This window comes from Euleptes europaea, chromosome 1, assembly GCF_029931775.1.
Source record: "Euleptes europaea isolate rEulEur1 chromosome 1, rEulEur1.hap1, whole genome shotgun sequence".
NCBI lineage: Eukaryota > Metazoa > Chordata > Lepidosauria > Squamata > Sphaerodactylidae > Euleptes > Euleptes europaea.
The window spans coordinates 23,747,044-23,817,988 of NC_079312.1; the positions used below are offsets into that span (position 1 = coordinate 23,747,044).

The 70,945-nt window shown below is 46.8% G+C and overlaps 3 protein-coding genes across 3 annotated transcripts; all 3 read left to right on the forward strand.

The window, feature by feature from the left end:
* The first annotated feature begins 805 nt into the window (after nt 1–805).
* On the forward strand, nt 806–7,442 carry LOC130473733 (zinc finger protein 624-like). The gene is given in 3 exon segments (XM_056845311.1): nt 806–901; nt 2,408–2,534; nt 5,863–7,442. Coding segments are annotated over 3 exon segments (1,803 nt in total).
* Nucleotides 7,443–20,515: 13,073 nt separating this feature from the next.
* On the forward strand, nt 20,516–28,002 carry LOC130473739 (zinc finger protein 664-like). Its single transcript, XM_056845325.1, has 6 exons — nt 20,516–20,692; nt 21,005–21,053; nt 23,556–23,623; nt 24,966–25,061; nt 26,494–26,800; nt 27,221–28,002. Exons 1-6 carry the CDS (start codon nt 20,516–20,518, stop codon nt 28,000–28,002), a joined length of 1,479 nt encoding a protein of 492 aa, XP_056701303.1.
* An 18,777-nt stretch (nt 28,003–46,779) lies between these two features.
* LOC130473749 (zinc finger protein 345-like) lies at nt 46,780–58,366 on the forward strand. Its single transcript, XM_056845336.1, has 3 exons — nt 46,780–46,875; nt 55,286–55,400; nt 56,448–58,366. Exons 1-3 carry the CDS (start codon nt 46,780–46,782, stop codon nt 58,364–58,366), a joined length of 2,130 nt encoding a protein of 709 aa, XP_056701314.1.
* The last annotated feature ends 12,579 nt before the right edge of the window (nt 58,367–70,945 follow it).

Below are 70,945 nucleotides of genomic sequence, written 5' to 3' on the forward strand. Positions count from 1 at the left end.
TATGGTTCAGGACAGCAGCGGTTTTATACCAAGGCGAGCCATTCGTTGGGACTGCTTCTTGAACCCACCCTGACTTTCTTTCACTGGCCTCCACATCAGTCACCATATTACATCATTCTTATCCAGGCTTTGTTGTCCGTTTTGTGTGGTTTATTTTGCCCCCCAATTTGTTGTAAAGAAATGGTAGTTTAATCAATTTTTACGGGGTCGAATCTGATATAAGGGGCCATCGTCAGCCAGGTTTTACAAATTTGGGGATTTCTTATTGTATTGTGTTTTTATTCATATTATTTAATTTTATATTGGAATTAGTGAGTACGTTTATATCAGGGGTGGGGAACCTCCGGCCCGCGGGCCGTATCCGGCCCACGAGATCATTTTGTCCGGCCCCCGGCCTGCCTGCCGAGGCCGGGGAGCTCCATGGACCTAGCTGTCGCTAGCCAGCCCTCGTCTCAGCACTTCGGGCTTCACTGGGAAGCCAAAGCGGCTGCGCACAAAGCTGAAGGTCCCCGCCCAGGCCTCCCCGTGCTCCATGCCCCGCCTTGCGCGCTGCCGCGGGAGAGCCCCCCCAGGCCTCCCGTGCTCCATGCCCCCGGCTTGCGCACTGCCGCGGGAGGGCCCCCCAGGCCTCCCGTGCTCCATACCCCCGGCTTGCGCGCTGCCGCGGGAGGGCCCCCCCCAGGCCTCCCCGTGCTCCATGCCCCGCCTTGCGCGCTGCCGCGGTAGAGCACCCCCAGGCCTCCCGTGCTCCATGCCCCTGGCGTGCGCTGCCGCGGGAGGGCCCCCCCAGGCCTCCCCGTGCTCCATGCCTCCGGCTTGCGCGCTGCCGCGCTGCCACCAGAGGGTCCCCCTCAGCCCTCTCTGTGTATGTGTGTGTGTGCGCGAGATCCCCTGGCTGCTGGTGAGTGCGTGTGTGTGTGTGGGGGAGAAGCCTCCCATCCTCTTTTTCCTTCCTCCCTTCCCTTCTTACTTTTCTTTTTTTCTTTCCTTCCTTTCTCCCTTCCCTTTCTCCCTTCCCTCCTTCCCTCCTTCCCTCCTTCCCTCCTTCCCTCCTTCCCTCCTTCCCTCCTTCCCTCCCTCCTTTCTTTCTTTCTTTCTTTCTTTCTTTCTTTCTTTCTTTCTTTCTTTCTTTCTTTCTTTCTTTCTTTCTTTCTTTCTTTCTTTCTTTCTTTCTTTCTTTCTTTCGTGGCTGGAGATCTTGCAACCCTAGCCTCTTTCTCCCCCTCCCCCACACTGGGAGATCTATGCCTGGTATGGCCCCCGAACACTGTTATAAATGTGAAAATGGCCCTTGGCAGGAAAAAGGTTCCCCACCCTTGGTTTATATACTGATGTTTTTGTTTACATATTGTAAGCCACCATGAGCCTTGTTTTGGTGGGGAAAGAGTGGGATAAAAATCTAATAGTAGAGGGTAATTAATGGAATTGTTAATAATAACACTAATTTCTTTTCTGCTCTGACTTTCTAACTGGGACTCAAGGCAGAATATATGTATGATAAAAAGAAACACAATCAGTAAGCAGTGGATTATAATCTAAGATAACAGTATTAGATTGGATAAGAATCATAGAATCTTCGTAAGGCTAATTAAAGCATTCAGGCTAGGATTGTAGACTGAGGTGAAACGTCAAAGAAGGCATGTAAATAGAATACAGAAGTGCATCAGTAGCATCTGCCACTATGTCGTCTCAGTAAAGTCAGGAGGGTAACAGCTGGTCCTTCACCCAGAGCAAGGCTGCCTTTTCCCGTATGAGCTGATAGTCTTGCCACATGCAAGGAGATTCTGGGATTTGGTAGCTGCTTTTCTGCCCTTCTTTACCACTTCCTGTTCCTTGCATTGCAGAGTTCTTCCTTCTAAATTCTGTGCATTCTGACCCATCAGACAAACAGACAGTAGTTTTGTATACGATAACAGGACCAAGATAAGATTTGGCAAAAGGTTGGAGGCAAAAAGGGTATGCGAAATGAGGATACAGGGGCAATTGTGATCACGAGCCAAGAGAGAGAGAATCTAGTTCCCCTGCCAAGAAAGTATAATGCAAAGTACTTGGAAAGTATAGAACGCCTTCTATTGACCTCCTTATCCTTCCAGGTGATGCTATCAAACCTATGATGGAGAATCATGATGGAGAAAAAGCGGCTTCTGTGCAGCCAGATCAGGTAAATGTGGAACCGTGGAAAGGGCCTTTGGGTGTCTCCCCGCACCCTCCCTAGGCCAGGGAGAATCTCCCTCTTTCCCTCGGCTGCTATCTTCGCTGCTCACTGAATAGAAAATGAAAACTTCTGATGAAAGTTTGAACCTTGAAATCAAACATCTAATTATTGCCCTTTTGGAATGCCCCTACGTAGGGGAAGAGCTGTTAGATTATCTGTGATGGCAGAGGAATTTCTTCTTTCTCTTTTCAGGGTCTGGTGACCTTTCAGGAGGTATCCATTCATTTCTCTGAGGAGGAGTGGGGCCTGCTGGATCCGGACCAAAGAAGGCTTCACAAGGAAGTCATGGCGGACAATTATCAGAATGTGGCCTCCCTGGGTAAGGCGCTCATTTCCCTTGATTGAGAGATGCTGAAGGCAGAAACCGGTCCTTCTAAGAAGGACCTCAGCTCTGACCTGAATGGCCAAGGCTAGCCCTGAAGCAGGTCAGTACCTTTCAGTGATTATGCTCTTAGAATTGACCCCTTTCTGAGAAGTGATATGTTACTTTATTCAGATAATCACCTAATAAGCAGGACACAACTTAAATTACTTACAGAAGTAAGTCTTTTTATTGTATAACTTCAATATAATATGTGTACATGCATGTATTGTAAAGTCTTAAAAGTGTATACAAGAATACAAGCGAGTTCTGTTATACTTAGTAGTCTTAAAATCCAAAACATAAAACAGTTAAAGAAGCCTGATTTAGTTAAAAGAATCTGATTCACAATATCTAGAATACCATATAAGTATGTAAATACACATACGAAACCAGGTATCTTCTGATAACCTCTTGGTCTACACAAAGACTTGGAGAGATCGAACTTTCCTACCTTTCCGCACTCATATTTACATGTCTCCCAATATTAATTAAATAACAGGAGAGCAGAAAGTCTTGCTATATTTCAACCTCTGAAGCAGTCAGGATTAAGCAACCAAAGTAGCTTTGGGGTCGCTGCTGTTCCTTGCTACAATATTCATACTATAGCATTGTTGACATGGCAACATACTGAATAGGCCTAGGCATGGCTCACAGAGTCAGTCAAATGAGGTGGTGGAACCCTGAGATAAGAAATTAAAGAGAAACCAGATTTCAGCAGGTGAAGTTTGGCTCTGAGTCCTGATGAGCTTCACTTGCTGAATTCCTGCCTCTGAGGCTTCTCTGGAATTTGTTTGGGCAGCTGCGGTTTTCCCGTTCTAAGATGGAGGGAAAGGGGGGCTCTGTCTACGCTCGAGTCTGGTTTCAAGATCTGAATCTTTCTTAGAGTTGGAATGTCTGGAAGTCACTGGTCTCTTTCTTTCCCCCAAAGAAGGACTTCTGCTTCTCCAGCCTGATTCCATATCCCCAGTGGAAGAAGCAGGAGATCCACTTGTCCAAGACGCAGAAGAACCAGAGGGATCAGCAGGTATTTGCTGACTTGTGTGGTGGAAGTGGATAGGACTTCTCATGGGCTGAATTTCACCAGCTGGAGAACGGAGGGATTCCTCAGGAGGCGACAGCCTGAGCATGGCCAGGAAAGCTTCCTCAAGTATGAAAGAGGAGTTAAAACAGGAACAAAATGCTGGCTGGTTTGAACCTAAGATTGGCGGGAAATATTTATTGAGTGCTCAGCTTTAATACACATTAATTTATTTATATGCTGCCTCTTCACAGACCTGCTGAAGTTAGCTCAAAACTCAAAGCAATAGCATAAAATCCTGAATACTGCCTAAATCAGGGGTCTGCAAACTGCGGCTCCTGAGCTGCATGCGGCTCTTTGGCCTGTTGAGTTCGGAGCCTCTGCTTTCGCGCCCGCTCGCGCCAGCAGCCGGGCTGCGGAGCTGCGCGCCTGAGAGAGAGAGAGCGCGCGAGAGAGCAGGCGAGCGGGTGCGCTGTCTCTCCCCCCAGCCCCCGCCGTGGAGAATGGCCAGGTCCCCCTTTCCCTTGCCCTCAATGGTTGGGAGGCTAAAGCCTCCCCTCCCCTCTAGCCGCGCGATTGCTGGGCAGGCGGCTCAGCGGTTCCTGCCCCCCCCGCCCGCCTATCAGCTGTTGGGGGGGCGGGCTTCCTTTGGTAGACCTGGCCTCCGGCTGAGTCCCATTGGGAGGCCATGTCTACCCACTGGCTTTCTTGGCGGTAGACCTGGACTCCGAGGAGGGGAAAAAGTCCCCCTTCAGAGGCCAGGTCTACCAATTGGCTTCTATGGGCCTCCGGAGGCCAGGTCTACTGCCAAGAAAGCCAATGGGTAGACCTGGCCTTCCAATGGGACTCAGCCGGAGGCCAGGTCTACCAATAGGCTTTTATGGCGGTAGACCAGGCCTCCAGACGAGGACTCCAGATGGAGAGGGGGAAATGGCAGGGACTTACAATTTAATTTTTATCAATAAATAAGATCACTATTAAGTATGATATCAAGTTTTATTCAGTGTACCTATAGTTTAATTAAGACTTAAAACTTTAATTAAAGTTTATTAAGTTAATAAACAGTGTACCTACCTATATAGTTTAAGTTTAAGAAATTTGGCTCTCAAAAGAAATCTCAATTGTTGTACTGTTGATATTTGGCTCTTTTGACTAATGAGTTTGCCGACCCCTGGCCTAAATGATCAGTTTAAAAATCCAGGGACTCAAGAGTGCAAAAAAGCCACAAAGTTGCCTCAGAAATATCTGGAGAAACACTCAAGTTTAAAGAAGACCCTAAAACAGCTAGACATCCCCCCCCCAAGTTAAAGCCTAGTTGGAAAGACATGTTTTTCCCTCGCTAGGTCAGCTCCAGGCAAGTTTAAAGGGTGGGGGGGACATTCCTCAGACGAGGGGCAGCACTGGAAATGCCCAGTCTCCAGTCCCCACCTACCTCAGCTCGCCAGGCAGGTCCACAGAACACAGGGCTTGGGAAGCCGAACTTTTTGGTGGGTGGGGAGTACAGTTAGCTTTAGAAATTTGGGGCTGAGACTGGGTCTCCCTAGTCCAGGTGAAAAGCTCTGCTCCAAACTGGCTGTCCAGTGAACACAGTCAGTTCTGCATTCGAATATAGAAAGAGATTTTCTAGAGGTCCAGCCTCCTGTTTCACACGGTGGTCGACTAGAATCACTGGAAGTTTCACAAATAGAAGAACAGCTCCAAAGCATCCCTCTTCAGAGACCGACTGCCTCTAAACGTGGAGGTTCCACTGGGCTACCTTGTGTCTTCTGGAACTGCCCTTCAAGGAAGAATCAACAGCTGATTCATACAGGGCAGGATTTGACTCTCCTTTAAGTGATCCCGGTTCTGTCGCTATGGAGAGCAGTTAATGGCCTTCTTTACTTGATTCCACTTTTGCTTGAGGGTATTACCAAGCGTTTCTCTTTATTGCAGCGGCTGATGCTCCCCAGAAAAAGCCTAAGGGTGATCCACAACACCTCCTATTTGCTGAAAAACAGCAGAAAAGAAACGCTGGAACAAAACGGAAGAGGGGGAAGGAATGTGCTGCATTTCAGGCTGCTGAATCCCAGGTGTTTAATACACGGAGATTCCACACAGGGGAGAAGCCTGATAAGTGCTTGAAGGGTAGAAGCAGCTTTGCTTGGAAGGGAGACCTTTCTGGCCACCAGCATATCTACACTGGGGAGAAACCTTCTAAATGCTTGCAGTGTGAAAAGAGCTTTGCTGAACGTTCTAACCTTACTGTCCATCAGCGTATCCACACAGGGGAGGAACCTTATAAATGCTTGCAGTGTGGAAAGAGCTTTGCTCGGAATTCACACCTTACTGTCCATCAGCGTATCCACACTGGGGAGAAACCTTATAAATGCTTGCAGTGTGGAAAGGGCTTTGCTTCGAATTCAAATCTTACTGTCCATCAGCATATCCACACTGGGGAGAAACCTTATAAATGCTTGCAGTGTGGAAAGAGCTTTGCTGAACGTTCTAACCTTACTGTCCATCAGCGTATCCACACAGGGGAGGAACCTTATAAATGCTTGCAGTGTGGAAAGAGCTTTGCTCGGAATTCACACCTTACTGTCCATCAGCGTATCCACACTGGGGAGAAACCTTATAAATGCTTGCAGTGTGGAAAGGGCTTTGCTTCGAATTCAAATCTTACTGTCCATCAGCATATCCACACTGGGGAGAAACCTTATAAATGCTTGCAGTGTGGAAAGAGCTTTGCTGAACGTTCTAACCTTACTGTCCATCAGCGTATCCACACTGGGGTGGAACCTTATAAATGCTTGCAGTGTGGAAAGAGCTTTGCTCGGAATTCACAGCTTACTGTCCATCAGCGTATCCACACTGGGGAGGAACCTTATAAATGCTTGCAGTGTGGAAAGAGCTTTGCTCGGAATTCACAGCTTATTGTCCATCAGCGTATCCACACTGGGGAGAAACCTTATAAATGCTTGCAGTGTGGAAAGGGCTTTGCTTTGAATTCAAATCTTACTGTCCATCAGCATATCCACACTGGGGAGGAACCTTATAAATGCTTGCAGTGTGGAAAGAGCTTTGCTCGGAATTCACAGCTTACTGTCCATCAGCGTATCCACACTGGGGAGAAACCTTATAAATGCTTGCAGTGTGGAAAGGCCTTTGCTTCGAGTTCAGAGCTTATTGTCCATCAGCGTATCCACACTGGGGAGAAACCTTATAAATGCTTGCAGTGTGGAAAGAGCTTTGCTTCCTGTTCAAACTTTACTGTCCACCTCCGTATCCATTCTGGGGAGAAACCTTATAAATGCTTACAGTGTGGAAAGAGCTTTGCTGAGCATTCAAAGCTTACTATCCATCAGCGTATCCACACTGGGGAGAAACCTTATAAATGCTTGCAGTGTGGAAAGGCCTTTGCTTCGAGTTCAGACCTTATTCACCACCAGCGTATCCACACTGGGGAGAAACCTTATAAATGCTTGCAATGTGGAAAGAGCTTTGCTGAGCGTTCATATCTTACTATCCATCAACGTATCCACACTGGGGAGAAACCTTTTAAATGCTTGCAGTGTGGAAAGGCCTTTGCTTCGAATTCAGCGTTTACTATGCATCACCGTATCCATACTGGGGAGAAACCTTTTAAATGCTTGCAGTGTGGAAAGGCCTTTGCTTCGAGTTCAAATCTTACTGTCCATCAGCGTATCCACACTGGGGAGAAACCTTATAAATGCTTGCAGTGTGGAAAGAGCTTTGCTCAGCGTTCACACCTTACTGCCCATCGACTAATGCACACTTGAGAAACTATATCAGCACTTGGACTGTGGAAAGAGCCTTCCTTGGATTCACGGGCTGATTGTTCCTGAATGAATCCACAACAGAGGAGGAGCCACATCATCGCTTGGAATGTGGAAGGAACCATATAAACAAGAAGGAACCAAATGAATGTTGCCAGTTTTGCAAGATCTTCTGCCTGTAGCCCAACCTTCCAGGAGTCATAATCTAGACTTTTGGTGCTCAGTTCAGCTTTAGGCTGTAAGTTTAATTGTTAGTTTCATTTTCTTTAAAATGAAATTTTTATACAGATACCGCTGGAGGAGAGAGAGGAACGTGCTCAGTAGGCCAAGGAGCTTTTTGTCACTGAGCTGGTAATTGTAGTCAAAGGCCTTCCTCCATTGTCAGTCAGAGAGAGAACAGATTCTATAGCAATGCCATTTTCTGTTGTCGTCTTGAAGCGGTTCAGTGCCTTTCAATTGACTATGCTCTTAGAATCGACCCCTTCCTGAGAAGTGGTATGTTATATTATTCAGTTAGTCACCTACTAAGCAGGACCCAACTACTTTACTCACTTAAAAAAGTAAGTCTTTTTATTGATGTGCTCCAATGAAATTATTTGTATATATGTGTATATGTTTTACAAAGTTTTACAAAGTCTTAAAATTCAGTAACAATGTAAACAGTAAAGCAAGCAAGTTCTACATACTATCCAGTTTTAAAATCCAATACTTAAAATATAAGAGTCTGATTTAGTTCAAAGTATCTAATTCACATTCTAGAATAACATATAAGTAAATTCATACATATCAAGACCATCTTCTGTGACCCTCAGTCTAAAGACTTAGAGAGGTCTGAAGTTCTAGCCCTTTCTCTGCCCATATTTATACTGTTTCATACTGTATTTTCACTGTTAAAAGTCACTGTATTTTGACTTAGCTGGGTTTCCATGGCTAGACTTATACCATATAAGGACTTCCTCTCTGTATTCCAGCCGGCCTCCTTATAAGGATTTCCTCCTTGTATTTCGACAGGTTACCATATAAGGGTTTTCCTCCTCCAGCTGGCCATTTGCCTATTTCTTAAACAGTCACCTTTAGCTTTAATATACCTTCACGACGCCCAGCATTATCAGCATCCTCATCTCTCAAAGAGTACGATCAAATGAATCTATTCTGTAGTAATTCTTTCATACTTGAAAACACAATATTACCTTTATACAATACTATTTTGTAACAGTCAGTGTTTGTGGCAGACTGAATTTCACAAGCTTAGTTGGATTCTAGAAATTCAGTTAGATTCCAAAAGCTTATCTTGCAAAAGATTAGGGTTTTTTAAAACAGTAGAGGTGTTTTCTAAAAGTGGCTCTTAGCCAGGCATGTTCATTTTAAATGAATTACAAGCCTCTAAATGGTCTTTATGAAGAATAAGGTTTCATATTGAATAATTCTGCATATGTACAACACTAATATAATGCTCTAATATGGTCTAATATGTCAAAGCCTTTAACAGTCTTTGCATTGTTGAGCAACAGGATGGGAACATTATAGATTCTCCCGCCTCCATCAGAAAAACGGCTTTTTTGCCCAGCAGTAATTTAATTGTGTATGAGAACGTGGCTAAAATATCTGTTTCAAGTTACTGAAGTCCATACAGAAATAGCTAAACAGTTCTTTTTGGTGGGCATAAGCGTGTCATGTGTTGTTGCGCGCTTTGGGACCTAACTGCTTAATACAGTATTCCAGTGTCCTGACAAATAGACATGCATTGAGGATTCACAGGGGCATGGGGGCTGATTCAGAGCATGTGGAGAGAAGGGGCTTCAGCCTCCCAATCTGATATGGCTGGAGTTTGCTCCATTGCAGAATCTTACATGTACTGAGGAGCTCTGCATTCAAGTTCCCTCTCTTTCTGTGTCCCTGTCTGAATTGGGCTGCCGTGCCCCTTAGAATTCAGTTCCAATCACAAAATTCCAAGAGGTGACGTGATAACCACGTTCAGGTGTTTGAAGGGCTGTCATAGAAAGGATGGTGGCGAGTTGTTTTTTGTATCATCAGATGGTCGGGCAGGGCCAGCAGGTGGAAATTAAACCAAAAGAGGTTTGGGTTAAACATTTGAAAGAAGTTCTTAACAGTTAGAGCGGTTCCTCTGGCTTCTTTGCGAGGTGGTGGGCTCTCCTTTTATGGAGGTTTTACAGCAGAGACAGCAATGCTGTATCTGACAGCAATGCTGATTCTGTACTTAGGTGGCTCAGAGGGAAGGCAGGAAGGGATGAGACAGTGTTCAGCTCTCGTGGCCCTTTCTTACTTGTCAGGAAGGAATTTTCCTCTAGTCAGATTGGCCACGGATCCTGGAGGATCCTTTTGTGAGCATACAGCAGAGGTCACTATGGAAGTTGTGGGGGGAGGTAGTTGTGAGTTTCCTGCATTATGCCTGGGGTTGGACCTTGGAGGTCTCTTCCCACTCTATTCTATGTTTCTAAATGAGGCCCCGATTATACAGCTGTTGAAGTGGTATTGGTTTTGGCACGTTCGGGTTGGAGCAGCTTCCTTGTGAGGAAAGGCTGCAGATTGTGGGCCTTTTCAGTCTTGAAAAGGGGATCTGATGTACTCTATAAGACAGCCCTAGAAGTACTTGAAGATGGTTATGATATTTTTGAAATTGTGGCCAATTTTGAACTCTTAGTTTCTTCTGGAAGTTTCTGTATTCTACCTGTCACTTCCACGGGTGATTGTCTCCAGGCTACCGTTAGTCATAGAATCATAAAGTTGGAAGGGACCACTAGGGTCATCTAGTCCTACAACCTGCACAATGCAGGAAATTCACAACTACCTCCCCCCCACACCCCCAGGGCCCAGAAGATGGCCAAGATGCCCTCCCTCTCATGAACTGCCTATGTTCATAGAATCAGCATTGCTCACAGATGGCCATCTAGCCTCTGCTTAAAAACCTCCAGGGAAGGAGTTCTCACCACCTCCCAGGGAAGCCTGTTCCACTGAGGAACTGCTCTGTTAGAAATGCTTCCTAATGTCTAGATGGAAACTCTTACGATTTAATTTAACCCGTTGTTTCTGGTTCGACCTTCTGGGGCAACAGAAAACAGCTCGGCTCCCTCCTCTATAAGACAGCCCTAGAAGTACTTGAAGATGGTTATCATGTCCCCTCTCATATCCCCCAGAGCAGAGTAATACCAGTGATACCAGCACTTCACGTGATCTGGACACTATACTTCTGTTGATACAGTCCAAGATCGCATTTGCCTTTTTACCTACTGCATCACACTGCTGACTCATGTTCAGTGTTTGGTCTACTAAGACCCCAAGATCCTTTTCGCACGCACTACTGCTCAGACAAGTCTCTCCCCATCCTATAATTGTGCATTTGATTTTTCCTACCTAAATGTAGAACTTTACATTTATCTTTGTTGAAGTGCATTTTATTAGTTTTAGCCCAATTCTCCAGCCTGTCAAGATCATCCTGTCTTCTACCGTATTTGCTACTTCGCCCAATTTAGCATCATCTGCAGATTTAATAAACATCCCCTCTATTCCTTCATCCAAATCATTTATAAAGATGTTGAACAACACAGGACCCAAGACAGATCCCTGAGGAACTCCACTAGTCACTTCTCTCCAACCATTAACTTGCACTCTTTGGGTACGATCTGTCATCCAGTTGCAGATCCACCTCACAGTAATAGGATCTAAACCACATTTTCCCAATTTGTCAATGAGAATACTCTGTGGAACCTTATCAAAAGCCTACTGAAATCAAATAAACTATGTCTACTGAGAGGAAGAACGGTGAATGAATTCCAAAAGAATTGGAAGTGCTATTTTGAATATGCAAACTTGAAACTATAAAAGAAGACATTAGTATTGATATAGGTTGGTGTAGAGAGTAGACACAGTGAATTGTGCTAAGACGTTAAATAAGATTCTAGAAATCATAGATTGCAGCAGAAATGCCAGGTAGGTAAGATAATTTTAAATGTAAAACTTAGATAATAACATAGTTTAAATAGAACAGAGTGATTATATGACTATGAAGATGGCTATGTATCGACCTTAAGAACTGTTAAACATCAACCCTGGAAGAAGCCCAATCTGTATATGAATGGAATGTATGCAGTGTATGTTGTGTTAAAACTTAATAAAATCTTTTTTTTTTTTAAAGTTAAACTATGTCTGCAGCATTCCCCTGATCCAGCAAGGTAGTAACTTTCTCAAAAAAGGAGATAAGATTAATCTGACAGGACTTGTTCTTGAGAAACCTGTGCTGGCTCTTAGTGATCAGATCCATCCTTTCTAAATGCTGAAGGACTGTTGATTTGTTCGAAAACTTTACCTGGTACAGAAGTCAAGGTGATGGGTTGGTAGTTACTCGGATCCTCCTTTTTACCCTTCTTGAAAACTGGGACAACATTTGCCCGCCTCGACTTCTGGCACCTCACCTGTTCTCCAAGACTTCTAAAAAATTATGGACAGAGGCTCAGAAATTACATTTGGCCCAGAGGACTTTACCTGAAGTCACACTCTGAATTCCCCGTGTTAGGAAATTGGGGTTTGTATAAACGTGTGTGGAGTGAGGTTGCTTTCTCCTCCTTCTCCCCACCCTATGTGTCCTTTCGTCTGTTACCACCTAAAATAAACTAGTGCCCATTTGTTTACCAGTGGTTGGGGGCTCAGGCCGGTTCTCTGTGTGCATGAGAGGGTGGATGGTCCCAGCGTCCACTCCCCTTTCTCAGGGCATGCTTGAAGAGGTGGACAGGTGCTCGGGTGAAGGTCTGATTTTTTAAAAGAGACGAGATCTTTATTTACTGCTACAGAGTGGTAAGCTGTTGAGCATCAGCACATAGGAAAATACTTTCACAACCTAAAAGACTCTAGGGGATCTAGGGAAATAAAACATATGAGGCTAATCTAAACTTCTCAGTCATAAGAGCTTAAGAGTAGCCCTCTTACAGCCTTCCAAGTTGGCAGCCATCACCACATCCTGTGGCAGGGAGTTCCGCAATGTATGCATTGTGTGAAGAAATGTTACCTTTACATCCCGATTGTGAGATGGGCATCTTGGCTTGTCAGTTGGCTGCGTGCTGCCAGAACAGTCTGCCAGCACGCCCCGGTTGAGTGGTGTAAGGTTCAAGCCTCCCCACGACCCTCTGGGTGGGCGCTGGACACAGCCGACTCAACGACTGACGAGCCAGAGGGGCCTGAACCTGTTTACTTAAAGGCCGGTAGTTTTCCTGGCACCCAGGCCTCGCCACTCAAACCATGGGGTTCTTTTCTGGGGGAAGAACCACTGACAAACTCATCCCACGACTTCTACTTAGGTAAATCAAGTAAGGTTATTGATATGAGAGAGTAAATAAAAGACAAGCTTTCATACAATGACAGGCAATAAAAGAAAAAAAGGGGGGGGAAGACTTAGAGCTACTAAATCTCTATACTACCTACTTACAAACAGAGCCGATCCCCATGGCTCTTCCAGCCAGCCAGTGAAGAAAAGAAACAAGAAAGGCAGGCTTCCCCCAAGGTGAAACCTCCCCATTTTCACATGGTGGGTGGACCTTGGCAACACCAACCCCTCATTAGTTCCAGCCGTCAGCTGAACCCTCCCAGATGTGGGGTGAAACTCCCAGTGCCACATTGCCCTTTTGAACTGGGCCAGCTGTAGAGATAGCCTCTTTCTTACAGGTGGGAACCAGATCTTTTGGCCCTTGCTGATCTAGCTGGGTGGGAGTCCCTTTGCCCAGTGATGCGTTTGGGAGGGGAGGTCCTTGTGGTATCCAGGCACCCATTTCCCCAGTCGCCTTGGAACACATGTCTCACTACCTCACTGCCTAGCTCAGGCTATCCAAATAGCAAACCATTTTCCCGAGGGGCACATGGTCATGTCCTTGCACGAAACGAATCTTTGCTCTGCTGGCAACGTGGGCATTTTGTTACTCTCTTCCCTAGGAAAAAGCCTTGTTCCCAGAGTCTGGGTTTTCGCTGGGGGAACTTCAGAGCTCCTTCCGGGTCCCCTTCATCATGGTCCACTCTGCAAGTAGAGGGACCCGTGACTCAGTGGTAGATCACCTGCTTCGCATAGCACCACAGGGCCACCATAACTTCTGGGTCACCCACGTTGATATTTGAGGCAGTCGAGCTGTGCTGCAGTTGTTGTGCTGCAGGGCAGAGCTCCTCAGTGTCCCCTTGGATTGTTTTCAAAACACACGTGGATGAAAATGCTCTGGTGGAGCCTAGTGGAAGGTGGGGTTTGGAGTGGGGCCTAAGGAAGAGTTCCCTCCTCCAAAGCAACCATTTTCTCCAGGGGCCACAGCTCAATGGACGATCACCTGCTGTGCACAGTACAACCTGGCTATAAATTCCAAATCAATCCCAGTAGACTCCCAGTTAATGCAGGAGGGTTGGCAACCCTACTGCAAATAGAGAAGCCAGGAACTTCACAGCAAACTACTTCAGTTGCTGAACATGCCTCGTTTGATAACTGCCACCCCCAGTGAGCCAAGCACGACCGTGTTTGTCTGTCCTTCACAAAATAAAACGACAGTCCGGAGCTTTTACGGTGAGTCAAAGAAGCAAGCGTTGGAGCTGCATGACTGTCGTCTCACTTAGCTGTGCACAATGTCACCCCTCTCTCACACAGAGATGTATTTGCCTGCCAGAATCTCGGGGGGAGGTCTTTCACATCACATTCCTTACAATGTCCTCTAAATTGGAAATGGTGGGGATCGAACCTGGGACCTTCTGCAAGCTAAGCAAATGCTCCAGCACTGAAGCAGGGACCAAGACCTTAGGGAGAGGGGACTGTAGAGGGGAGCCCCTTAGTGAAAAGCCAGGGTCAAGAGAAGCCTCTTTTCTTCCAGGCACCAGGAGGCCAAGAGAGTGTTGTGCCGGAGTAATCATTCAGACATACACGCAAGGTACACGCATAAGCTGCGTACAAGCAAAAGCTGTTAGCTGGCAGAAGCCGCTTGAAAGTAACCCATCCCCCTTCTCTGCCTAACAGCCCGCTCTCCCTTTCCTTTAGCACCAAGCAGATAGGCACACATACACACATTCCAAGGGCTGGAAATGTAACTTTCGCTTCACCCTGCAAAAGAACACTCTGAGCTTTCTCAAGGAAACAGGCTCCATTCATTAATGTAGCAAGGCTCACGCAGGCGCTGCAGAAACTAATGACGGTCCGTTGACAAGCTAACCACGGATGTTAAGGAAATCTATCATTGTTGTATTGGAATGTCAAATGTGTATAAAACCTCTTGCATTTGCCCTGCTTCGGTGTGATAGGATCGCGGAGCTGTTTGTCTGGATCCTGACTCACCCGGTTATGACTCCTTGGCCAATAAAGCAAGCCATAAGCTCAAACCAACCTCCTGCCCTCATTGATCTCATTGGACTCTGCGATAATGGGGGGAGCACTACAAGAAAAAGTGGGAGAGGGTGGCCCTTTACTCCGGAGCCCCCAATCTGCAGTGAGACTTTGATTGCAAAGGCCTAAACCTGGAGAGAGTGCCAACATTTTAAAGGGGGAAGTGGGAAGTGGTTTGAGAGAGATTCCCCCTTCCCACAGTGGACACACAGATTTCATTCTCCTCCCTCCCGTCAAATAGAGTGTGCAGGTTTTCAATAACCACCCAGAGCCAGTGAGATACTTGTTCAAGGACCATCTAGCTTAACTATTGGATAGGGCTCAGAGTAATTTTTGGGGGTACCTCAACTCACAAGTGCCCTACCTTGCAGGACTGACTTCTTGATTAGACGGTTGCTGACGTTGTCCTTTGATCTCTGGCTGGTGGGATAGTAAAGGGGCTGGTGGTAGCGTTACCCTGGGGTTGTGAGGATTCACACCTCAGCACTTTGTGGTTTTGTTCCTGATCAGCTGGTCACCCCTCAGGAGGAGTCTATCAAGTCTTTTGTCACCTTCTGTATGCCAAGCCGATGCCACAGTCCAGGGTTTGTGGGAGAGCAGGGAATACATGACTCCCATGTGGCTGTCTGCAGTACGCCGCTGGATGAGTGATGACAATCCCAGTCCACAGCCAGCTGCACCAGACTGTACTGGAAAAGTCCCCTGAACCAACAGGGTCGAACTGTCTGCAGACAGCCACTTGGTTGCGAGCCAGTTGGCTCCATGTTCTCAGCTGGTGAACAGAAGGGGGAGCTGAACTGGCCAGTTTTTGAGTTTCCCTACCACGCAGGGGGAGTTCTTCTCACACAGAGATGCATGGCGTCACCGTACGAACATACCCCTCACAGGCTCAGCAACAACCCTGCTTGTGTTTCAGCTGAACGAAGTTTGATTCCACCTCATGTATTGTTGGCCAGGCTCCTAAGGAGGGAATGTTTCAGTCAATGGCAGGGTTGGAAACAGGTGAGAGTAATCTTGAAGGTCACCTAGTCCAGCCCTCAGGTCAATGCAGGAGTAGTCAGCTACAGAGCATGCTCAGGAGGGCTCCCAGCCAGACTCTAGCCAGACATAGACGTGCTTAGTTTCCCTAGGGTTGCCACATTAGCGGTCTAGTTGTATCCCTAAAACAATATGCCGAGAAGAACCTGTGGGTAGGGAAGAACTGGGCCCACAGACCATGAAGCCCGACTCGCTCCCATGCTATCTGGGGAGGTGGAAGGAACCCTGAGGGCCATCTAGTCCAGCCCCCAGGTCAGTTCAGGCCTAGGCAGCTAACGGGGCCTTCTCAGGAGGGCTCCCAGCCAGACTCTGACCAGCTGAGCTTCCTGAGGGTTGCCTTCATCAGCCTTTCAGTCATGCCCTTGCAACAACATTCCCAGACCGGGAAACTGGGCTCTCTCCTATGCACATCTAGGGAGGGGTCGCACCTCCGCCCCTCACCCCACATCAAGCCCCAATCCAGCACAAAGTCCCCTCTGAGGCTCGGGAGGGAGGGAGCTGATGCTCGGTCCCTGAATGTGCTGCCACCCCCTTTATGTCTGCTGGGAAATAACCATCCTGAGATCCCTAAGAGCCACGTGGAGGATGGGAAGGAGCTTCTGGCCGGGCTCACTTGTCTTGAGCCACGTATATAAAGCCCTTCCCAGGCATCGGCTGCGTGTGCTGCTCCTCCTTTAGGATCCCTCCCGGGGAGCAAGAATGAGCCTCAGCTGGGGTGGGAAAAGGGGGCTGAATCCTGCCTCCCCTTTGCAGGGGAATCGGAGCGGGGCTCGGAGGGTTCAAGGATGCAGCATTGAATGGGCGGAGGGGAGGAGGAGGCCCGTTCTGCCTTCCGGGGAGAATCGGTCGAAGGGTTAAAGGGAAGGAGTCTCCATTCCTAGAGCGGCAGCAACAACAAACCAGACCAGCTGACCTGGGACCTGAGCCCCCTCTGGCTCCGTTGGGCCTCCTGAGCGGGGAGTTGTGAGCACCGGCGGGCGAGGGGCGAGGAGGGGCGAGGAGGGGCGAGGAGGAGGAGGAGGAGATAAACGGCGGATGACTTTTTCAAAGAACTGGTGAGCAATAAGAGAAGATTTCCTTTGCAACATCCTTTCCTGGTTGTGAGAGTGGAAGAGACCCGGTGGGGGAGGGGAGCGTGTGGGGTTGTTGCAAAGACGCCTGCAAAATCCCCCCCTCCCTCCACCCCACGACTCCGTAGTGAAGCAATACTCGCTCCTGGCCACGTTGAGCCAGCGGGCTCCGTTTCCCCCACAGGGTTTCCCCTCTTGCTCCCTGGGAGCTCCTCTCCCCCCCTTGGAGGCAGAGCCCGGCTCTGCCAATACTCTGCACATGCGCCATTGTGCTGTTGGTTTCTGCGCCTTCGGCTGCTGCCCGCAGACCAGCGAAACGGCTGCTCTTTGGGCGTTTTGTTCCGATCCTCCCCATCAGTCTGGCGTTGTTGTGGGGCAGGCAGGGGGGGTCCCCAAAAGGGCCTGCAGGTTTTCCTCTTGCTGTTCTGGCAGAGCAAACGTGGGTTTTGTTTTTTTTGGAGGGTTCCCCTTTCCATTTTGCTATGGCTTTTTCCCATGGGTCACCGTGAGTCGTAAGCGACTTGACGGTACTTAACACACACACACACACACACACACACATGGCTTTTTCCTCCTGCCAGCCAATCTTCTTTTCTGGGCCCCTTCTGTGGGTGGGCTCACTTCGGGGGCCTTGGGCGATTGGTGGTGTGTTTCTAGCAATCTGCCTCTCCTCTTGCAGTCTGGGGCGCCTGGGAGGATCCGATCCCTTCTGGAAAAGTCATCAAGGTCTCGAAAGACATTCTTGGGTTTCTGAAATCAGCCACAACCCCTGACAGACCTCTGCCTTGCTTTGCATGTTTGTAGGACAAAGATTTATTTAGAGAATGTTTATGCCGGCTCTCTTTTATGAGGTGGCATAAAAAGCAAAATATCATAATAAACCTAAAAGATCCATCATTGAAAGTCCAGCATGACCCTGCCACAGCATAAGAACAGATCTTGGAGCAGCGGAAAATCAATAGTAGTTTCCAGACCAGAAACAGCCTACAAAGATTAACTCCTAAATAAAAAGGAGCCCTTTAAAATTCTTGTTTTTATTTGGCGTGCAGTGCTCTTCAAACTTCTTAGCATATTTAGATTTCTTATCTGCACAGCTAGTCAAAAGGTAGAAAACCTCTCAGGGGTTGGGGCCTTTCAAAGTTGAAGATAAGGTCTTCCTTCCTCTTCTCCGGATCCCCCATAGATCCGCTGGTTTCCATGATCTTTCCATGATATTTGGATTGGGGCCATCCAACACCTCTGGGAATCTAAGCGGCTCCACCCTGCTTCTTATTCCCTGTTTCCAACCGCTCTGTAAATTGGCATCCTGCTCCCATGCAGGGTTCTCTGGTTGGAGAATGCTGCAGGAATCTTTCCTTTTGAGTGGCGGACACTAATCTGGTGAACCGGGTTTGTGTCCCCACTCCTACGCACGGATCCAGGTGGGTGACCTTGGGCTAGTCACAGTACTCTTAAGAGCTCTCTCATCCCCGCTTACGTCACAAGGTGTCTGTTCTGGTAAGGGAAGGTGATTGTAAGTCAGTTTGATTCTGCCTTAAGCATATAAAAACCAACTCTTCTTCTTCTTTATAGTTTACCAACACTTGCATTAAGCAGCAGATGACCTTTTCAGAAGGCCTTTCTGCTTGATCTCTGGAAGGTGGAAGGTCAATAGAAATGGGAACCTGAGGAGTCATTACTAATTCAGGCTCTGTGGACTGCTGCTCTCTTGAGCTTCCTCTTGAGCTTCATTTAATGTTTTAATATCATTTATACCCCACTTTTCTCCCCAGTGGGGACTCACAGTTGCCTGCCACCTTCCCCAGTTCTCCACTTTCTCTTCACAAGAACCCTGTAAGGTATTTCAGCCTGCGAGTGTGTGACTGGCTCAAAGACACCCAGGTAGCTTTTGTGGCAGAGTGGGGATTCGAACCTGTGACTTCCAGACCTAATCCGGCATTCTAATCACTGTACTACTTGCTCCCTTCTGCTAATTTTGCACTCATTTCAGTGTTTTGCCTATCGTAGCAAAATTAAACAAGAGTTCAGAAGACTAACACCCTTGAATCTAGTATGAGCTTTCGTGAATCCGAGCTCACTGCTTCAGATGCAGATGTCACGTGTGTGTGTATAAATTCGCAACACAAAAATCATAGAATCATAGAGTTGGAAGAGACCACCAGGGTCATCTAGTCCAACCCCCTGCACAATGCAGGAAATTCACAACTACCTCCCCCCACATTCCCAGTGACCCCAACCCTCCCCCCACCATGCAGGATCCCACAATCAAAGCACTTCCGAAAGATGGCCATCCCGCCTCTGCTTAAAGACCTCCAAAGATGGGGACTCCACCACCCTCCGAGGCAGTGCATTCCACCATCAAACAGCCCTCACCGTCAGAAAGTTCTTCTTAATGTTTAGGTGGAATCGCTTTTCTTAGTTGAAATACATTACTCCGTGTCCTAGTCTCTGGAGCAACAGAGAACAAGCTAGTTCCCTCATCAACATGACATCCCTTCAAATATTTAAACATGGCTATCATGTCTCCCCTCAACCTTCTCTTCTCCAAACTAAACAAACCCAACTCCCTAAGTCTCTCCTCATAGGGCATGGATTCCAGACCTTTGACCATTCTGGTCGCCCTCCTCTGGACACTCTCCAACTTGTCAACATCCTTCTAATTGTGGAGCCCAAAACTGGAGACAGTATTCAAAGTGAGGTCTGACCAATGCAGAATACAGTGGTAGTATTACTTCACTTGATCTAGACACAATACTCCTATTGATGCAGCCCAGAATTACATTAGCCTTCTTAGCCGCCATATCACACTGTTGACTCATGTTCAGTTTGTGGTCCACTAAGGCTCCCAGATCTCTTTCACATGTACTGTTGTCAATCCAACTATCTCCCATCCTGTACCTGTGCCTTATGTTGCTTCTGCCTAGGTGAAGTACTTTACACTTCTCCCTATTGAAATCCATCTTATTACTTATGGCCCAGCTCTCCAGTCTATCGAGGTCATTCTGAATTCTGACCCTATCCTCTGGGGTATTAACTACCCCTCCTAACTTGGTGTCATCTGCAAATGTGATTAGCATGCTCTCTATTCCATCATCCAAGTCATTTATAAAAATGTTAAATAGTACCGGTCCCAGGACATTCCCCTGTGGCACCCCACTGGTCACTCCTCTCCAGGATGAAGCTGTGCCATTAATGAGCACCCTTTGTGTTCGGTTGGTCAACCAATTACCAATCCACCTAACAGTAGCAATGTCCAGCCCACTTTTTATTAGCTTTGTTTCAAGAAGATCATGGGGGACTTTATCAAAGGCTTTACTGAAATCAAGGTATACTATGTCTACAGCATTCCCTTCAACTACCATACTTGTCACTCTGTCAAAAAAAGATATGAGAATAGTTTGGCATGACTTGTTTTTGAGAAACCCATGTTGTCTGTCAGTGATCAAGGCATTTCTTTCTAAGTGCTTACAGACCGTCTTGTCTTTTCAGGAGGTCACAGATCCGACTCTTGTCTTTATAGAAGAATCTGTCAGCGGAGGAAGGTGATGTGCTAGTCCAGGTGGAGGCTCTTTGGAGTGGAAGGGAGGATGAGGAGAGAACCGGACTCAGCTTTTTCTGAATCAAGAAAAGGGCCTGATGCCCCCAAGGCTGGGAGAAGAAGGGAACAGTGCGAAGGAACCATGCAGAAGGGCCTGGGAGACAACGACATCCTCCCTCCAGATGTGCAGCGCCAGCAATTCAGGCAGTTTTACTACCAGGAGGCCGAGGGCCCCCGAGAGGTCTGCAGCCAACTCCACTATCTTTGCAGTCAGTGGCTGAAGCCGGAAAGGCACAACAAGAAGGAGATGCTGGACCTGGTGATCCTGGAGCAGTTCCTAGCCGTCCTGCCCCCAGAGATGGAGAGCTGGGTCAGGGAATGTGGGCCAGAGACCAGTTCTCAGGCGGTGGCCCTGGCAGAAGGCTTCCTCCTGAGCCAGGCAGAGGACAAGAATTGGGATCAGCAGGTGAGAAGTTATCATCTAGGTAGTGTGGGGGAGCATATGGTTATATCTAAGGTCCCCTCGAAATCGGCACGGGTTGCCCCAGCTTTTTGGAACCCCCTCCTTTTCTGTTTTCGTCTTCCTTTTCTCACCAGCCTCGCCTTTCATGGATCTCCACTTCTGTTTCAGGTGCAGGAGAGGATGGCGCAGGAGCGTTACCATGGAGCAACCTTTCCAGGTATGATCAAAAGGGGTTCATGCCCACTGGATGGCCTCCTTGGGAGTAGGGGGGCTACTCTGATGCCCCCTGCTGTTGTGCGGGAAAGATGCTCCACTCCTGTAGGAGATTTATGAAATCATGTTAATTAGTGGCTGGGCAAACCCTCACTATTTTAATAATGGTTCCACAGAACTCTGATCCTTACCATATTAAAATATTGGTTCACAACAAATTCTAGGTCTAAGAAATACTCCTGGTCAAAGTTCAGTCTGTATAGTGACCTCCTTACCTCAGTGGAGCAATCTTAAAAGGAATTAACTTTAATCCCCTCATCCTCTGGAATGTACCATTGTCTTTTCCATTCCTTGATCTTGTTAATCATTAATCATGGTATGCTTTGCCTAAAACTCCATTGTCTAAAAGTATTGATCAACCTTGCTATTCATTATGTGTTTTTCTTAATAAATACCCTGGGAGCTCCACTCAGAAGTTAGAGCTAGTCTCTCACGGATCAAGATACACTTGTGTGTGTGTTTTCCCTTCACACTCCATCCTTTCAGTTTAGAAATTCTTCTCGAGGAAGGAGAAACCTAGCAACGATTTAAAATCACTGCAGGAAAATTGGACAAATACAGTAAGGGTGTTGAGGACAAAGATGCCTCCAAACTCAAATGATTGATGGTTAATGTCAAAAATTGGGGAAATGATTCATTGGTCCATCAATGAAAATGGTTCATTGTGCCATCAAAGAGATAGAAACGCAAAAGTTTTCACGAGCTCTTATCCCTTAGTAATTTCCAATACGTTTAAGTGAAGGGCTTTTTGCCATGCAGTTATCAACAGGGCGAGGTGCATCTAGAGTTGATAAACCGGAGAAGGATGGTGGTGGAAGGTGGCAGTCAGTGGTCTTAAAGCTATGTTGTATCCGACTGGGTATAATGGTCTTGGATCATTCTGTAAATACCCATGTTTGGCAGTATGACATCCCTGGTCTCCTCATTCTTAGATAATACGATATTCTGTTATTATTGATAATAACAATACGATGCAGCTCCATGGGTCCTTACAGGGACCCTGTTGAAAGCACGCATACGACTGGTGCTCCATCAGCTACATTGGCTCCAGATTGTATACCGGATCAAATTCAAGGTGCTGGTGCTTACTTTTAAAGTCCTAAACAGCCTGGGACCCCCATACATGAGGAACCACCTCTCACAATATACCCCTTAGAGGGTGTTATGCTCGTCAGGAGATAATCTCCTAGTGGACCCTGGCCCAAAGATCTTTTGACTGTCCTAAACCAGAGCCAGAGCCTTTTTGGTGGTGGCCCTCACCTGGTGGAACTCTCTGTCTAGGGAGATCCGAGTCCTGAGAGACGTGGCTCAGTTTCACGGGGCTTGCAGGACAGAGATGTTCCGCCAGGCTTATGGTTCAGGACAGCGACGGGTCTATACCAAGGCTGGCCATTCGTTGGGACCGCTTCCTGAACCCACCCTGACTTGATTTCGCTGGCCTCCACATCAGTCACCATCTCACATCATTCTTATCCAGGCTTTATTGTCCATTTTGTGTGGTTTATTTCGATCCCTGATTTGTTGTAAAAAAATGGTAGTTTAATAAATGTTACAGGGTGGAATATGATAAAAAGGGCCATCATCAACCAGGTTTGTTATATTACTGTGTTTTTATTCATATTATTTAATTTTACATTGGAATTAGTGTGTACGTTTATATACTGATGTTTTTGTTTACATGTTGTAAGCCACCATGAGCCTTGTTTTGGTGGGGAAAGAGCTGGATAAAAATCTAATAGTATACAGTAATAAATGAATTGTTAATAATACTAACACTATTTTCTTTTCTGCTCTGACTTTCTAACTGGGACTCAAGGCAGAATATACATATGACAAAAAGAAACACAATCAGTAAGGAGTGGATTACAAGATAGGATAACAGTATTAGATTGGATAAGAATCTTTGAATTTAACAGCACAGATTCCTTGTGAGGCTAATTAAAGCATTTAGGCTAGGATTGTAGATTGGGGGTGAAACGTCAAAGAAGGCATGCAAATAGAATAAAGAAAGCGCACTGGTGGCACCTGCCGCCGTGGCATCTCAGTATCGTCAAGTGACTAATGGCTGGTCCTTCACCAAAGGTGAAGTGCCTTTTCCCGTATGAGCTAATACTCTTGCCACACGCAAGGAGATTCTGGGATTTGGTAGCTGCTTTTCTGCCATTCTTTACCATTTCCTGTTTCTTGCGTTGCAGAGTTCTTCATTCTAAATTCTGTGAATTCTGACCCATCAGACAAACAGACAGTAGTTTTGTATATGATAACAGGACCAAGGCAAGGTTTGGCAAAAGGTTGGAGACAAAAAGAGTGTGCGAAATGAGGATGCAGGGACAATTGTGATCACGAGCCAGGAGAGAAAGAGAATCGAGTTCCCCCGCCAAGAAAGTATGACACAAAGTACTTGGAAAGTATAGAACGCCTTCTGTTGACCTTCTTATCTTTCCAGGTGATGCCATCAAACCTATAATGGAGAATCATGATGGAGGAAAAGTGGCTTCTGTGCAGCCAGATTGGGTAAGTGAGGAACTGTGGACCGGGCCTTTGGGTGTCTCCCCGCACCCTCCCTAGGCCGGGGAGAATCTCCCTCTTTCTCTTTCCCTCGGCTGCTATCTGTGCTGCTCACTGAATAGAAAATGAAAACGTCTGATGAAAGTTTGAACCCTGAAATCAAACATCTAATTATTGTCCTTTTAGAATGCCCCTACGAAGGGGAAGAGCTGTTAGATTATCTGTGATGGTAGAGGAGTTTCTTCTTTCTCTTTTTCAGGGTCTGGTGACCTTTCATGAGGTATCTGTTCATTTCTCTGAGGAGGAGTGGGGCCTGCTGGATCCGGACCAAAGAAGGCTTCACAAGGAAGTCATGGCGGACAATTATCAGAATGTGGCCTCCCTGGGTAAGGCGCTCATTTCCCTTGATTGAGAGATGCTGAAGGCAGAAACCATTCCTTCTAAGAAGGACCTCAGCTCTGACCTGAATGGCCAAGGCTAGCCCTGAAGTAGGTCAGTGCCTTTCAGTGATTAAGCTGTTAGAATTGGCCCCTTTCTCAGAAGTGGTATGTGACCTTATTCATATAATCACCTAATAAGCAGGACACAAATTACTTACAGAAGTAAGTCTTTTTATTGTATAACTTAAATATAATATGTGTATATGCATGTATTGTAAAGTCTTAAAAGTGTATACAAGAATACAAGTAAGTTCTATACACTAAGTAGTCTTATAATCCAAAACTTAAAATATAACACTTAATGAAGTCTGATTTAGTTACCGTAAAAGAATCTGATTCACAATATCTAGAAGAGCATTTAAGTAAGTAGATAGACATACGAAACCAGGTCTCTTCTGAGAACCTCTTGGTCAACACAAAGAGACAGATCAGACTTTCCTACCTTTCTGCACTCATATTTATATGCCTTCAAAATTAATTAAATAATAGGAGAGCAGAAAATCTTGCTATATTTCGACCTCTGAAGAAGTCAGGATTAAGCAACCAAAGTAACTTTGAGGTCACTGCTGTTCCTTGCTAGAATATTCTTACTAGTATTGTTGTCATAACAACATGAATAGGCCTAGGCATGGCTCACAGAGTCAGTAAAATGAGGTGGTGGAGCCCTGAGGTAACAGAGGGAAACCGGATTTCAGCAGGTGAAGTTTGGCTCTGTGTCCTGATGAGCTTCACTTGATGAATTTTTGCCTCTGAGGCTTCTCTGGAATTTGGTTGGGCAGCTGCAGTTTTCCCGTTCTATGTTGGAGGGAAAGGGTGGCTTTGTCTACGCTCGAATCTGGTTTAAAGATCTGAACGTTTCTTAGAGTTGGAATGTCTGGACGTCACTGGTCTCTTTCTTTCCCCCGAAGAGGGACTTCTGCTTCCCCAACCTGATTCCATATCCCCAGTGGAAGAAGCGGGAGATCCACTTGTCCAAGACGCAGAAGAACCAGAAGGATCAGCAGGTATCTGCTGACTTGTGTGGTGGGAGTGGATAGGACTTCTCTTGGGCTTAATTTCACCAGCTGGAGAACGGAGGGATTCCTCACGAGGCAACAGGCTGAGCATGGCCAGGAAAGCTTTCTCAAGAGTGAAAGAGGAGTTAAAACAGGAACAAAATGCTGGCTGGTTTGAACCTAAGATTGGTGGGAAATGTTTATTGAGTTCTCAGCTTTAATACACATTAATTTATTTATATGCTGCCTCTTCACAGACCTGCTCAAATTAGCTCAAAACTCAAAACAATAGCATAAAATCCTGAATACGGTCTAAATGATCAGTTTAAAAATCCAGGGACACAAAAAGAGTTCAAAAAAGCCACAAAGTTGTTTCAGAAATCTCCTCAGAAACACTCCTCAAGTTGAAAGAAGACCCTGAAACAGCCAAAAAGATAAACCCCCAAGTTAAAGCCTAGTTGGAAAGACATGGTTTCCCCTGGCTAGATCAGCTCCAGGCAAGTTTCGGGGAGGGGGGGAGAGAACATTCCCCTGACGAGGGGCACCACTGGAAATGCCCAGTCTCCAGTCACCACCTACCTCAGCTCGCCAGGCAGGTCCACAGAACACAGGGCTTGGGAGGCTGAACTTTTCGGGGGGTGGAGAGTACGGTGAGCTTTAGAAGTTTGGGACTGAGACTGGGTCTCCATAGTCCAGGTGAAAAGCTCTGCTCCAAACTGGTTGTCCAGTGAACGCAGCCAGTTCTGCGTTCGAATAAAGGAAGAGATTTGCTAGAGGTCCTTCTAGTCCAGCCTCCTGTTTCACACGGTGGTCAACTAGAGTCCCTGGAAGTTTCACAAATAGAGGAGCAGCTCCAAAGCATCCCTCTTCAGAGAGCGACTGCCTCTAAATATGGAGGTTCTACTTGGCTACCTTGTCTCTGCTGGAACTGCCCTTCAAGGAAGAATCAACAACTGATTCATACAGGGCAGGATTTGACTTTCCTTTAAGTGATTCCGGTTGTGTTGTTATGAAGAGCAGTTAATGGCCTTCTTTACTTGATTCCGCTTTTGCTTGAAGGTCTTACCAGGTGTTTCTCTTTATTGCAGCGGCTGATGTTCCCCAGAAAAAGCCCGAGACTGAACCACAACACCTCCTATTTGCTGAAAAGCAGCAGAAAAGAAACGCTGGAACAAAACGGAAGAGGGGGAAGGAATGCGCTGCTTCTCAGTCTTCAGAATCCCAGGGGTTTAATACACAGTGCAGAATCTACACAGGGGAGAAGCCTGATAAGTGCTTGAAGCGTGGAAGCAGCTTTGCTTGGAAGGGAGACCTTTCTGGCCGCCAGCGTATTCACACTGGGGAGAAAGCTTATAAATGCTTGGAGTGTGGAAACGCCTTTGCTTCGAGTTCATATCTTACTGCCCATCAGCGTATCCACACTGGGGAGAAACCTTATAAATGCTTGCAGTGTGGGAGAAGCTTTGCTGCCCATTCAAGCCTTACTATCCATCAGCGTATCCACAATGGGGAGAAACCTTATAAATGCTTAGAGTGTGGAAAGGCCTTTGCTTCGAGTTCAAATCTTAATGTCCATCAGCGTATCCACACTGGGGAGAAACCTTATAAATGCTTGCAGTGTGGAAAGAGCTTTGCTGTCTGTTCATACCTTACTATCCATCAGCGTATCCACACTGGGGAGAAACCTTATAAATGCTTGGAGTGTGGAAAGAGCTTTGCTTTGAGTTCAGAGCTTACTATCCATCAGCATATCCACACTAGGGAGAAACCTTATAAATGCTTGCCGTGTGGAAAGAGCTTTGCTCTTCGTACAAGCCTGACTAACCACCAGCGTATCCACACTGGGGAGAAACCGTATAAATGCTTGCAGTGTGGAAAGAGCTTTGCTAGGCGTTCAAGCCTTACTATCCACCAGCATATCCACACTGGAGAGAAACCTTATAAATGTTTGCAGTGTGGAAAGAACTTTGCTTTCAGTTCAGAGCTTACTATCCATCAGCGTAATCACACTGGGGAGAAACCTTATAAATGCTTGCAGTGTGGAAAGAGCTTTGCTCGGCGTACAAGCCTGACTAACCACCAGCGTATTCACACTAGGGAGAAACCTTATAAATGCTTGCAGTGCAGAAAGGCCTTTGCTTCGAATTCAGAGCTTACTGTCCATCAACGTATCCACACTGGGGAGAAACCTTATAAATGCTTGCAGTGTGGAAAGAGCTTTGCTGTCTGTTCAAACCTTACTATCCATCAGCGTATCCACACTGGCGAGAAACCTTATAAATGCTTGCAGTGTGGAAAGGCCTTTTCCTCGAATTCAGAACTCATTGTCCATCAACGTATCCACACTGGGGAGAAACCTTATAAATGCTTGCAGTGTGGAAAGAGCTTTGCTAGGCGTTCATGCCTTACTATCCACCAGCATATCCACACTGGAGAGAAACCGTATAAATGTTTGCAGTGTGGAAAGAACTTTGCTTTGAGTTCAGAGCTTACTATCCATCAGCGTATCCACACTGGGGAGAAACCTTATAAATGCTTGCAGTGTGGAAAGAGCTTTGCTCGGCGTACAAGCCTGACTAACCACCAGCGTATCCACACTGGGGAGAAACCTTATAAATGCTTGCAGTGTGGAAAGAGCTTTGCTGTCTGTTCAAACCTTACTATCCATCAGCGTATCCACACTGGGGAGAAACCTTATAAATGCATGCAGTGTGGAAAGGCCTTTACTTCAAGTTCAGACCTTACTATCCACCAGCGTATCCACACTGGGGAGAAACCTTATAAATGCTTGGAGTGTGGAAAGAGCTTTACTCTGTGTTCAAAGCTTACTACCCATCAGCGTATCCACACTGGGGAGAAACCTTATAAATGCTTACAGTGTGGAAAGAGCTTTGCTTGGCGCTCAAGCCTTACTATCCACCAGCGTACCCACACTGGAGAGAAGCTATAAATGCTTGCAGTGCGGAAAGTGTCCGTTCAATCCTTACCACCCACCAGCGTATCCACACTGGGGAGAAACCTTACAAATGCTTGCAGTGTGTAAAGAGCTTTGCTTGTCGCTCAAGCCTTACTATCCACCCGCGTACCCACACTGGAGAGAAACTATAAATGCTTGCAGCGCGTAAAGAGCTTTGCTGTCCGTTCAAACCTTACCACCCACCAGCGTATTCACACTGGGGAGAAACCTTATAAATGCTTTCAGTTTGGAAAGAGCTGTGCTCAGAGTTCACACCTTACTGCCCATCGACTAATACACACTTGAGAAACTGTAACAGCGCTTGGATTGTGGAAAGAGTCATGCTTGGATTCACGGGCTAATGGTTCTTGAATGAATCCACAACAGAGGAGGAGCCATATCATCGCTTGGAATGTAGAAGGAACTATATGAACAAGAAGAAACCATACGAATGCTGCCAGTTTTGCAAAATCTTCAGCCTCCAGCCCAACCTTGCCAAGAGTCATAATCTAGACCTTTGGTGCTCAGTTCAGCTTTAGGCTGTAAGTAAGTCTAATTCTTAATTTCATTTTCTTTAAAATGAACTTTTTGAAACAGATACCGCTGGAGGAGAGAGAGGAACCTCCTCAGTAGGCCAGGGAGCTTTTTGTCGCTGAGCTGGTAATTGTAGTCAAAGGCCTTCCTCCATTGCCAGTCAGAGAGAGAACAGGTTCTACAGCAATGCCATTTTCTGTTGTTGTCTTTGCATTGTTGGCCACCAGGATGGGAACATTATAGATACTCCTGCCTCCCTTCATAAAAAAAATCCAAAAAATGGCTTTTTTGCTCAACACAGCAGTAATTTAATTGTATATGAGAACGTGGCTAAAATATCTGTTACTGAAGTTCAGATAGAAATGGCTAAACAGATTTTTTTGTGGGCATAAGCATGTCACGTGTTGTTGCAAGCTTTGGGACCTAACTGCTCAATACAGTATTCCAGTGTCCTGACAAATAGACATGCATTGAGGATTCACAGGGGCATGTGGGCTGATTCAGAGCATGTGGGGAGAAGGGGCTTCAGCCTCCCAATCTGATATGGCTGGAGTTTGCTCCAGTGCGGAAATCATAGATTGCAGCAGAAATGCCAGATAGGTAAGATAATTTTAAATGTAAAACTTAGATAATAACATAGTTTAAATAGAACTTTGAAGATGGCTATGTATCGACCTTAAACATCAACCCTGGAAGAAGCCCAATCTGTATATGAATGGAATGTATGCAGTATATGTTGTGTTAAAACTTAATAAAATCTTATTTTTTAAAAAAAAGATAAACTATATCTGCAGCCTTCCCCTGATCCAGCAAGATAGTAACTTTCTCAAAAAAGTATATAAGATTATATACAGGACTTGTTCTTGAGAAACCCATGTGGCTCTTAGTGATCAGATCCATCCTTTCTAAATGCTCAAGGACTGACTGTTGATTTGTTTGAAAACTTTACCCGGTACAGAAGTCAAGGTGATGGGTCGGTAGTTACCCGGATCCTCCTTTTCCCCCTTTTTGAAAACAGGGACAACATTTGCCCGCCTCCAATCTTCTGGCACCTCACCTGTTCTCCAAGACTTCTCAATAATAATGGACAGAGGCTCAGAATTACATCTGCAAGTTCTTTGAGTACCCTTGGATGCAATTCATCTGGCCCAGAGGACTACCTGAAGTCACACTCTGAATTCCCAGTGTTAGGAAATTGGGGTTTTCATACACGTGCATGGAGTGAAGTTGCTTTCTCTGCCTTCTCCCCACCCTATGTGTCCTTTTGTCTGCTACCATCTAAAATAAACTAGTGCCCGTCTGTTTACCAGTGGTTAGGGGCTCAGGCGGGGTCTCTGTGTGCATGAGAGGGTGGATGCTCCTAGCATCCACTCCCCTTTCTCTGGGCATGCTTGAAGAAGGTCTAATTTTTTAAGAGACGAGATCTTTATTTACTGCTACAGAGCTGTAAGCTGTTGAGCATCAGCACACAGGAAAATACTTTCACAACCTAAAAGTATTTTAGGGAATCTAGGGAAATAAAACACATGAGGCTAATCTAAACTTCTCAGTCATAAGAGCTTAAGAGTAGCCCTCTTACAACCTTCCAAGTTGGCAGCCATCACCACATCCTGTGGCAGGGAATTCTGCAATTTATGCATTGTGTGAAGAAATGTTACCTTTACATCCCGATTGTGAGATGGGCATCTTGGCTTGTCAGTTGGCTGCATGCTGCCAGAACAGTCTGCCAGCACGCCCCGGTTGAGTGGTGTAAGGTTCAAGCCTCCCCACGACCCCCTGGGTGGGCGCTGGACACAGGCAACTCAACGACTGACGAGCCAGAGGGGCCTGAACCTGTTTACTTAAAGACCGGTAGTTTCCTGTCACCCATGCCTCGCCACTCAAACCATGGGGTTCATTTCTGGGGGAAGAACCACCGACAAACTCATCCCACGACTTCTACTTAGATAAATCAAGTAAAGTTATTGATATGAGAGAGTAAATAAAAGACAAGCTCTTACAGCTGGACGGTGAAGAAAAGAAACAAGAATGGCAGGCTCCCCCCTAGGTGAAACCTCCCCATTTTCACCTGATGGGTGGACCTTGGCAACACCAACCCCTCATTAGTTCCAGCCATTAGCCGAACCCTCCCAGATGTGGGGTGAAACTCCCAGTGCCACATTGCCCTTTTGAACTGGGCCAGCTGTAGAGATAGCCTCTTTCTTACAGGTGGGAACCAGATCTTTTGACCCTTGCTCACCTAGCTGGGTAGGATTCCCTTTGCCCAGTGATGCGTTTGGGAGGGGAGGCCCTCGTGGTATCCAGGCACCCATTTCCCCAGTCGCCTTGGAACACATGTCTCACTACCTCACTGCCTAGCTCAGGCTATCCAAATAGCAATCCATCTTGCCGTTCTCTGGCATCGGGGCACATGGTCATGTCCTTGCATGAAACGAATCTTTTCTCTGCTGGCAACGTGGGCATTTTATTACTCTCTTCCCTAGGAAAAAGCCTTGTTCCTAGAGTCTGGGTTTTCCCTGGGGGAACTTCAGAGCTCCTTCCGGGTCCCCTCCGTCATGGTCCACTCTGCAAGTAGAGGGACCCGTGACTCAGTGGTAGATCACCTGCTTCGCACAGCACCACAGGGCCACCATAACGTCTGATCTAGACATTGATATTTGAGGCAGTCAAGCTGTGCTTCAGGGCAGAGCTCCACAGTGTTCCCTCGGATTGTTTTCAAAACATGAAAATGCTCAGGTGGAGCCTAGTGGAGGGTGTGGTTTGGGATGTGGCCTAAGGAAGGACCTAATGCCATAGAGTACCCCCTCCAAAGCAGCCATTTTCTCCAGGGGCCAAAGCTCAATGGCCGATCACCTGTTTTGCACAGTACAATGTGGCTATGATTTCCAAATCAATCCCGGTAGACTCCCAGTTAATGCAGGAGGGTTGGCAACCCTGCTGCAATGGGAGAAGCCGGGAAATTCAAAGCAAACTCCTTCAGTTGCTGAATGTGCCTTGTTTGATAACTGCCAGCCCCTGTGAGCCAATTACGACCGTGTTTATCTGCCTTTACAAAATGAAACGACAGTCCAGGGTTTTATGGTGAGTCAAAGAACCAAGTGTTGGAGCTGCATGACTGTGGTCTCACTTAGCTGTGCACAATGTCACCTTATAACCATACCCCTCTCACACAGAGATGTATTTGCCTGTCAGAATCTCAGGGGGAGGTCTTTCACATCACATTCCTTATAATGTTCTCTAAATTGGAAATGGTGGAGATTGAACCTGGGACCTGCATGCTAAGCAAATGCTCCAGCACTGAACCAGGGTCCAAGGCCTTAGGGAGAGGGGACTGTAGAGGGGAGCCCCTTAGTGAAAAGCCAGGGTCAACAGAAGTCTCTTTTCTTCCAGGCACCAGGAGGCCAAGATAAAAAGTGGGAGAGGGTGGCCCTTTAGACCGGAGCCCTCAATCTGCAGTGAGACTTTGATTGCAAAGGCCTAAACCTGGAGAGAGTGTCAACATTTTAAAGGGGGAAGTGGGAAGTGGTTTGAGAGAGATTTTTCCCTTCCCACAGTGGACACAGATTTCATTCTCCTCCCTCCAGTCAAATAGAGTGTGCAGGTTTTCAATAATCACCCACAGCCTCTTTGTTCCAGGTAAAAGCAGGACGGTATCCCTCCCTGCCACCAGCACAGGGGCCGTGACTCAGTGGTAGATCACCCGCTATGCACAGTATGATGGGATCACCATAAAGATCCTTCATTCTCCTCTTAGCTTTGTCTGGATTACATCTTTCTTTGGGACACCTCTTGATTCTGGGGGGCCAGGTTGGATGGAACACCTGTTTTGGACTTTGAAACTCTGAGTGGTCTCTGTCATGTCAGCTTAACATCTGGATTTAGAGAACCAACTTTTAAAAAATGTGCTTAGGTTAGTGCTTTAGCTTTTTATTAGTTTATCCTTGCTGTTCACTGTTCTTACATTGTATATTACTGCACATCCCATTAATAAATGCTATTCACTGTATTTTGTGGTGTCCTTGTGTTTGGGGGCTTCAGTCTGAATCCAGTACTTTAGCATTCCTTGGCGACACCTGCTAGAGCAGAGGTTGTCAAGACAGGGAGGTTTATTTTCTAAAGTCCTATTAATAGGACTTTAGTAATATTAAACATTAATGCATAACAAGTAAGACAATTGGTGATGGTAAAAATGTTAAATATTAATCCTGGAAAGAGGCCAAGCGGTATGTGAATGGGAATGTATGTAGTTTATGTTGTATTAAAAAATAATAAAATGTATTTAAAAAACACACACAAGGAGGTTTATTTTACATGCTTGACCAAAGTTTAGCTCTCCGTTTTGAAATGCTAAGTGTTAGCTGCAGTTATTTTCCAGAATTCAGCTCACAGGAACCTAACAGCTTGTGCCTGCAGCTTGTTAGGCCAGTGAAATAATTGTTCAATGACCATCCAGCTGAACAACTTGGGTTCTGTAAGGGCAAATCCACTTTAGATCATTGCATTACCTTAGCGCACTTGGCTGAAAAGTATACTAAATCTGGGAAATCTAAACTCTACGCAGCCTTCCTTGATCTCAAAGGTGCATTTGACTCAATTGAAAGAGAACTATTGTGGGCAAAGTTGCATCAGTTGGGTATGGACAAGAGGTTACTTAAATTGTCTCACTATACTCTTTTACTACCTGCCAAATGAAATGCCCAATCTCAGGAGAAATAACACCTAAAATCCCCTTTATCAAAGGAGTTAAGCAAGGATGTATTCTTGCCCCTTTTTTATTTAATCTCTTTCTTAACGATTTAGCTCCTTTCTTAGCATTAGAAGACTGTCATTCCCCTAAACTTGGCACCACCCATGTATCCATTTTACTTTACGCGGATGATGCAGTATTACTTTCTCGCACAAGAGTTGGCCTTAGACGCTTGATGAATAGATGCCTGAATTATTTCTCTACCAATAAGTTACAACTGAATTATGAGAAATCCAAAATACTAGTATTTGCCAAGTCCTGCAAAATCCAAAAATGAATATTTGCGGGAAAAGAAATAGAGCAGGTAAAGCAATTTAAATACCTAGGTCTCTATTTTGCCTATAATATGGCTTGGTCAAGTCACTGTAAATCGGCAGTTAATATTGCCACCACTAGTGCATTGGCTATCTCACGCTTTTTCTTCAGCAGGGGCAATCAATTTGTTCCAACTGCGTTTAAAGTTATGGCCAAAGGAATCCCACAATTACTCTATACCATTCCAATATGGATTAATGCCTTTGATATCTGTGTTGAAAGGGTACGATCCAAGTTTGTCCGGAAAATCATGGGTTTCCCATGCTGTGTCCCTTATGCAGCCCTATGCTTAGAAACTGGCCTTACCATGGTAGAAACAAGAGCCTGGCTTATGTCAATCAAGTATTGGCTGCGGATACACTTCCAAGCCAATCCCAGGAGCTTTTTACACCATATGCTGTCCGAATTCAACATCTCTAACTGGTACATTAGTGTAATGGGTAAAATAAATCTAAATGGTCTTTCCATTGATTCTCTGTTCCCTTCCTAAGTGCATATCAAATATTTCCTCCCTGTAGAGGTGCTCAAAATATTGTCGAAGGCTTTCACGGTCAGAGTTCATTGGTTCTTGTAGGTTATCCGGGCTGTGTGACCGTGGTCTTGGTATTTTCTTTCCTGACGTTTCGCCAGCAGCTGTGGCAGGCATCTTCAGAGGAGTAACACTGAAGGACAGTGTCTCTCAGTGTCAAGTGTGTAGGAAGAGTAATATATAGTCAGAAGGGGGTTGGGTTTGAGCTGAATTATTGTCCTGCAAAAAGTATCAAAGGTAATGTGCTAATCATTGTCCTGTAAGTATCAAGATAATGTGCTAATGAGGGTGTGGTATGTTAATATGGAACCATTGTATCCTGAAGTGATCTGAGGAAATATTTCAACAGACCCGGAGATTGGAAATACTTCGGAACAAGAAAGCACATCTACTTTGTTCTTTAACTTTTCTACTGCGATGCAGAGACACAGGAACCATTCCATCTTTTCTCATAACTAAAAGAATCTTTAAAACTTCACGAGCTAACCGCATTTATGACCATCTAGAACGGGCTCTCTTGCGAGAGAGAATTCACACTACCTGCAGAGAACTTGCTGCCACAGACAAGGAGTTGTTTTCCTTACATATCAATACTAGCCACAAAATGAGAAGCCATGATTGGGACAAGATTGATAATCTCACCTACAGAAAAATGGAACGGGTTAACCAGCCAGGAAAGAAAATACCAAAACCACGGTTACACAGCCCGGATAACCTATAAGAACCAATGAACTAAGTTTGATTCCACCTCATGTATTGCTGGCCAGGCTCCTGAGCAGGGAATATTTCAGTCAGTGGCAGGGTTGGAAACAGTTGAGAGGAACCTTGAAGGTCACCTAGTCCAGCCCTCAGGTCAATACAGGAGTAGTCAGCTACAGATCATGCTCAGGAGGGCTCCCAGCCACCCTCTGGCCAGACATAGACATGCTTAGTTTCTCCAAGGTTGCCACATTAGTGTTCTAGTTGTACCCCTAAAACAATATCCCAAGAACTTGTGGGCAGGGAAGAACTGGGCCCACAGACCACGAAGCCCGACTCACTCCTATGCTATCTGGGGAGGTGGAAGGAACCCTGAGGGCCATCTAGTCCACCCCCCAGGTCAGTTCCGGCAGAGGCAGCTAACGGGACTTTCTCAGGAGGGCTCCCAGCCAGGCTCTGACCAGCTGAGCTTCCTGAGGGTTGCCTTCACCAGCCTTTCAGTCATGCCCTTGGAACAACATGGCATGGAACAGCTGAGGGCAGGGAACAAGAGTGTCCCCAGACCGGGAAACTGGGCTCCCTCCTATGCACATCTGGGGAGGATGGTCGCACCTCCTCTTCCTCCTCCCCTCACCCCACATCAAGCCCCAATCCAGTACAAAGTCCCCTCTGAGGTTCGGAAGCTAATGCTGGGTCACTGAATGTGCTGCCATCCCCTTTATGCTGGGAAATAACCATCTTGCGATCCCTAAGAGCCACGTGGAGGATGGGAAGCAGCTTCTGGCCGGGCTCACTTGTCTTGAGCCACGTCTATAAAGCCCTTCCCAGGCATCGGCTGCGTGTGCTGCTCCTCCTTTAGGATCCCTCCTTTGGAGCAAGAATGAGCCTCAGCTGGGGTGGGGAAAGGGGGCTGAATCCTGCCTCCCTTTGCAGGGGAATCGCAGCGGGGCTCGGAGGGCGGAAGGATGCAGCTTTTGGAAGGGAGGAGGAGGAGGAGGCCCGTTTTGCCTTCCGGGGAGAATCAGTCGAAGGGTTAAAGGGAAAAAGTCTCCATTCCTAGAGCGGCACCAACAACAGACAAGACCAGCTGACCTGGGACCTGAGCCCCCTTCTGGCTCCATTGGGCCTCGGGAGGAGGAGGGGGAGGAGGAAAGCGGCGGGGGACTTTTTCAAAGGATCGGTGAGCAATAAGAGAAGATTTCCTTTGCAACATCCTCTCCTGGTTGTGAGAGTGGAAGAGACCCAGGAAGGGGGGAGGGGAGCATTTGGGGGTGCTGCAAAGACTCCTGCAAAATCCCCCCCTCCCCCCACCCCACGACTCCCTAGTGAAGCAATACTCGCTCCTGGCCACGAGGAGCCAGCGGGCTCCGTTTCCCCCACAGGGTTTCCCCTCTTGCTCCCCGGGAGCTCCTCTCCCCCCTTGGAGGCAGAGCCCGGCTCCTCCCTAATACTCTGCACATGCGCCATTGTGCTGTGGGTTTCTGCGCCTTCTGCTGCTTCCCGCAGACTAGCGAAACGGCTGCTCTTTGGACGGCGTTTTGTTCCGACCCTTCTTCCCATCAGCCTGGCGTTGTTGTGGGGCAGGCAGGGGGGGTCCCCAGAAGGGCCTGCAGGTTTTCCTCTTGCTGTTCTGGCAGAGCAAACGTGGGGTTTTGTTTTTTTGGAGGGTTCCCCTTTCCATCCTGCTATGGCTTTTTCCTCCTGCCAGCCAGTCTTCTTTTCTGGGCCCCTTCTGTGGGTGGGCTCACTTCGGGGGCCTTGGGCGATTGATGGTGTGTTTCCAGCAATCTGGCTCTCCTCTTGCAGTCTGGGGCGCCTGGGAGGATCCGATCCCGTCTCGAAGAGTCACCAAGTTCTCGAAAGTCGTCCTTGGGTTTCTGAAACCTACCACAATCCCTGAAAGACCTCTGCCTTGCTTTGCATTCTCATAGGACAAAGATTTATTTAGAGAATGTTTATGCTGGCCCTCTATGGAACCTGCCTGAGGAGGCATAAAAAGTAAAATATCATAATAAACCTAAAATATTAATGTCCATCATTGAAAGTCCAGCATGACCCTGCCACAGCATAAGAACATAGATCTTGGAGCAGCTGAAAATGAATAGTAGTTTCCAGACCAGAAACAGCCTATAAAGATTAACTCTTTAATTAAGAAGAAGAAGAGTTGGTTTTTATATGCCAACATTCTCTGCCACTTAAGGGAGAATCAAACTGGCTTACAATCACCTTCCCTTCCCCTCCCCACAACAGACACCCTGGGAGGTGGGTGAGGCTGAGAGAGGGTGACTTGCCCAAGGTCACCCAGCTGGCTTCGTGTGGAGGAGTGGGGAAACCAACCCAGTTCACCAGATTAGCCTCCGCCGCTCATGTGGAGGAGTGGGGAATCAAACCCGGTTCTCCAGATCAGACTCCACCGCTCCAAACCACCATTCTTAACCACTATACCACGCTGGCCCTTAAAAGGACCCCTTTAAAATTCTTGTTATTTAGTGTGCAGTGCTCTTCAGACTTCTTCGCATATTTAGATTTCTTATCTTCACAGCTAGTCAAAATGTAGAAAAAAAGGGAGTTTTTGAAAGGCCCTGTCTCACTAACCTATTAGAGTTTTTTGAAAGTGTCAACAAGCATGTGGACATGAATGAGCCTGTGGATATTGTGTATTTGGATTTCCAAAAAGCTTTTTACAAAGTCCCCCACCAACGGCTGCTAAGCAAACTTCATAGTCACGGGATAAGAGGACAAGTCCTCTTATGGATTGAGAGCTGGCTGAAAAATAGAAAGCAGAGCGTAGGAATCAATGGTCAGTTCTCACAATGGCGGGATGTGAGCAGTGGGGTGCCTGAAGGATCTGTGTTGGGACCGGTGCTTTTCAACCTGTTCATCAATGACCTGGAGTTGGGGTTAAACAGTGAAGTAGCCAGGTTTGCAGATGACGCCAAATTATTTAGGGTGGTTAAAACAAAATCGGACTGTGAAGAGCTCCAGAAGGATCTCTGCATACTGGAAGAATGGGCATTAAAATGGCAAATGAGATTCAATGTGAGCAAGTGTAAAGTGATGCATATTGGGGCAAAAAATCCCAACTTCACATATACACTGATGGGATCTGTGCTGGCAGCGACAGATCAAGAAAGGGATCTTGGGGTGGTAGTGGATAACTCAATGAAGATGTCAACCCAGTGTGCGGCTGCTGTAAAAAAGGCAAATTCTATGCTGGCCATAATTAGACGAGGAATAGAAAATAAAACTGCTGATATCATACTGCCCTTGTACAAATCTATGGTGAGACCACACTTGGAATACTGTGTACAGTTCTGGTCACCACACCTAAAAAAGGATATTACAGAGCTTGAGAAGGTGCAGAAAAGAGCAACCAAAATGATTAGGGGACTAGAGCAACTGTCCTATGGGGAGTGGTTAAGATGCTTGTTTCTTGTTTTTTTCTTTTCTTTTTTGTTTTGTAAAATTCAATAAAAAAATTAAAAAAAAAAGATGCTTAGGGCTGTTTAGCTTGGAAAGAAGGTGGCTAAGGGGAGACATAATAGAGGTCTATAAAATTATAAAATTATGCATGGTTTGGAGAGAGTGGACAGGGAGACGTTTTTCTCCCTCTCCCATAATACTAGAACACGGGGTCATCTGCTAAAGCTGCAGGGTGAGAGATTCAAAACAGATAAAAGGAAATATTTTTTCACACAACGCATAGTTAAATTGTGGAACTCCCTGCCCCAGGATGTGGTGATGGCTGCTAGCTTGGAGGGCTTTAAGAGGGGAGTGGACATATTCATGGAGGAGAGGGGTATTCATGGCTGTTAGTTAGAATGGATACTAGTCATGCTGCATACCTATTCTCTCTAGTATCAGAGGAGCATGCCTATTATTTTGGGTGCGGTGGAACACAGGCAGGATGGTGCTGCTGCAGTCGTCTTGTTTGTGGCTTCCTAGAGGCACCAGGTTGGCCACTGTGTGAACAGACTGCTGGACTTGATGGGCCTTCGTCTGATCCAGCAGGGCCTTTCTTATGTTCTTAAGATAAGGTCTTGCTTCCTCTTCTCCGGATCCCCCACAGATCTGCTGGTTTCCATGATCTTTCCATGATGTTTGGATTGGGGCCATCCAACGCCTTTGGGACTCTAAGCGGCTCCGCCCTGCTTCTTATTCCCTATTTCCAACCACTCTGTAAATTGGCATCCTGCTCCCACGTAGGGTTCTCTGGTTGGAGAATGCTGCAGGAATCTTTCCTTTTGAGCAGCGGACACTAATCTGGTGAACCGGGTTTGTTTCCCCACTCCTACACACGAAGCCAGCTGGGTGACCTTCGGCTAGTCACAGTACTATTAAGAGCTCTTTCAGCCCCACCTATCTCACAGGGTGTCTCTTGTGGGGAGGGGAAGGGAAGGTGATTGTAAGTCGATTTAATTCTTCCTTAAGTGGTAGAGAAAGTTGGCATATAAAAAAACAACTCTTTTTCTTTATACTTTACCAACACTTGTATTTAGCAGCGGATGACTTTTTCAGGAGGCCTTTCTGCTTGATCTCTCTAAGGTGGAAGGTCAATAGAAATGGGGCTCTGTGGACTGCTGCTCTCTTGAGCTTCCTTTTCCTCTTTATTTAATGTTTTTAATGTCATATCCCACTTTTCTCCCCAGTGGGGACTCACAGTTTCCTACCAAGTTCTCCCCTTCTCCATTTTCTCCTCACAAGAACCCTGTAAGGTATGTCAGCCTGCAAGTGTATGACTGGCTCAAAGACACCCAGGTAGCTTTTGTGGCAGAGTGGGAATTCGAACCTGCGACTTCCAGACCTAATCTGGCATTCTGACCACTTCACTACTTGCTCCCTTCTGCTAATTATGCACACAAAGCAAAGGTATCTATTACAGTCCACGACAATTATGCACTCATTTCAGTGTTTGTCTATGGTAGCAAAATTAAACAAGAGTTCAGAAGACTAACACCCTTAATTCTAGTATGAGCTTTCGTGAATCCAAGCTCACTTCTTCAGATGCAGATGTCACATGTGCTTGTGTGTATAAATTCTCAACGCGAAAATCAGTCTTGTCTCCTGAGGAGGTCACAGATCCGACTCTTGCTTTACAGAAGAATCCGTCAGTGGAGGAAGGTGACGTGCTAGTCCAGGTGGAGGCTCTTTGGAACAGGAGGGAGGATGAGGAGAGAACTGGACTCAGCTTTTCCTGAATCAAGAAAAGGGCCTGATGCCCCCAAGGCTGAGAGAAGAAGGGAACTGTGCAAAGGAACCCTGCAGAAGAGCCTGGGAGACAATGATGTCCTCCCTTCAGATGTGCAGCGCCAGCAATTCAGGCAATTTCAATATCAGGAGGCCGAGGGGCCCCGAGAGGTCTGCAGCCAACTCCACCGACTGTGCAGTCAGTGGCTGAAGCCAGAAAGGCATAACAAGAAGGAGATGCTGGACCTGGTGATCCTGGAGCAGTTCCTGGCCGTCCTGCCCCCAGAGATGGAGAGTTGGGTCAGGGAATGTGGGCCAGAGACCAGTGCTCAGGCGGTGGCCCTGGCAGAAGGCTTCCTCCTGAGCCAGGCAGAGGACAAGAATCAGGACCAGCAGGTGAGAAGTTATCATCTAGGTAGTGTGGGGGAGCATATGGTAATTTCCAAGATCCCTTCGAAATTGACACGGGTTGCCCCAACTTTTTGGAATTCCCTCCCCTTTTCTGTTTTCCTCTTTCTTTTTTCACCAGCCTCACCTTTCACGAATCCTCACTTCTGTTTCAGGTGCAGGAGAGGATGGCGCAGGAGCGTTACCACGGAGCAACCTTTCCAGGTAAGATCAAAAGGAGTTCATGCCCACTGGATGGCCTCTTTGGGAGTAGGGGAGCTTCTCCGTGTTGGATTTAATGCTGGACCTAGTTTGATTGGCAGGAGGATTTAATGCTGGACCTAGTTTGATTGGCAGGAGGCTCTGTGCTCCTGTGTAGTCAGCCCCTCCCTTCAGGTGGTAGTTGCCACCTCCCTTCAGGTGGTAGTTGCCAACGGACGCTGCCAACTGTCATTCAATCAGATTCACTCAGCTCTCAGACTCAGAAAGTTTCAGTCAAGAAGTCTCACTCTAAGTAACTCTGTGTCAGCTCTCTGCCTCAAACTAGGAAGAAATAACCATGTTTCAGTTAATATAACAAAAGTAGTACAAACCTCTTAAGGAGAAAATATTGTTTATTTACAGAACCTTATAATCTTTTATTAAACACAGTTTTCTTTATCCTAAATATGTGTGCTGTTAATTTTCCTCCACATAGCTTTTGGCTGTTTTTAACTGCTGATTTACAAAGGTGGTATATCCTGCAAAGTGCCGGGATATTGCCCCACATAAGGGACTGGATTAACTTCCATTCCCCCCCCCTACACTCTCATGCCTCTGCTCTTGTGCAGCAAAGATGCTCCACTCCTTTCAGTTTAGCAATTACGCTTGAGGAAGGAGAAACCCAGAATCTATTTAAAATCACTGCAGGATAATTGGACAAATCCAGTAAGGGAGTTGAGGTCAAAGATGCCTCCAAACTCAAATGACTGATGGTTAATGTCAAAAATTGGGAAAATGGTTCATTGGGCCCACAGAAAGAGATAGAAACTCAAAAGTTTTCACAAGCTCTTATCCCTTAGTAACTTCCAATACTTTTAAGTGAAGGGCTTTTTGCTACGCAGTTATCAACAGGGCGAGGTGCATCTACAGTTGATAAACTGGAGAAGGAAGGTGGTCGAAGGTGGCAGTCAGTGGTTTTAAAGCTATGTTGTATCCGACTGGGTGTAAAATGCCAGCATAGGTGATGTTTTGTTAAAAAGTGATCTTGGATCATTCTGTAAATACCCATGTTTGGCAGTATGACATCCCTGGTCTCCTGATTCTTAGTGAATATGATATTCTGTTATTATTGTCAATAACAATACAATGCAGCTCAGTAGGTCCTTACAGGGACCCTGTGGAAAGAACACATACGACTGGTTCTTCATCAGCTGCATTGGCTCCATTGGCTCCAGATTGTATACTGGATCAAATTCAAGGTGCTGGTGCTTACTTTTAAAGCCCTAAACAGCCTGGGACCCCCATACTTGAGGAACCACCTCTCACGATATACCCCTAGAGATAATCTCCTAGTAGATCCTGGCCCAAAGACTGTTTGACTGTCCTAAACCAGGCCCAGAGCCTTTTTGGTGGTGGCCTGTACCTGGTTGGACTCTCTGTCTAGGGCACTGGTTCCCAACGTGGGGCACATGCCCCACAGGGGGGCGATTTGATTTTTAAGGGGGGCAATTCGAGAATGAGTTATTAACAATGAATTTTTTTGACATACACATTTAAAAAAATTAAAATCAGAATGTATACGGCGGTAAGAATTATATGTCACCGGGGGTGGGGGTGGGGCATCAGGATTTGAGAGATGCTTAGGTGGAGCATGGCCAAAAAAAGGTTGGGAACCACTGGTCTAGCGAGATCCAAGCCCTGAGAGACGTGGTTCAGTTTCACGTGGCTTGCAGGACAGAGATGTTCTGCCAGGCTTATGGTTGAGGACAGCGGCGGTTCTATACTAAGGCGGGCCATTTGTTGGGACGGCTTCCTGAACCTACCCTGACTTTCTTTTGCTTGCGTCTGAGTCAGCATATTACATCATTCTTATCCAGACTTTGTTGTCCCTTTTGTGTGGTTTATTTCGACCCCCGATTTGTTGTAAAAAAAAAATGGTAGTTTAATCCGTTTTTAAGGGGGTGGAATCTGACATAAGGGTCAACATCAGCCACGTTTTGTAAATTTGGGGATTTGTTATTGTATTGTGTTTTTATTCATTTTATTTAATTTTATATTGGAATTAGTGTGTACATTTATATACTGATGTTTTTGTTTACATGTTGTAAGCCACCGTGAGCCTTTTTTTGGTGGGGAAAGAGCGGGATTAAAATCTAATACTAGACAGTAATAAATGGAATTATTAATAATACTAACACTATTTTCTTTTCTGCTCTGACTTTCTAACTGGGACTGAAGGTAGAATATATGTATGATAAAAAGAAACACAATCAGTAAGCAGTGGATTACAGGTTAGGATAACAATATTAGATTGGATAAGTATCTTTGAATTTAACAGCACAGAATCCTCATAAGGCTAATTAAAGCATTTATGCTAGGATTGTAGACTGAATTCTGACCCATCAGACAAACAGACAATAGTTTTGTATATGATAACAGGACCAAGAGAAGATTTGGCAGAAGGTTGCGAAAAGGGTATGCGAAATGAGGATGCAGGGACAATTGTGATCACGAGCCGAGAGAGAGAATCTAGTCTGCCTGCCAAGAAAGTATAACGAAAAGTACTTGGAAAGTATAGCATGCCTTCTGTTGACTTTCTTATCCTTCCAGGTGATGCCATAAAACCTGTGATGCCTTCTTTGCCATGTTTTTGTGATAGAGAAAAAGCAGCTTCTGTGCAGCCAGATCGGGTAAGTGTGGAACTGTGGATCTGGCCTTTGGGGGTCTCCCCGCACCCTCCCTAGGCCGGGGAGAATCTCCCTCTTTCTCTTTCCCTCGGCTGCTATCTGTGCTGCTCACTGAATAGAAAATGAAAACGTCTGATGAAAGTTCGAACCCTGAAATCAAACATCTAATTATTGTCCTTTTGGAATGCCCTGTCAGGCCTGCTTTCCTTTGCTCTTAGCAGCCTGTCGGACTGTGGCTGTTTTAGTTTCGGTTCCACCAGGTGCCTCCACCAGGTCGAACTTGCCAACTGCTGAATTCCTGTTCCAGCGCTATCTCCCATGGGAACGGCTCCTCAGTGGGGGGGGGGGGCTGCCTTGACCCGTTATGACTAATACTTTCCCTTATAGGCCTGCACTGTGCTCCCAATTGCCATTTGTGCCAATGTACCTGTAAGCTCTGCATACCTGTATGTTTTCCATTAAATCAGCTCATTTTTGGACTCTTTGTCTCTGGATGCTGTTTGTGGGATTACCACGAGACAAGTGCTTACATTTTGGCACGAATGCCTTCTTTATTTTTCCCTGCCTGGCTGGAGCCCTGGAGGGTTCACTTAGGCCTCGGATTGGAGCACGGGACGTGCTCTCCGAGTAAATTGCCTGTGGCTGGAGCCCCGGAGGGTTCGACTAGGCCCCTGGTGGGAGCTGAGGCGACGCTCCCCAGGTAGACGGTTTCTGGCCGAAACCCTGGAGGGTCCTGAACCTTCGTACCCTCCGTTGGAACCGTCGGACGAGTACCCCAACGACCCTTCTTTGCTAGAGGACACTCTTGCTGAGGCGCTGCGGGCGGATGCGGAGATCAATCGTCTGATTGTACTCCTTCGAGCTCAGTGGCGTCGCCTAGCTGACACGACCCCCTGGACAGACCCCGACGCTTGGTTGAGGAAGTTCGACTGGCGCAAGAGGATTTAGTAACTTTGACCCGTTTGCTAGCGGAGTTAACTATACATGAGGAACAACGAGAACCGGGAGCGGCTCCACTCTGCCCCGGTCCATGGCGGGATCAAGGGCGGAGCAGACTCTGGCCCCAACCGCTCCTGATCCCAACTTGTGCTTGAAGGAAGCACGGGATGTAGCGGCCCGAACGGCCTTACTGTTTACAGGACTGACCTCAACCACAGCCACGGTGGCTGACCTCATGAAACCGGAGTTCGGAGCAGACGCTGCTGCTCTGGCAGTTCGGGTTCAACCGTTACTGGACCTAACAGATTCCTCTGAACTCCTTCTGCTTTTGGAGAATGAAGCTTTCCCGATCGTCACTATGGCGATTGCCACCAAGCTTGAGGCCGACCAGGTGCTTGCAGACCGACAGCGGGCCGAGGAACAGTTACGGGCTGCAGATGCGGCGGCTCGGGCGCGGGCTGCGCAAGAAGAGGAGCAACGTTTGGCCGCCGTTCGAGCCCGCACGCTCGTGGACGTGCGTCCCAAAGACAGCACCGATTTTGGATTTAACCCCTCATTTTCTCCGAGTTTTGGTCCATCTCGCAACACGCAGCGCGCACGTCGGCGTGCAAGTCGCTTCACTGAGCCGGACTTCTCGGATGAGGAAGACCTGTATGGTGAGGAACCCCACTGGGCTACTGATCTTCGAGTCAGTCAGTCCCGACGCCACTTTAGAAGAATGGATCTTACTAGCGGAGGAAGTGGAAAGTCGTCAACAATTCACTTCGCTGGCCCGACGTCGAGCCAGGGAGGGAGGCAGCCAAAAGCCCTCCACTAGGACTACAGCTCCTACACCGTGGAGACCTGCTCCACCCTCACAAGACCGTGAGTCTCGGTTTCAAAGGGGAGCTTGTCTCGTTTGTGGAACCATGGGGCATTTTGCAGCAACTTGCCCGCTTCGACCGGACCGGTTGATTCTCCTCGACTGGATGGACCGTCCCGGAACCGGGGGCGACCTCAGCGCAGAGGCACCGCGGCCAACCGTAGCACTGCTCCTGGACGGACCGCGCCATCAGCTCTCCATGTTGGAGAAGCGCCCCACGATCCTGCACCAGCGAACCCATCGGGGTCCCGGATTATAAGTGCCCCACTTGGGGACAACTCGCCGTCTTCAGATGAAGACAGGGACTGGGACTCCCCTGCTTTGAATCTCGAATCTCTTCTGGATCTGTCAAAAAACGGGCAGGATCTGCGGTGAGTGGAGCGACACCGCGGACCCTCACAGCTGTTCCTGCAAAACCCAAAGCTCCAGTGAAGGTGAGTGAGGTCGAAGAGACTGTGTATGTGGACGTAGTATTACAGCGCCATAAACGGGGGGGCCAGTTACAAGTTAAAGCACTCATAGACTCTGGGTGTGCCCGCTCCCTGATCAACGAAACCGCTTTCAAAGCGCTCAAGGCCAAGTCTGAGCCCCTGCCAGCTCCCATCCAGTTCGCCCAGATGGATGGCAGTGACTTCAAAGGGGGCCCAGTTGATCGTCGCACTCACGGGTTGGCAATGGGCATTGGCCACCACTGGGAACAAATTGACTTTACCATAGCCCCTATCAGATCAAACCACACGTGCCTTCCCCGAGTGGCATCCTGAACCACTTCCTGATATACCAGTGATGGTTGGGGGGGAGGAACATTTTGAGGTTGCAAAGATCCTGGACTCACGCATCCGTCATGGATCTCTCCACTACCTAGTCCGTTGGAAACATTTCGGACCCGCCCACGATGAGTGGGTACGCGCACGTGACGTGTCTGCACCCCGTCTGGTCCGCCAGTTCCACTCTGCCTACCCTGACAGGCCTGGGCCTCCAAATGGACCGGTGGGGAACGGTGGGAGGGGGCCTAAAGGGGGGCAGGATGTCAGGCCTGCTTTCCTTTGCTCTTACCAGCCTGTCGGACTGTGGCTGTTTTAGTTTTGGTTCCACCAGGTCGAACTTGCCAACTGCTGAATTCCTGTTCCAGCACTATCTCCCGTGGGAACGGCTCCTCGGTAGAGGGGGGGGGCGCCTTGACCCGTTATGACTAATACTTTCCCTTATAGGCCTGCACTGTGCTCCCAATTGCCATTTGTGCCAATGTACCTGTAAGCTCTGCATACCTGTATGTTTTCCATTAAATCAGCTCATTTTTGGACTCTTTGTCTATGGATGCTGTTTGTGGGATTACCACGGGACAAGTGCTTACATGTCCCTACGAAGGGGAAGAGCGGTCAGATCAGGGGTGTCAAACATAAGGCCCGCAGGCCGGATCCGGCCCCTTGAGCACTCGCATCCGGCCCCCGAGTCAGACAAGGCAGAGATAAACAAATACCTTCTTCCCAAAGAACGCTACTCAGGAATCTATAGTTTCTTAACTCCTGTCCCCTTCATGGGCAGCTTCCTCCGCTATGCTCCATCTGGTCACTAGATGTCGCTGGCGGGTCCTTTGTGGGGGCGAGGAGCAGTCGTCGTGCTGCTTCCTGCCTTGCTCTCCAGTGCCTGTCTTGCCTTGCTGGGGCAGGTTTGATTTCGTGCCATGCAGGGCATGGAAGGCAAGAGCAGCGCAGCTCTGCTGGTGGGCTTTGTCTTTGGCACCCTGGCTTTCTACCACCTCAGTGTCGATTCAGACAATGTATGTAAGCTGCCCCCTTTGTACTATGGTGGTTGGGGCCCAATTGTACGAGGAGAGAGTTTGCTTCTCCCTGAAAATGGAGGGTTGGGCTGTGCTGTGTTTGAGTCTCTCTTCCACTGGAGCTTCCTTTGAGCTGAGCCCCAGGAGCTGTTTTCAGTGGCATGGCCGAGCTTGTGCAGCGAGAGTGCTTCTGCACTTGTACAGACTGTCCCCTTCAAGGCTAAGAAACCTCAAGCAGAGAGAAGGATTGGCTGTTTGAGCCATTTCTTAATATGCCCATGGTAGAAAGAGTAAAACTGAACCCAGATTCCCAGTTATTAAGCTAGAAACCTTATAATACATAACAATATACCAACAGTGCAAAAACATTTAATATTCCCCCAGATATGCAGAAAATGGAGCACTTGTACTTAACATGCAGTGTCTTTCCGGTTTAATTTTTTTGGGGTGCACTTACCCTACATCAACAAATACCCTCCCCCCAAGCACATACAAAACAAAAGTTTTTGGAAGGAAGCCTCCACTTGCTCTCCAGGCAGAGGCAGAGCTAGGCTAATTAGACTAGAATGGGGGAGGGAGAGCAGAAACCCAGTTCACTGAAGGCAAAAGAATCCAGGAGAAGGACTAAGAGCCTCCGTGGTGTAGTGGTTAAGAGCAGGGGTTTGGAGCAGTGGACTCTGATCTGGAGAACCAGGTTTGATTCCCCACTCCTCCACATCAGCTGCGCACACTAATCTGGTGAACTGGATTTGTTTCCCCACTCCTAAACAGGACGCCTGGGTGACCTTGGGCTAGTCACAGCTCTCTTAGAGGTCTCTCAGTCCCACCTACCTCACAGGGTATCTGTTGTGGGGAGGGGAAGGGAAAGTGATTATAAGCCAGTTTGATTCTGCCTTAAGTGGTAGAGAAAGTTGGCAAATAAAAACCAACTCTTCTTCTATGATGGGAGGAAATCTGCCCTAGCAAAAGACCCCAAGCTGCAAAGGGGTCAGAACCAGTATGAGTTAGTATTAAAAGTATCTGACTAGGACAGGCTCCAATTCCATTCCTCTATGAAACATACTGGGTGACCTTGAGCCCTCTCAGCCTCACCAACCTCACAGGGTTGTTGTGAGAATAAGATGAAGAAAAGGAGATTCTTGTAGGCCAACCTAAGCTCCCTGGAGAAAGGACAAGAGTAAGCTGTGGAAGATAGATTGAGACCCTATCAGCATCTGAAATTAGGGTGGTGGTGCAGAAATATATGTTTAATATGTATTTCCCTCCCTAAATTGCACTGCTCAAATTTTGAAGCAAGATAAGCAGCTTCCTTTCTCATAAGCAGCTTCTATGAGATCAAGCTCAAAGTGATGCATATTGGGGCAAGAAATCCCAACTTCACATATACCTGATGGGATCTGTGCTGGCAGCAACAGCCCAAGAAAGGGATCTTGGGGTGGTAGTGGATAGCTCGACGTCAACCCAGTGTGCGGCTGCTATGAAAAAGGCAAATTCCATGCTGGCCATAATTAGACAAGGAATAGAGAATAAAAAATATTGTCGAAGGCTTTCACGGTCAGAGTTCATTGGTTCTTGTAGGTTATCCGGGCTGCTGTGGCAGGCATCTTCAGAGTAGTTACTACTCTGAAGATGCCTGCCACAGCTGTTGGCGAAACGTCAGGAAAGAAAATTCCAAGACCACGGTTACACAGCCTGGATAACCTACAAGAACCAATAGAGAATAAAACTGCTATCATACTGCCCTTGTACAAAACTGTGGTGAGACCACACTTGGAATACTTTGTGCAGTTTTGTCCACCACGCCTGAAAGTTATTGCAGAGCTTGAGAAGGTACAGAAAGGAGCAATGATGCATACCTGTTCTCTCCAGGATCAGAGGAGCATGCCTATTATATTAGGGGTTATGGAGCACAGGCAGGATAATGCTGCTGCAGTTGACTTGTTTGTGGGCTTCCTATAGGCACCTGGTTGGCCACAGTGTGAACACACTGCTAGACTTGATGGACCTTGGTCTAATCCAGCATGGCCTTTGTTATGTTCTTATGTTCCTGTTCACCAAGTGTAAAACTTCAGCAGCTGGAGCTGCTGAGGCTCAGGACTAAATGAACAAGATGCTTATCTTCTACCCTCAAACCTCAGCAATCTTGCACTTCTGCTCTATAGGCAGAAAGATCTTCCCAAATGGTAATTCTCCATGCAAATCCTAAAACAAAAAAGGGATATACTAACAGGAATGACAGGATTGCCCATTGGAAACAATGGGAGAGGCTTGCAGGAATACTTGAGCAGGATTTGGCCTTGGTGCCTATTCCAGCTGAGAGAAACCACACTACCCAGGCAGAGATGGATAAAAACCCTATTGAAGAGAAATCACCAGTAACTCATACCAGTCTGGATTGTAAGGAGCTTAACAACATGATGGAAGAGGAAATACTCAATATCTTTCCCTCTCTCTCAAGAGTTGATCAAGAGGATATTAACGGGCTGGATGAGTTTAGGAGTAATTTATTGAAAATGGGGGATGTGCCTGTGAATCAGACGGATCTCCAATCAACTGAGGACATCCTGCAGTGCTCCTACCAACCAGTGCTCCCAATCATCTCCCCGCATTTTAATAAGGGAAAGGCATGTATTGAGCCTCAGCAGAGGGATGAAATTGAATTACCTTCGATACATCCCATAAATGCTGTTATGAACTGGTGTGTTGGTAAAAATGGTTCAATATACATAGACTCATCTGGACAACTGGATATGATATCTGCAGACTGACTGGATGGGGCATTACTACTGAACTCTGTAACTGCACCACAGACTCTTTCATTGGTCTCCTGGAATGTTATGGGTTGGCAGGCTAGGATTAGGGATCAGGATACATATAATTTTTTAACTAAACTTGATTTTATACTTGTACAAGAGACCTGGTGTTTACATACTCCAATACTTAATGGTTTTAAAGCATACGATTTAGCGGCTGATCCCTCCCCTCATGGTAGAGCAAAAGGGGGTCTGGGGATTTTAGTTTCCACAGCCCTGAATATTAGAGTTGAAGTTTTAGCTCCTTACTTGAAGCTTGCTATGGCTGTGGTCATATTTTATAAGCAGATATCTTATTTAATTATTAATATATACTGTCCCCCTTTTAAAACTAAATCTCAAATTGAGACTGTATGGGCGGGGCTTGAGGCTTACATAGGATATCTTATAAAGGTCAATTCGACAACTTATGTGATCATTGGCGGGGACTTTAATGCCAGGGTGGGAAGGGATGACAATAGCTTACACATGAAATACAAGGTTTGCTTTCCCGAAATTAGGAATCCAGTTCTTCCATTTCCTAGATCCTCCAAAGATTTAAAATCAAATTATGCCGGATATAGGATGACACAGATGGCAAACAGCTGCAAATTTTTAATTTTAAATGGCTCATACCCTAACGACCATCCGGCGGAATTTACTTATTGTTCAGGAACTAGGAAGAGTGTTATAGATTATATTATGGTATCTGACAACTTTGTCCAAGCTGTTGAATCCTTTGAGGTGTCCTCTTTTTATGATAGTGATCACTTACCACTTATCATGATGTTTGAATCTCCAGATATTAACCTGCGCATTACAGAAACACACAAAGAGACCCTTACTTACGAGAGAAAACACTGTAGAGTCAGGTGGAATGATAGAACTGATAAAAGTATTAAAGAACTCCTTCAATCGGGTCCTCTAAATGCCTTAGCTCAGAGATTACTAGATGATGAAAACATTGACACACAGCTAGAATGCTATGAACAGATAACGGATGAAATATACAAAGTGATTACTAAGCCTAACTATATACTTAAAAAGAGGATAAATGTACACTCCAAAACCTGGTTTGACAGTGAATGCAGGGAAGCCAAGAGGGCCCTTAGTGCCACCTATATTAAATATCGATGTAGTGAGAATGAGGCCTTGATGGGGGTAATGAAGAGCTTAAAGTCTCATTATAAAGCCCTCATTTGTAAGAAAAAAAGGAGTCAATGGAGTTAGCTTGGCAACAGCTAACACAAGCAATAAGGGATAAAAACTCATCGTTATTTTGGTCCTTGACCTCGAGCCGTTTAACCAATTCCTCTATGGCGTTCAATAATACTATTCTTCCTGAAGCATGGGAAAAACATTTTAGATCCCTCTACTCTAGCTTGGAGAGCCCAGCCCCCTCCACTGAGAACTTGAATAGTGTCCCATGCTGGCCCCCTGTGCAATATGCAGAGGTGAGGAATCTTATAGGTACACTAAAGAACGGTAAAGCTCCGGGAAGTGACTTAATCTCTGCAGACCTAATTAAAAGGAATGTGGAATGGTGGACACCCCTCCTGGCCGCACTATTCACTGCAGTTGATAGAACAGGTAGGATCCCTCCTGATTGGGGCCTAGCAATAATTGTCCCTATCTATAAGAAAGGTTGCAAAGAAAACCCAGCCAATTATAGACCTATCAGTCTATTAAACATAATTAGTAAGTTGTACGCAAGACATCTGCAATGGAAATTTAGAGATTGGTTAGAACAGGAAAATTGCCTTTCAGAAGAACAAGCCGGATTTAGAGAGGGTCGCTCATGCTTGGACCATTGTATGATTATGGAGCATTTAATAGCTAAATACTCCTCTAAATCAACGGTCTCCCTATATACAGCATTTATTGATCTTAAGTCAGCTTTCGATTCTGTGTCTAGAATCATCCTATGGGAAAAACTGGAAGCAACCAATATAGATAGGCAACTGTTATTTCTGATTAGAGCTCTACATGAAAACACCTCTATTAAAATAAGATGTAATCCCAGGGTCAGCTGACCAAGGAAATAAGAACACTAAAGGGAGTGAAACAAGGCTGTATATTGGCTCCCTTACTGTTTAACTTCTACATTAATGATCTTGTGAATTATTTGAGAAGTCCAGCGTTTCATCCCCCTAAGTTAGCTGACAAACACCTACATCTTCTTCTTTATGCTGATGATACAGTAAAATTATCTAGAACTCCCATTGGTCTCAGAAGGGCCCTCCATGCATTTAACCAGTACTGTAAGGAGAACTGCTTGGAGATCAATTATTCAAAAACAAAAATAATGGCCTTTGCTAAGAGGCCAAAAAACCACTCATGGCGTATAGACACTACCCCGATAGAACAGGTACATACCTATAAATATCTAGGTGTAACTTTACAAGAGTCTGGTTCAAAGAATGCCCACTTAGCCCATGTGTCACTGAATGCTCAGATGAGTGCGGGGGCTATTCAAAGATTTTATTGGTCTAAGGGGGGTAGGAATGTGGCGGCCGCTATTAAGCTTTTTAATATGAAATCCTTGGCTCAATTATTATATGGAGCCCCACTCTGTATAATGGCAAATAAGATGTTACTTGAAAAAACTCAATCTAAATTTTTAAGAAATATCCTCCAAGTATCTACTGGAGTGTCAAATGCTGCCATTCGACTGGAGGTTGGAATGGTTACGGTCGAGGCTAGAGTTTGGATCGCTGCCATTTTTTACTGGCTTAAGCTGATTTACTTCCCTGGGCGACTTGTTTCACTCACCCTGGCAGATACCTTTGTCTCCCCTTGGAGTAAGATGATTGAGCAAAAACTGAGCTACTATGGCCTGTCGAAACAACTTTACAAAACAAATGACTATGCTCAGGCAAGAGAAATTGTTAAACTCCGTATATTGGATGTCGAAAGACAGCACGATATGAATAGGCTAAGGAGCCCTCTTTATGATATAAGTGGGTTGAATAGGGTGGTCATGATGCCATATATTAAGTTATTGGATAACCAGGAATATAGGAGGATTTTTACCCTGTTAAGATATAACATGCTACCCACAGCTGTTCTAGAGGGAAGATATAGAGGCGTGCCATATGGAAGTTGTCTATGTGAGTGCGGCGATGGCTCTGTAGAGACTTTAGAACATATTCTTTTTGAGTGTAGAATATATAGGCAGATTAGAGAATCCCTGATTCTGCCTTTAATTGCATGTCACCCTCATGAAAATAGAAGGTCTCTTCTTTCAATCCTGCTATCGGATAAGCAGCAGGAGATTACCTGTAAAGTTGCCAAATTTGGTTGGCTGGTTCTTAAAATTAAGAAAAGGCGGAGTGGCGTATAAAGATGCCTTATGTAAATTCGTATTTTAATAAGATGTATATTGGTAGTATGTAAGCTATTTTACTTATGGATTAATTGTGTTCTTATTTATATTCTGGTCTATGACTGTTTTAAATAAACTTGACTTGCAGGCCCATTGGAGATAATTGGGGCCAGGAATGCCAGTTGACTTGCATGGACTCCATTGAAATACATTACAGCACAAAAAAAGTTGCAAAGAAAATGCGGAATGGATTTTCCATTAAAATCTCTGGGCCCAAAAAGACTACTCTGGGACTGGAATGACAGCCCCAGAGTGGAATGACAATCTCTAGCCACAGAATCTATGCTCTGGGACTGTAAGGACAGGTTGCAGAGAGGAATGACAGCCCCTGGGAATAGCAGAAGTGTCCTGGGACTGGAATGAGAGGTCGCAGAGTGGAATAGCCCCTGGGAGTAGAAGTGTTCAGGAATGTAATGATAGACCCCAAGTGGAATGACAGCCCCTAGGAACAGCAGAAGTGTTCTAGGACTGGAATGACAGTCCCAGAATGCTTCTGCTACTCCTAGGGGCTGTTATTCCACTCTGTGACATGTCATTCCAGTCCCAGAGTGCAAATTCTGTTCCCTGGGGAAATTCTGTTCCTAGGCAGCCACCAGTCCAGATCTGGGATGACGATCCTGCTGTGGGATCGAGGATCGCCAGCCAAGGCAAACCCCCCCCCCCAGTCCAGATCAAATTTAATGCCAGGGATCAGAGATACAAACTGTATAGAAGACACAGGCAAAGCTAAGTAATGATTTTTTTTAACTTAAAATACAAACATGATTAAAACAATAGCAAAAATAATATAATTAATTGACTTTGCCTGTGTTGTCTATGAAGATTGTATCTCCAGTACCTGGCATTACATGTTACGGTATTTATTTATTTATTTGGTGCACATGGCCTGGCCCTAGCTAGTGACATTTATGCCATATCCGACCCTCGTAACAAATGAGTTCGACACCCCTGGGTTTGATTATCTGTGATGGCGGAGGAGTTTCTTCTTTCTCTTTTCAGGGTCTGGTGACCTTTCAGGAGGTAGCCGTTCATTTCGCTGAGGAGGAGTGGGGCCTGCTGGATCCGGACCAAAGAAGGCTTCACAGGGAAGTCATGGTGGACAATTATCAGAATGTGGCCTCCCTGGGTAAGACTCTCATTTCCCTTGATTGAGAGATGCTGAAGGCAGAAAACCATTCCTTCTGAGAAGGACCCCAGCTCTGAATGGCTCAGGCCAGCCCGATCTCAACAGCTAATGGAAGCGAAGCAGGGTGGTTCCAGGCGGGTACTTGGATGGGAGACCACCAAGGAAGTGCAAAATTGCTATGCAGAGGAAGGCAATGGCAAAACACCTCTGTCCGCCTCTTGCCTTGAAAACCCGAGAGGGTTGCCTAAGTCAGCTGTGACTTGACAGCACTTTCCACAACCACCAATAAGGACCCTGATAGGGCTCTTCCAGTGGAGACTCTGAATAGGTGAACGTAGGAGGTCCAAAGGCAGGTAATGGGGGTGGGTGGATTCTGCATTCCTACTGGACTTGGTTAGTATTAGCGTGGAAACTAAAATATTGGTTTGTACGGGAAAACTAACACTGCAGAGGAACAAAGTCCACCCAGTGACTGTCCGTTGAGCATTGAGCAAACTTCTTCAGGGGTGAAAATCCATTGAAAGGAGGGAAGAGGGAGATTGGCCTCTGTAACAGTTTATGGGATATCAACGAGGCCTCCTCTTGGGCTTTTCAGAGCAGCCATGGAAAGAAGCATTTGAAATAATAACAATAATAATATTTGTATTCTTATAGAGCCCACAATATGCATTTTACGAGGCTTGAAAAGATATTTGCTTTGCCCTGAGGACTTGACCCTCCCTTGGGACTTGAGGAAAATAAGTGTGAGGCGGAAGGGGCAGCAAGGATGAATTCGGGCCCTTGTGCTGTGTTCCTTCTGCTTGCACCACTGTATGCCTAGGCATGGCTCACAGAGTCAGTCAAATGAGGTGGCAGAGCCCTGAGGTAACAAATGAAAGAAAAACCGGATTTCAGCAGGTGAAGTTTGGCTCTATGATTTGATGAGCTTCACTGGCTGAATTCCTGCCTCTGAGGCTTCTCTGGAATTCGGTTGGGCAGCTGCAGTTTTCCTGTTCTGAGTTGGAGGAAAAAGGGGGCTCTGTCTACGCTCGAGTCTGGTTTAAAGATCTGAATCTTTCTTAGAGTTGGAATGCCTGGAGGTCACTGGTGTCTTTCTTTCCCCCAAAGAAGGACTTCTCCTTCTCCAACCTGATTCCATACCCCCAATGGAAGAAGCAGGAGATCCACTTGTCCAAGACGCAGAAGAACCAGAGGGATCAACAGGTATCTGCTGACTTGTGTGGTGGGAGGGGATAGGACTTCTTTTGGGCTTAATTTCACCAGCTGGAGAATGGAGGGATTCCTCACGAGGCAACAGCCTGAGCATGGCCAGGAAAGCTTCCTCAAGTGTGAAAGAGAAGTTAAAACAGGAACAAAATGCTGGCCAATTTGTACCTAAGATTGGCGGGAAATGTTTATTGAGTGCTCAGCTTTAATACACATTAATTTATTTATATGCTGCCTCTTCACAGACCTGCTCAAGTTAGCGCAAAACTAAAAACAATATCATAAAATCCTAAATACTACCTAAATGATCAGTTGAAAAATCCAGGGACACAAGAAGAGTGCAAAAAAGCCACAAAGTTGCCTCAGAAATCTCCTGAGAAACACTCAAGTTTAAAAAAGACCCTAAAACAGCTAACCCCCACCCAAGTTAAAGCCTAGTTGGAAAGACATGTTTTTCCCTGGCTAGGTCAGCTCCAGGCAAGCTTAAAGTGAGGGAGAACATTCCCCAGACGAGGGGCACCACTGGAAATGCCCAGTCTCCAGTTCCCACCTACCTCAGCTCGCCAGGCAGGTCCACAGAACACAGGGCTTGGGAGGCCGAACCTTTCGGGGGATGGGGAGAACGGTGAGCTTTACAAGTTTGGGGCTGAGACTGGGTCTCCATAGTCCAGGTGTAAAGCTCTGCTCCAAACTGGCTGTCCAGTGAACACAGTCAGTTCTGCGTTCGAATATAGAAAGAGATTTGCTAGAGGTCCCCCTAGTCCAGACTCCTGTTTCACACGGAGGTCAACTAGAATCCCTGGAAATTTCACAAATAGAGGAGCAGCTCCAAAGCATCCCTCTTCAGAGAGCGACTACCTCTAAACATGGAGGTTTCACTGGGCTACTTTGTGTCTGCTGGAACTGCCCTTCAAGGAAGCATCAACCGCTGATTCATACAGGGCAGGATTTGACTCTCCTTTAAGTGATCCCTGTTCTGTTGTTATGGAGAGCAGTTAATGGTCTTCTTTACTTGTTTCCGCTTTTGCTTGAAGGTCTGACCAGGCGTTTCTCTTTATTGCAGCAGCTGATGTTCCCCCAAAAAAGCCCAAGGGTGAACGACAACACCTCCTATTTGCTGAAAAGCAGCAGAAAAGAAACGCTGGAACAAAACGGAAGAGGGGGAAGGAATGCGCTGCTTCTCAGGCTGCTGAATCCCAGTTGTTTAATACACAATGGAGAATCCACACAGCGGAGAAGCCTTATAAGTGCTTGAAGCATGGAAGCAGCTTTGCTTGGAAGGGAGATCTTTCTGGCCGCCAGCGTATCCACACTAGGGAGAAACATTATGAATGCGTGGAGTGTGGAAAGGCCTTTGCTTCGAGTTCAGAGATTATTGTCCATCAACGTATCCATACTGCGAAGAAACCTTATAAATGCTTGGAGTGTGGAAAGGCCTTTGCTTCGAGATCAGATCTTACTGTCCATCACTGTATCCACACTGGAGAGAAACCTTATAAATGCTTGCAGTGTGGAAAGAGCTTTGCTCGGCGTTCAAGCCTTACCACCCACCACCGTATCCACACTGGGGAGGAACCTTATAAATGCCTGCAGTGTGGAAAGAGATTTGCTCGGAATTCACACCTTACTGACCATGAGCGTATCCACACTGGGGAGAAACCTTATAAATGCTTGCAGTGTGGAAAGGGCTTTGCTTCAAGTTCAAATCTTACTGTCCATCAGCGTTTCCATACTGGGGAGAAATCTTATAAATGCTTGCATTGTGGAAAGGCCTTTGATTTGAGTTCAGATCTTACTGTCCATCACTGTATCTACACTGGGGAGAAACCTTATAAATGCTTGCAGTGTGGAAAGAGCTTTGCTCGGCGTTCAAACCTTACCACCCACCAGCGTAACCACACTGGGGAGAAACCTTATAAATGCTTGCAGTGTGGAAAGAGCTTTGCTCGGCGTTCAAGCCTTACCACCCACCAGCGTATCCACACTGGGGAGAAACCTTATAAATGCTTGCATTGTGGAAAGAGCTTTACTTGGAATTCACAGCTTACTGACCATGAGCGTATCCACACTGGGGAGGAACCTTATAAATGCCTGCAGTGTGGAAAGAGCTTTGCTCGGAATTCACACCTTACTGACCATGAGCGTATCCACACTGGGGAGGAACCTTATAAATGCTTACAGTGTGGAAAGGGCTTTGCTTCGAGTTCAAATCTTACTGTCCATCAGCGCATCCACACTGGGGAGAAACCTTATAAATGCTTGCAGTGTGGGAAGGGCTTTGCTTCGAGTTCAAATCTTACTGTCCATCAGCGTTTCCATACTGGGGAGAAACCTTATAAATGCTTGCATTGTGGAAAGGCCTTTGCTTTGAGTTCAGATCTTACTGTCCATCACCGTATCCACACTGGGGAGAAACCTTATAAATGCTTGGAGTGTGGAAAGGCCTTTGCTTCGAGTTCAGATCTTACTGTCCATCACTGTATCCACACTGGGGAGAAACCTTATAAATGCTTGCAGTGTGGAAAGAGCTTTGCTCGGCGTTCAAGCCTTACCACCCACCAGCGTATCCACACTGGGGAGAAACCTTATAAATGCTTGCATTGTGGAAAGAGCTTTACTTGGAATTCACAGCTTACTGACCATGAGCGTATCCACACTGGGGAGGAACCTTATAAATGCCTGCAGTGTGGAAAGAGCTTTTCTCGGAATTCACACCTTACTGACCATGAGTGTATCCACACTGGGGAGGAACCTTATAAATGCTTGCAGTGTGGAAAGGGCTTTGCTCAGCGTTCACAACTTACTGTCCACCAGCACATCCACAATGGGGAGGCACCTTATAAATGCTTGCAGTGTGGAAAGGGCTTTGCTTTGGGTTCAGAGCTTACTATCCATCAACGTATCCACACTGGGGAGAAACCTTATAAATTCTTGCAGTGTGGAAGGAGCTTTGCTCAGAGTTCCCAACTTACTGCTCATTGACTAATATACACTTGAGAAACTATATCAGCGCTTGGATTGTGGAAAGAGCCTTCCTTGGATTCACAGGCTAATTGTTCCTGAATGAATCCACAACAGAGGAGCCATATCATCGCTTGGAATGTGGAAGGAACCTTACGAACAAGAAGGAACCATACGAATGCTTCCAATTTTGCAAGATCTCCAGCTCAAACTTGTCAGGAGTCAAAATCTCAACTTTTGGTGCTGAATTCAGCTTTAGCTTGTTAGGCTGGAAGTAAGTCTAATTGATGGTGTCATTTTCTTTAAAATGAACTTTTTAAAACAGATACCGCTGGAGGAGAAAGGGGAACCTGTGAAAATATGCTTAGTAGGCTAGGGAGCTTTTTGTCGCTGAGCTGGTAATTGTAGTCAAAGTCCTTCCTCCATTACCAGTCAGCGAGAAAACAGATTTGGTTAAACATTAGAAAACTTCTTGACAGTTAGAGCGGTTCCTCTGGCTTCTTTGCGCGGTGGTGGGCTCTCCTTCTTTGGAGGTTTTAAAGCAGAGGCTACATGGCCATCTGCCAGCAATGCTGATTCTGTAGACTTAGGTGGCTCAGAAGGAAGACAGGAAGGGATGAGTCAGTGTTCAGCTCTTGTGGCCCTTTCTTACATGTCAGGAAGGAATTTTCCTCTAGCCAGATTGGCCATGGATCCTGGAGGATCTTTCCTCTGAGCATACAGCAGAGGTCACTATGGATGTTGGGGGGGAGGGAGGTAGTTGTGAGTTTCCTGCATTATGCCTGGGATTGGACCTTGGAGGTCCCTTCCAACTCTATTCTATGTTTCTAAATGAGGCCCAGATTATACAGCTGTTGAAGTGGTATTGGTTTGGCATATTCAGTTCTCAGCTGAAATGTTTGGAATACAATTTATTACAAAATGCGAGTTATTTGTCCTATGTCGTGAAGACCTTATGGAGGGGTGTTACAGACCTTGTAGTGTTAATAGATTATCTTGCTTAGAAACAGGTTCTCTGCTTTGCTTGCTCCTCTCGCCAGATTCTGCCTCCTGCCAAGAGAGTGGTAGGATGAACTCATGGCCTCTGCATTCATCCTTTTTGCCAAACCGTATTCAAAATGTAATCATAACAAACATAGGTTCTTGTAGGTTATCCGGGCTGTGTAACCGTGGTCTTGGTATTTTCTTTCCTGACGTTTCGCCAGCAGCTGTGGCAGGCATCTTCAGAGGAGTAACACTGAAGGACAGTGTCTCTGTGTTACTCCAGAGAGACACTGTCCTTCAGTGTTACTCCTCTGAAGATGCCTGCCACAGCTGCTGGCGAAACGTCAGGAAAGAAAATACCAAGACCACTGTTACACAGCCCAGATAACCTACAAGAACCAATGAACTCTAACCGTGAAAGCCTTCGACAATATAACAAACATACCCCACCTTTTTTCCCAACGGGGACATTTGGAAAACTGAGTGCTATTCTGGTCACCGGATCTCAAAAAAGGCATTGGAGTGCTGGAGAAAACAGAGAAGAGGGCAACCAAGATGACTGGTGGGGGGTGGGGGGTTGGAGCAGCTTCCTTGTGAGGAAAGGCTGCAGATTGTGGGCCTTTTCAGACTTGAAAAGGGGATCTGATAGAGGTTTTTGAAATTACGGCCAATTTTGAACCTCTTGGTTTCTTCTGGAAGTTTTTGTATTCTACCTGTCACTCCCATGGGTGATCATCTCCAGGCTACCGTTAGTCACCTGAACTCACACTCTGAATTCCCCCTGTGTTAGGAAATTGGGGTTTGCAAACACGTGCGTGGAGTGAGGTTGCTTTCTCCTCCTTCTCCCTCCCTATGTGTCCTTTCATCTGCTACCACCTAAAATAAATTAGTGTCCATTTGTTTAGCAGTGGGTGGGGGCTCAGCCAGGGTCTCTGTGTGCATGAGAGGGTGGATGCTTCCAGCGTCCACTCCCCTTTCTTTGGGTATGCTTGAAGAAGTGGACAGGTGCTCGAGTAAAGGTCTGATTTTTTTAAGAGATGAGATCTTTATTTACTGCTATAGAGCTGTAAGCTGTTGAGCATCAGCACATAGGAAAAGACTTTTACAACCTAAAAGACTCTAGGGGATCTAGGGAAATAAAACACATGAGGCTAATCTAAACTTCTCAGTCATAAGAGCTTAAGAATAGCCCTCTTACAGCCTTCCAAGTTAGCAGCCATCACCACATCCTGTGGCAGGGAGTTCTGCAATTTATGCATTGTGTGAAGAAATGTTCCCTTTACATCCCGATTGTGAGATGGGCATCTTGGCTTGTCAGATGGCTGCATGCCCCGGTTGGGTGGTGTAAGGTTCAAGCCTCCCCACGACCCCCTGGGTGGGCGCTGGACACAGCCAACTCAATGACTGATGAGCCAGAGGGGCCTGAACCTGTTTACTTAAAGGCCGGTAGCTTTCCTGCCACCCAGGCCTCGCTGCTCAAACCATGGGGTTCGTTTCTGGGGGAAGAACCATCGACAAACTCATCCCACGACTTCTACTTAGATGAATCAAGTAAGGTTATTGATTCGAGAGAGTAAATAAAAGACAAGCTTTCATACAATGACAGGCAATAAAAGAAAAAGGGGGGAGACTTAGAGCTACTAAATCTCTATTCTACCTACTTACAAACAGAGCCGATTCCCATGGCTCTTACAGCCGGCCGGTAAACAAAAAAAACAAGAAAGGCAGGCTCCCCCCTAGGTGAAACCTCCCCATTTTCACCTGATGGGTGGACCTTGGCAACACCAACCCCTCATTAGTTCCAGCCATTAGCCGAATCCTCCCAGATGTCAGGTGAAACTCCCAGTGCCACATTGCCCTTTTGAACTGGGCCAGCTGTAGAGATAGCCTCTTTCTTACAGGTGGGAACCAGATCTTTTGACCCTTGCTGACCTAGCTGGATGGGAGTCCCTTTGCCCAGTGATGCGTTTGGGAGGGGAGGCCCTCGTGATATCCAGGCACCCATTTCCCCAGTCGCCTTGGAGCACAGGTCTCACTACCTCACTGCCTAGCTCAGGCTATCCAAATAGCAATCCATCTTGCCGTTCTCTGGCAGCGGGGCACATGGTCATGTCCTTGCAGGAAATGAATCTTTGCTCTGCTGGCAACGTGGGCATTTCTCTTACCTAGGAAAAAGCCTTGTTCCCAGAGTCTGGGTTTTCACTGGGGGAACTTCAGAGCTCCTTCCGGGTCCCCTCCATCATGGTCCACTCTGCAAGTAGAGGGACCCGTGACTCAGTGGTAGATCACCTGCTTCGCCCAGCACCACAGGGCCACCATAACTTCTGGGTCACCCACGTTGATATTTGAGGCAGTCAAGCTGTGCTTCAGGGCAGAGCTCCATAGTGTCCCCTTGGATTGTTTTCAAAACACACGTGGATGAAAATGCTCTGGTGGAGCCTAGTGGAGGGTGGGGTTTGGGGTGGGGCCTAAGGAAGGACGTAATGCCATAGAGTTCCCCCCTCCAAAGCAGCCATTTTCTCCAGGGGCCACAGCTCAATGGCCAATCACCTGCTTTGCACAGTACAACGTGGCTATAAATCCCAAATGAATCCCAGTAGACTCCTAGTTTATGCAGGAGGATTGGTAACCCTACTGCAAATAGAGAAGCCGGGTAATTCACAGCAAACTTCTTCAGTTGCTGAACATGCCTCACCCCCAGTGAGCCAAGCACGTGTTTGTCTGTCCTTTACAAAATAAAACAAGTCCAGGGCTTTTAAGGTGAGTCAAAGAAGCAAGTGTTGGAGCTGCCTGTCGTCTCACTTAGCTGTGCACAATGTCACCCCTCTCTCACACAGAGATGTATTTGCCTGTCAGAATCTCGGGGGGAGGTCTTTCACATCACATTCCTTACAATGTTCTCTAAATTGGAAATGGTGGGGATCGAACCTGGGACCTTCTGCATGCTAAGCAAATGCTCCAGCACTGAACCAGGGACCAAGACCTTAGGGAGAGGGGACTGTAGAGGGGAGCCCCTTAGTGAAAAGCCAGGGTCAAGAGAAGCCTCTTTTCTTCCAGGCACCAGGAGGCCAAGAGAGAAAGTGGGAGAGGGTGGCCCTTTAGTCCGGAGCCCTCAATCTGCAGTGAGACTTTGATTACAAAGGCCTAAACCTGGAGGGAGTGTCAACATTTTAAAGGGGGAAGTGGGAAGTGGTTTGAGAGATTTCCCCCTTCCCACAGCGGACACACAGATTTCATTCTCCTCCCTCCAGTCAAATAGTGTGTGCAGGTTTTCAATAATCACCCAGAGCCAGTGAGATAGTTGTTCATGGTACCCTGTATCTGTGAGAAGTTGGGAGGGGGAATAAGATCACTCAGTGTGTGAGAAGAGTGCCGGTCAGAACCAACTAGAAGTTTCTCCCTGGCTAGTGCCCTGATTGGGGGAGAGGGGTCATCTGACCCGGGGTTAGAAAGCCATAACTGCAATTAGGCTTTATGGTGGTCACTTTTACCTTTTGCTTTTTCTTCTGCTTGCAACACCGTTATTTGGCAATTCATGTGATGCAAGGCTTGTGCCAGCCTGCACGGCTGAGACCAGAACCAGCTTAGAGGAGTGAGCAAGAGCGCCTGCTAAGTACCAGCTAGTAAGTATTCTGAATAAGTTAGACTCTGTTATTTTCTTGCCAGTGTGCCTTAACTGTAACCTGTGTTTTAATCATTTATTTTGAGTTTTCTTAATAAAGCTTTTTCAGCTTTTTAAAGGCTGTGGTTTCTTTTAATATTCTGGCCTGCGCTCGGTCCCGGTACTACTGGATAGGGCTCAGAGTAATTTCTTGGGGGGACCTCAACACACAAGTGCCCTACCTTGCAGGACTGACTTCTTGATTAGACGGTTGCTGACGTTGTCCTTTGGTCTCTGGCTGGTGGGATAGTAAAGGGGCTGGTGGCAGCGTTACCTTGGGGTTGTGAGGATTCACACCTCAGCACCTTGTGGTTTTGTTCCTGATCAGCCGGTCACCCCTCAGGAGTCTATAAAGTCTTTTGACACCTTCTGTATGCCAAGCCGATGCCACAGTCCCGGGTTTGTGGGAGAGCAGGGAATACATGACTCCCATGTGGCTGTCTGCAGTACGCCACCGGATGAGTGATGACAATCCCAGTCCACAGCCAGCTGCACCAGACTGTACTGGAAAAGTCCCCTGAACCAACAGGGTCAAACTGTCTGCAAACAGCCACTTGGTTGCGAGCCAATTGGCTCCATGTTCTCAACCGGTGAACAGAAGGGGAACTGAACTGGTCAGTATTCGAGCTTCCACACCAGGCAGGGGGAGTTGTTCTGACACAGAGGTACATAGTGTCACCCTACGAACATACTCCTCACAGGCTCAGCAACAACCCTGCTTGTGTTTCAGCTAAACTAAGTTTGATTCCACCTCATGTATTGCTGGCCAGGCTGCTAAGCAGGGAATTTTTTAGTCAATGTCAGGGTTGGAAACAGATAAGAGTAACCTTGAAGGTCATCTAATCCAGCCCTCAGGTCATAAGAAAACCCCTGCCGGATCAGACCAAGGCCCATCAAGTCCAGCAGTCAGTTCACACAGCTGCCAACCAGGTGCCTCTAGGAAGCTGACAAACAAGACGACTGCAGCAACATTATCCTGCCTGTGTCCCACAGCACCAAAGATAATAGGCATGCTCCTCTGATCATGAAGAGACTAGGTATGCATCACAACTAGTATCCATTTTAACTAGTAGCCATGAATAACCCTTTTCTCCATGAACATGTCCACTCCCCTCTTAAAGCCTTCCAAGTTGGCAGCCATCACCACATTTTGGGGCAGGGAGTTCCACAATTTAACTCTGCATTGTGTGAAGAAATACTTCCTTTATCTGTTTTGAATCTCTCACCCTCCAGCTTCAGCAGATGACCTCGCGTTCTAGTATTATGCGAGAGGGATAAAAGCTTCTCCCTGTCCACTCTCTCCAAACCATGCATAATTTTATAGACCTCTATCATGTCTCTCCTCAGCCGCCTTCTTTCCAAGCTAAACAGCCCTGAGCCTTTTAACCACTCCCCATAGGACAGTTGCTCTAGTCCCCTAATCATTTTGGTTGCTCTTTTCTGCACCTTCTCAAGCTCTGTAATATCCTTTTTTAGGTGTGGTGACCAGAACTGTACACAGTATTCCAAGTGTGGTCTCACCATAGATTTGTACAAGGGCAGTATGATATCAGCAGTTTTATTTTCTATGTACAATCGAAAACTTTACCTGGTACAGAAGTCAAGGTGATGGGTTGGTAGTTACTCGGATCCTCCTTTTTACCCTTCTTGAAAACTGGGACAACATTTGCCTGCCTCGACTTCTGGCACCTCACCTGTTTTCCAAGACTTCTAAAAAATTATGGACAGAGGCTCAGAAATTACATTTGGCCCAGAGGACTTTACCTGAAGTCACACTCTGAATCCCCCCTGTGTTAGGAAATTGGGGTTTGCATAAACGTGTGTGGAGTGGGTCAAGAGAAGCCTCTTTTCTTCCAGGCACCAGGAGGCCAAGAGAGTGTTGTGCCGGAGTAATCATTCAGACATACACGCAAGGTACACGCATAAGCTGCTTACAAGCAAAAGCTGTTAGCTGGCAGAAGCCGCTTGAAAGTAACCCATCCCCCTTCTCTGCCTAACAGCCCGCTCTCCCTTTCCTTTAGCACCAAGCAGGTAGGCACACACACACCCATTCCAAGGGCTGGAAATGTAACTTTCGCTTCACCCTGCAAAAGAACACTCTGAGCTTTCTCAAGGAAACAGGCTCCATTCATTAATGTAGCAAGGCTCACGCAGGCGCTGCAGAAACTAATGACAGTCCGTTGACAAGCTAACCACGGATGTTAAGGAAATCTATCATTGTTGTATTGGAATGTCAAATGTGTATAAAACCTCTTGCATTTGCCCTGCTTCGCTGTGACAGGATCGCGGAGCTGTTTGTCTGGATCCTGACTCACCCGGTTATGACTCCTTGGCCAATAAAGCAAGCCGTAAGCTCAAACCAACCTCCTGCCCTCATTGATCTCATTGGACTCTGCGATAATGGGGGGAGCACTACAAGAAAAAGTGGGAGAGGGTGGCCCTTTACTCCGGAGCCCCCAATCTGCAGTGAGACTTTCATTGCAAAGGCCTAAACCTGGAGAGAGTGCCAACATTTTAAAGGGGGAAGTGGGAAGTGGTTTGAGAGAGATTCCCCCTTCCCACAGTGGACACACAGATTTCATTCTCCTCCCTCCCGTCAAATAGAGTGTGCAGGTTTTCAATAACCACCCAGAGCCAGTGAGATACTTGTTCAAGGACCATCTAGCTTAACCCGGTACTATTGGATAGGGCTCAGAGTAATTTTTGGGGGTACCTCAACTCACAAGTGCCCTACCTTGCAGGACTGACTTCTTGATTAGACGGTTGCTGACGTTGTCCTTTGGTCTCTGGCTGGTGGGATAGTAAAGGGGCTGGTGGTAGCGTTACCCTGGGGTTGTGAGGATTCACACCTCAGCACTTTGTGGTTTTGTTCCTGATCAGCCGGTCACCCCTCAGGAGGAGTCTATCAAGTCTTTTGACACCTTCTGTATGCCAAACCGATGCCACAGTCCAGGGTTTGTGGGAGAGCAGGGAATACATGACCCCCATGTGGCTGTCTGCAGTACGCCGCCGGATGAGTGATGACAATCCCAGTCCACAGCCAGCTGCACCAGACTGTACTGGAAAAGTCCCCTGAACCAACAGGGTCGAACTGTCTGCAGACAGCCACTTGGTTGCGAGCCAGTTGGCTCCATGTTCTCAGCTGGTGAACAGAAGGGGGAGCTGAACTGGCCAGTATTTGAGTTTCCCTACCACGCAGGGGGAGTTCTTCTCACACAGAGATGCATGGCGTCACCGTACGAACATACCCCTCACAGGCTCAGCAACAACCCTGCTTGTGTTTCAGCTGAACGAAGTTTGATTCCACCTCATGTATTGCTGGCCAGGCTCCTAAGCAGGGAATGTTTCAGTCAATGGCAGGGTTGGAAACAGGTGAGAGTAATCTTGAAGGTCATCTAGTCCAGCCCTCAGGTCAATGCAGGAGTAGTAAGCTACAGCGCATGCTCAGGAGGGCTCCCAGCCAGGCTCTGGCCAGACATAAACGTGCTTAGCTTCCCAGGCTTGCCACATTAGCGTTCTAGTTGTACCCTTAAAACAATATGCCTGGAAGAACCTGTGGGCAGGGAAGAACTGGACCCACAGATCACGAAGCCCAACTCACTCCTATGCTATCTGGGGAGGTGGAAGGAACCCTGGGGGTCATCTAGTCCAGCCTTCTCGGGAGGGCTCCCAGCCAGACTGACCAGCTGAGCTTCCTGAGGGTTGGTTTCATCAGCCTTTCAGTCATGCCCTTGGAACAACATGGCATGGAACAGCTCACAGCTGGGGACAAAATGTCCCCAGACGGGGAAACCGGACTCCCTCCTATGCACATCTGGGGAGGATGGTCGCACCTCCTCTTCCTCCTCCCCTCCCCCCACATCAATCCCCAATCCAGCACAAAGTCCCCTCTGAGGCTCGGGAGGGAGGGAGCTGATGCTCGGTCACTGAATGTGCTGCCACCCCCTTTATGTCTGCTGGGAAATAACCATCTTGCGATCCCTAAGAGCCACGTGGAGGATGGGAAGGAGCTTCTGGCCGGGCTCACTTGTCTTGAGCCACGTCTATAAAGCCCTTCCCAGGCATCGGCTGCGTGTGCTGCTCCTCCTTTAGGATCCCTCCCGGGGAGCAAGAATGAGCCTCAGCTGGGGTGGGGAAAGGGGGCTGAATCCTGCCTCCCTTTGCAGGGGAATCGGAGCGGGGCTCGGAGGGCTGAAGGATGCAGCTTTTGAAAGGACGAAACGAGAAGGAGGCCCGTTTTGCCTTCGGGACAGAATCAGTCGAAGGGTTAAAGGGAAGGAGTCTCCATTCCTAGAGCGGCATCAACAACAATCAAGACCACCTGACCTGGGACCTGAGCCCCCTCTGGCTCCATTGGGCCGCCCGAGGGGGGAGTTGGGAGCGCCCTGGGGCGAGGAGGGGAAGGAAAGTGCCGGGGGGACTTTTTCAAAGCATTGGTAAGTAATAAGAGAAGATTTCCTTTCCTGGTTTTGAGAGTGGACTAGGCCGGGGGGGAGGGGAGCATTTGGGGGTGCTGCAAAGACTCCTGCAAAATCCCCCCCTCCCCCCACCCCACGACTCCCTAGTGAAGCAATACTCGCTCCTGGCCACGATGACCCAGCGGGCTCCGTTTCCCCCGCAGGGTTTCCCCTCTTGCTCCCCGGGAGCTCCTCTCCCCCCTTGGAGGCAGAGCCCGGCTCCCCCTCAGTACTCTGCACATGCGCCGTTGTGCTGTGGGTTTCTGCGCCTTCGGCTGCTGCCCGCAGACTAGCGAAACGGCTGCTCTTTGGACGGCGTTTTGTTCCGATCCTTCCCGTCAGCCTGGCCTTGTTGTGGTGGGGCAGGCAGGGGGGGTCCCCAGAAGGGCCTGCAGGTTTTCCTCTTGCTGTTCTGGCAGAGCAAACGTGGGTTTTGTTTTTTTGGGAGGGTTCCCCTTTCCATCCTGCTATGGCTTTTTCCTCCTGCCAGCCAATCTTCTTTTCTGGGTCCCTTCTGTGGGTGGGCTCACTTCGGGGGCCTTGGGCGATTGACGGTGTGTTTCTAGCAATCTGCCTCTCCTCTTGCAGTCTGGGGCGCCTGGGAGGATCCGATCCCGTCTCGAAGAGTCACCAAGTTCTCGAAAGTCGTCCTTGGGTTTCTGAAACCAGCCACAACCCCTGACAGACCTCTGCCTTGCTTTGCATGCTTGTAAGACAAAGATGTATTTAGAGAATGTTTATGCCGGCTCTCTTTTATGAGGTGGTGTGGCGGAATGGGCCTGCTCAGATTCTCAGGCCCTCTTCCACTCCTGCCCTCTCCCAGGGATTCTCAACCTCTCCTAGAAGGGGTTGCCTTTTTCTCCTTTCGGGTAACCGCTGCCACCACCTGACCGTTGTAGGACTTGCCCACTGGGGTGGGGGTCAGGATTCCCCCGCCCCCAGCATCCCTCTCAAACCCTGAGGCCCTGCCTCGGTGTCTCCTGCTTACCCCACTTCTGGGTACCACGGGGACAAGATACTGCCCGGGATTGCTACTGGAGAAATAGCTGCTTGCCAACTGCCGGCCTCCCTCCCTCCTAGGGCCCCGTTTTCCAATAGCATGTTCCAAGCTGGTGGAGGACTATGTGGTACAGAGGACTATGGTCAGCATTCAAAGTTGAAAAGTATTTATTAAAAGTAAAACATTTCTAAGCATACTTTTAGCACAGCAACAGGTTGAGCAAGGGATTCAAAAGAACTGGGAGAAACGCAATTCCTCTGTCCCTCTCTCTATACATGCCCTATCAGATGTTGGAATATAGGACAGGATCTCAAACTGAGGGTACTGTAAGTCTCCATCTAGATTCCATTACCTGGAAGGTTTAATCAGCGCCTTGGGCCAGCACATGGTCAAAGATGGCTGACTCCTCCCGGCCTTAGATGAGCTCTGTCTTCCCTGAGTGTCCCAGTCAAAAGAGGGCTCTCTCCTCCCTCTCGGCAGTTTTAATCCTTTTCTGTCTTCATCCACTGACTAGGTCAACCTGGGTCAAAGAAGTTTTTCCTGGAACCTCCAGAAACTTTCTTCCTGGAGCCCCTTCTAGCATTTTAAAACCTCCAAGTCCCATTTCGTCACAGGTGGCATAAAAAGTAAAATATCATAATAAACCTAAAAGATCCATCATTAAAAGTCCATCATGACCCTGCCACAGCATAAGAACATAGATCTTGGAGCAGCTGAAAATGAATAGTAGTTCCCAGACCAGAAACAGCCTATAAAGTGTTGTGTACAGTGAGGGGAAAAAGTATTTGATCCCCTGCTAAACTTGCCCGTTTGCCCTCTGACGAAGAAATGACCAGTCCATAATTTTAATGGTAGGTTTATTGTAGCTGTGAGAGACAGAATAACAACAGGAAAGCCCCCAGAAACCCAGAAGACAAAAGTCAGAAATTGTTGTGTATTTTTTTCATATTTTTAATTATTATTTCTTTTTATACAAGTTTCAAATATATATTTCTTATTCAACATACATTGTTTGTATATCGTACTTTTCTCATTCCCTTTCCACCCCTCCCATCCCCCTCCCTAACCCCGCTCCTTCTCCTTGTAATTTTTAGTCTCTTAACCCCAGCCACGGGCACAAAGTCTGGATCTTCCACCAAATGTCTTTTCTTCCTTCCATTGATATAGGTCTTCTATCTACTCCTGATTTCCCTGTTCTTATCTTCCCATGAAGTCTTCTGACGCATCATCTCGATGATATCTGACTGTATAAATTCAAACAGATAGTTGTGCCAGATTTCTATAGTCCATTTACTTTTATCTATACTTGATGCTGTTTTATGTCTGCTAGATATATGAGTGGGATTGGGTTGTAAGCCAATAAATTCATGCGCCTCTTTCAGACCCCATTTTCCCAAATTAATTGTTTTATCTTTTGTAATATCGATATTAAGATCCCCTGCTATAATAATTTCCCCCTCTGAAAATTGTTTGGGCGTAAATATTTACTATTGTATACCTCTTACCTTCCAATTTAAATTTAACTAATAAGTATCTACTGTCTCTATCTACTATTTTTTCCACTTCCTCCACTTTATATTTCTTATGAATCAAGACTGCTATCCCTTTGACCTTAGTATCACTTCTAGCTTCTGCTAATGTCACCCAGGCCGTATCCTTTAAAAGCAGCTTGTTATCATTTTTTTTCTTATGTGTTTCCTGGAGGCATAATACATCAGTCTTTTGGTCTCTTGCCAGTTTAGATATCCTGTATCTCTTGAAATCCGAAGTTAGTCCATTGACATTCAGTGTAAGTAATCTTATTAACCTATCCATATTCCTTATTACTTTGGGTCTTGAGGCTCCGTGGCTGAGGGTATTTTATATAGTTTGCTAACCCACCCCTTCCCTTTCCCGTCCCGCCCTGTGGTAGAGAAACCATTTGGGGATAAAAAAAATCCCCTCTCTCCACCTCATGGAGTGCACGCATCCCCTCCCTCTCCTAAACTCTCTTAAATATTATACATTAGCTCAATTAACATTTGTATACTTCCTTTTAGATAGTTCCACTTTGTGAGTCTGTCCTAGGGCGTTTTTCAGCTCTTCCTGACCCTTCTTCCTCAGGGTCCTCTTCAAATTCTGCTTCTTCTTCCATTTCTTGCTCTCCCATATCTTCTGTATCAATTCCCAACTGTTTTAGTAGTTCTTTCACTTCAGAGGTATTGAGTGCCATAAGCCTTTTTAAATCTTCAAAAAATAATTATTGAGGATGGGTAACCCCATGTAAATTTTACATTATTTACATGCAGCTTTTGGGCATAGGGACGCATTAAATTCTTTTTCTTGAGAGTCTCTTGGCAAAAGTCTTGCCTCACCCATACTCTTCTCCCTCTGAAGCACAGGTCCTTCTTCTTTTTCAGTTCTTTATATATTTGTTGTTGAAAATTTTCTCTTGTGAATTTGATTATAACATCATGGGGGGCTCCACCCCTCCCTCTTCTTTGCAAGCGGTGTGCTCG

Bases quoted from the DNA above. Each gene is read 5' to 3' on its own strand.
- LOC130473739 (XM_056845325.1), top strand. From the start codon at position 20,516: ATGCAGAAGGGCCTGGGAGACAACGACATCCTCCCTCCAGATGTGCAG. The intron at 25,062-26,493 runs GTATCTGCTGAC...AAACCTTATAAA, and splicing joins AGAACCAGAAGGATCAGCAG to TGCTTGCAGTGTGGGAGAAG. The intron at 26,801-27,220 runs ATATCCACACTA...CTGTCCATCAAC, and splicing joins AGAGCTTACTATCCATCAGC to GTATCCACACTGGGGAGAAA.
- LOC130473749 (XM_056845336.1), top strand. From the start codon at position 46,780: ATGCAGGGCATGGAAGGCAAGAGCAGCGCAGCTCTGCTGGTGGGCTTT. The intron at 46,876-55,285 runs GTATGTAAGCTG...TTTCCCCCAAAG, and splicing joins TCAGTGTCGATTCAGACAAT to AAGGACTTCTCCTTCTCCAA. The intron at 55,401-56,447 runs GTGGGAGGGGAT...TCTTTATTGCAG, and splicing joins GGTATCTGCTGACTTGTGTG to CAGCTGATGTTCCCCCAAAA.